The sequence below is a fragment of the Erinaceus europaeus genome, chromosome 5 (genome assembly GCF_950295315.1).
Source record: "Erinaceus europaeus chromosome 5, mEriEur2.1, whole genome shotgun sequence".
Lineage (NCBI taxonomy): Eukaryota > Metazoa > Chordata > Mammalia > Eulipotyphla > Erinaceidae > Erinaceus > Erinaceus europaeus.
The window spans coordinates 132,173,023-132,236,835 of NC_080166.1; the positions used below are offsets into that span (position 1 = coordinate 132,173,023).

Genomic DNA, 63,813 nt, shown 5'->3' on the forward strand with positions numbered 1-63,813 from the left:
GTATTTGAAAATCAGCTGGGGCAAGGAGGGAAATTCCAGAAACTCAGCGACATTAGTGCTGTGTTGTACTGTCACTGCTGTTTAAGACAAGAGGAGCCAGTGGGCTTGACACTTCACGCCCCAGGAATGTAAAAGACAGACATAGCACATTAGTCGTTTTACAGTATATAATAATCAGCAAGTGGATACTGATTCACTAGAAAAACAATTACCCCTGAACAAAATGTCTCAGGAGGTTAATTGTGATGGCCTTGGATCAAGGATCAGGTCCGGTTACATAAGAGATTGAGGTTGCTTGTGCTGCCTGAATATTGGCTGATAGTAGACACTTAGAATGGCATCAAAAGAAGCACAGAGATGGGCTCTGATAGTGTTTTCTGTCACTGGCAATAAAGACAGAGCTTGTCAGGAAGACTCCTTCCCCTCACACACTTTTGTCTGAGGAGTGCTAGCACAACACGGTCATTTTTTTTTTAATCAGCAATTTTTTTTGTTGATTTATAAAATTATGAGATAACAGGGGTATAATTAGAATTCCACACCATTCCCACAACCAGAGTTCTGTGTCCCCATTCTCTTCACAGGAAACAGCAGCAGTCCTCCCAGTGTCACAGATATGGGTTGACTATTATTTCTATATTCATAGATATTTACCCCTTATTTTGATGGCCCTACCCCTACCCTACCTTCTCTTTCTCTTTACACCTTTTGGCACTTATGAATGTCCTTTCTTTTTCCCTCTTCTCTCTCTGGGTCCTGATGGAATTGGAGTCAGAGCCATCTGGTCATTTTCCCCTTACATTTCTCACCCTTTGGGAGGCTGGACCAGAATTCTTTATAGGGTGTAAGTTATAGCTTTTGTAATTGCTTCTCTGCTGGAGATGGGCATTGGCAGGTTGATCTATACCTCCAGACCTGGTCAGATTTTGTGCTTTCATTTTGAAAATTCAAGTGCTCTGAATGCCACATGGCTTGGTTCATGATCAGTTCACACACACAGGTAGATGATAGATACACAGGTGGATAGGTAGGTGGGTAGGTAGAGGTAGATAGGTAGGTGGGTAGGTAGAAAATAATAGATAGATAGATAGACAGGCAGGCAGACAGACAGACTAGCTGTATTGCTCCATCACTGGTGAAGCTTCCATCCTGTAGGTGGGGACTAGGGGCTTGAATCTGGGTCTTGGCACACGGTAAGAGGTGCATTCTATCTAGTGCATCAGCACAGTTTTGTTGTATGGGGATTGTCAAGCGGTGTAAGGAAGGGATGGTGGTGGAGAAAGTGAAAGCAGGCCAAAACAGGAGAACTCTGGGAAATGGCACTGATAGGAGGTAGCAGAAGACTGGTTTTAAGATAAATGCTCCCTCCTTCCGCTTTTACACGACCTAGTTCTAATAACCATAAAATCAGATACATTTTTATGAGTCTGCTCCAACTGTTAATGGAACTGACCTGCGTTTTAGATGCTGCTTCTGATGGTGCTTTTACAGGTCAGTGAATTAACTGAGCTGTGAGCCTGATGGTCAACAGTGATTTTTGCTGCGTTGGTTGAGATCAGTTTATCCCCTGAGCTGGCAGCCATCTCCAGTGCCCACAGGCACATTCCTGATTGACCCAGTCTCTTGCTGTGGGAAGATTCCCTTCATTCCCATCCCTAGGATCAAGGATTATGTTATTGCCTTGATTTAAGTTGTTCAGCAATCCAGTCATCTCACTGCATAGAAATCTTCTGTTCTTTCTTTCTGGATTTACACAAATTTGTGAGGCTCCAAAAAACTTTGTATTTAATCACTTCCATAATTGTGGGGGTGGCCATCAGTTCATTTTTTGTTCTAATCTGACTGCAAGTTCACAGAAAAGGTCAGTATTTTTCATGCCCCCCCCCCCTCTTTTTTAAAAACTTATTTTATTTGATAGAACAGAGATAAATTTAGAGGGAAGAGGGAAATAGGGAAGGAGAGAGACAGAGAGACCAGCAGATGAGCTCCACAGCTTGAGAAGCTTTCCCCCCTTCAAGTGGGGATCAGGGGCTGGAACCCAGGTCCTTGCACACTGTACTGTATACACTTAGCCAGGTGTGCTACTGCTAGAAATGGAGATTTGTTCCCCACACTCTGTGGGTGCTTCCTAGACTCTCAGTTGAAGACTACTACTTAGGTGATAACTACTCTTTTTCCTTCTCTGTTGCATTTTATCTTTGTCTTATTGTATTTTCCATGCTACGCACAAATGCTTTCTTCCCTTTCTTTCTTTCTTTCTTTCTTTCTTTCTTTCTTTCTTTCTTTCTTTCTTTCTCTCTTTCTTTCTATGTCTCAATCTCAGCTTCAGTTTAAAACAAATACTGTGATTTATTTATTTATTATTATTATTTTGTACCAACTGATTGGCTCTGGCTTATGGCGGTGTGTGTGTTGCATGTGTGAGAGTATTGAACCTGGGACTTGTAAACTTCAGGGATGAGAGTCTCTTTGTATAACTATTATGCTATCTACCCCACCCCAAATATTGTAATTGATAGTATCTTCCCACCCCTTTCTTTATCTTTTTTGGCCTTATGTGATAACTAGATGACAACCTTAGGTGACTTCTCCAACTTCAGATCTATGTGGATTAATGTAAGTAGTGCTAGCACTCTGTTTTATCAATACTTGCATATTTTGTTCTCTCTGCATTGCTGAAGTTATCTAAGAGGTAACACAGTACAAGTCATTGAGAAGAGCTTAATTGACTGGAGTTGGTATATTGCACCAAAGTAAAAGACTCTGGGGGTGGGGTAGAGGGTTCAGGTCCTGGATCATGATGGCAGAGGAGGACCTAATGGGGGTTGAATTGTGATATGGAAAACTGGAAAATGTTATGTATGTACAAATTTTTGTATTTTACTGTAAACCATTAATCCCCCAATAAAGAAATTAAAAACAAAACCAAAATTCAATAATTATAGGATAAAAAAAAGAGCTTAATTACTATTGTATAGAGAGAGACTAAGAATATGTTTGAAGGTACTTAAGAGTATGTGTTTCAGCAAGGCAGAAAACCCTTTCTTGCTGATACTGCCTGCTTGTTGCTGTGTACCATCAGTTTGGTATTGGGAAGACTTAAGAATATCTTTCACCTTGTAGATTTTCAGTAGATACTAACTAGAGGAGAAGGGATGCCTCTCTTCATGTTTTCTGGGTGTGATTTATAGTTTTTAGGAAACCATGTATGGCAGCTGTTGTCTCAGTGAATCAGAAAACTTTCTGATCCAACTCTTACATTTTGCAAAGAGTTGGGCTGCCAAGCTGTGGAGTGGTTTCTCAAGGAGGCAAAGCTTTAGCAGACCATGCATGATTTCAAGTCTCCTGGGTCCTATGCTCTTTCCCATAGACACAAACAAATAAAAGAACATCTACTCGTATACCCTCGACTGACCTGTCCTTCTCTATTCGGGGAAGGCCGTCCTCTTCGACCGAGCCCGCAGCTTGGGGAGGGACGCACATAGAGTGGTGAGGGTGGAAGGGGACACCCGCCTAGCCAGCCAGATCAGCCGAATCAACCCTGGCGATCAATGGGGTGACAGATGTCGCAGCCAGATTGCCCTCTCACATCCTTGATTTGGAACAGTGTTCCATGCGATCACTTAAGTATCAGAAACATGAAACCTGAGCATTTCTTGTGGCTATCAACATATGAATTATAGTTTCAAGGTGAAATATTTTTGCTATGTGTGCTGCCATTTAATGATTCTTTTAAAATGATTAATTACAGAGGTAGTACACAAAGTTACAGATAATTTAGGCTTTCAGCATGGTCTTGAAGGAGACATGTTCTTGAAGAGGAGACAGAGCAGGAGAAGAGGAGGAGGAGGAGAAAAAAATAAAAAGAAAAGGAAGAAGAGGATGAGAATGAGCATTCGAGGCACACTGCTACTGTTCTAAAGCTTAGCTATGAATGACTGAATGTACATACCTCAATCATGTCTTTAAGACATGTTGCTCCAAAATAGATCACACAGAGATCCCAGTGGTGGGAATTTGTAGTTACCATGTCTAAGAAACTGGATGATTTGAACAAGCATTTTCTCCTTCCATGCTGAGTCCCAGGTTCAGGAGCATATTGCTAACCCACACATGGGACTAGGGATGGATGGTCATTCTGGTGTGTAGTTGTAAGTGGAAATTCTTAAAATGGAACCTGACAAGATTGACTTTTTTTTTTTTAAGAATGGCTATTGGGCAATGTTACTGTGGATATATTTGCAGAGGGATGTGTTTTATTAGTTCTCTCACTTTATTTTTTATTATTGATTTACAGGATTAGAACATAATAGGGGTATAATTCTTTTTTTTTTTAAAAGATTTTATTTATTTATGGGAAAGATAAGAGGAGACAGAAAGAACCAGACATAACTCTGGCACATGTGCTGCCAGGGATAGAACTCGGGACCTCATGCTTGAGAGTCCAAAGCTTTGTCACTGTGCCACCTCCCGGACCACACTGGTATAATTCTATACCACTGCCATCACCAGAGTTCTGTGCTCCTACTCCTCCTCCAGCAGTAACCACCATAGTTCTTCCAAGGTCACAGATATGAATTGACTATATATATTCAAGTTCTCTCTTTCTCGCTCTCTCTCTCTCTATATATATACATATATATGTATATATATATACATTTTTAAATTCTCTATATTCTACACATGAATAAAATCATCCATTTTTAAATTCTCTATATTCTACACATGAATAAAATCATCTAGCATTTTTCTATCACTTTCTTCCTTACTTCAGTAAGCATAATCACTACCAGTGCCATTCATTTCGTACCAAAGGACTCAATATAGTCTTCTAAAACTGCCGATTATTCCATTGAGTATATGCCCCATGACTTTTTTTGTGTGTGTATTTATATGAGTCAAATGAGTGATTTTCTGTTCTATTGTTAGCCCCCCACACTCTGTTAAGTATTACTAGTTTTTTCCCCCAGCTTTTGAAACTTTCAATCAGGAAAATGAAAAGGCATACACCACAGAAACCCGTGGATCACTTGGGTAAAGATAGATGACTACAAGTGGAAGTTTATACTCTATTTTCATTTACTTCTAAAGCCCCTGCCTTAATTTCCTTTCTAAGATACACCTACACCTATTATAATTTCTAGGTTGGCTTCCATTTTCTTCTCTCTCAGGTAGGAGAAATAGGGCCTAACTTTCTTAGCTGCTCTCTGGACTGAGAGATCTGTTTTACATTGTACCAATGGTAGGCAGAAAGATGGTCCCTTGATGGTGCTATGAAAGTGATACAACTTAGACTGGAAACAGGGAAATTATATATTGGCTAAGTCATGTCTCACTGGTTTGACAAGAGGTAACAAGCTCTGCTAGTCACTCATTCAGCTCTCTCGTGTCTGTCTTATGGTAGATACTTCATACATGTTAAAGAACAGGCTAGCCATTTGCTTCAGCATCATGGACCTCTGATAATATTATACAGTTTGGAGAAGACAATTTTCAAATAGGAACAACATACAATTGTTCAGATAGGAACAGCATACAAAGCCAAAATGGTCTTCATTTGCATTTTTCCAAGAAATTGATTTAACTGTATTTCCCCTAGAGCGGATGGTGTTTGAAGACAGAGGCATCCAAACAGGATAGAAATATATCTGGGAATCTGAGAAGGCAAACTCCCTCAAGCGTCTCTGTTTCTGTTCAACCTTGGCTAGGAAGTCCATTTAGAAACTTGAACATTTATACACTTCAGCAGAGTTCTGGAGCCAAAGGCCTTTAAAGATTCATTTCCTACAGTGTGGTAACCTCTAGCACAGCATTCACGTTCCAAGAAGTGCTTAATATTTAACATGCTGCTGATTTCCTTAATCATCTTTCAATATCAGAATCCTGTGCTTTATCAGGTAAGTCTTCAGAGCTGACAACAGGTGATGTTCTCTCCTCCAATCACAAAGCACCCATCTCTGGTGATGTGAACTTGTCTAGAAAGGAAGTTGCAACAAGGTCAAGGTGAGTATTGATTTGCTATCTCATCCTGAGATTCTGAGATTCAGTCTCTGATAGACTGAGTGTCAATTATGGCCCGTTGTTATAGAACATTGTGGTGTGGCTAGCAACGGATGTTTTCGGCCTTCTTATGAAAATCTCATGATAAGCCAAAAAGAGAAGCATGAAAACCAGATAATCTCACTTATTAGTGGGATTTCAAAGAGACAGGGAGGGAGAGCACGGCGTGAAACATGTACTGGATGTGGTAACCCCCGTAACCCCCTTAAGAAAAAAATTAAATTAAAGATTCTAACCCTAATCTAACCCTAACCCTAACCCTAATTCTAACCCTAATCTCATGAAATTCTCCACTTAAAATTTTCTCAACAACATATGACACAGATGTCATCCATGTATCCCCAAATTTTACTTTGTTACTGGATATATATCCCTGGGAGTGGGAATTAAGGATGGGGTTAGAAATGGGGTCAAATTCAACATCGGCTATTCATGTTAATGGTGTTTTAATTTTTTATGCTTCATGATTTTCACTTGCATATATTTTCATATGCACAGAAGCATTGACATGCTTATATCAAATTGTCCACATTGGAGTGTTTTGCGTTACTCCTAGGTAAAGAGAGAATCATACTTTATGTATGTATGTATGTATTTATTTATTTATTTTTTAATTTTTTCTTGCCAGAGTACTGCTCAACTCCGGTTTACGGTGGTTGGGGTCTGGGAGCCTCAGACATGAGAGTCGGGTTGCATAATCATTATGCTATCTCCCCCACCCTGAGAATCACACTTTAGATTCCAGAACCAGGCTCTAATTCTTGCTCTTTCATGTGGAAACTCCAGGAATGACTCTGATCCAGAGCTCATGTTCTTTCTAGAACCGACTTGGTCAAGAGAGGCGCATGTTAATTAGTCACAGAGTGCGGAGCTGGGTGGTTTCCCTGCCACTCAGTCTATAATACTCCTTTGACATCATTTTCTGTACTGCAGATTTTGAATTGTTGACTTCTCTACCTAGGATATAACCATTCTCTGTTAGTAGCTAACTATGTCCTCCTGTGTTTTAATGGGAGGAAATGGATCTATCAAGAATAAAGAACAGCTAACAACTCCAGTTCACTTGTCTACGTGACAGATAGGGCCTCTGCAACATTATCTCAGAGAATTCATATGGAGTGGTTATGCTGAGGGCAAGGCAGTCTCACCATTAGGAACTATTCTACTCGATAAATTATACCACTTGACACATTTTTATTGTAAATCAACCCAAACACATCTGATAGGCTCCAAAGGATGATCAGAACTAGTGTTTTGCTGTTGTTAGGCACAGACAGGAGGCAAGGTGTCAGGGTCCTGATTAATGTAGCTTTTCTCACTCTTCAAGTCCCCAAGGGCCAGTTTCACACAAAATTAAGCTACTCTGCTTCTCATTCCGACACTCAGCAGTGATGTAGTGAAGTCCCCCCAGGACAGGCTCCATCAGTCCTGAGCTCAGTTTCTTTCCTTAGCAGTAATCAAGGAGCAAACACAGTTTACATTCTCGAGCACAGGTAAAGCTTGAAGTGTGACATGTGTGATTGTCGGAACTGGAAATGAGAAAGCATTTTGTCATCTGCCTTTATTGGGTGCTGATTTTAATTTTTTTATTCCTTCTTGTTTACCGAGCTACAATTGGCAGATCAAAACTATAAATATATGTGTATATATATATGTTAGGTATACATGTGATGTTTTTATATACATGTACACAGCAAAATGATTTTCGCAGTCTCATTAACATACACTTAGTTAGCACATAGTTAACATGTGTAATAATATTTAAGGTCAGGGCTCTTGGCAGAGTTTTTAGTATGCAATGCTGTATTATTGACTATGGTTGTCATACTGTACAAAGAGCTTACTCATACTAAATCACAGAAATTTTGTACCATTATCATCATCATCTCTCTCTCTCATACACCAACATCCTTTGCATATTTGTAAAATTTTGTGCCTGTGAAGCTAAAGCCTTTTAGAATGCTCCTCCGCTACTCACTCAGCTTTAATGCTTCTCCATTTCCTGCTAAATTGAAGTGCACACACGCTTTAAAAGGGAAAAGACACAGAGGTTGGACATTGGAAAACATTTTGATCAGGCAGGCTAGGGATTGCCCTCAATAGCCTAAAGAACTGTTTTTCTGTGGGGACATTTTAGGTGCTTGAGACTTGAGAGGGAAACTCCTGAGGTTATCTTTTTACTTGCTTGCTGCATATACTGACTCACTGCAGACTATTGTGTATTTTTGATTTCAGGAATCTATTTTGCTCTAATTTACAGATACATATGAACATTATGCCCTATCTCATGGGACCTAGTCTATATCTAGGTTTTGGGACTTTGTTAGGAAGTGAACCATATGAAATGGAGTTAGAGAATTCTATGAGAAAGGAAATGTCTCACTTGAGTAATGAGGCTGAAGGGTTGACATTCCATGCCTGACGTCTCTGGAAACAGTCTGAAGTGAAGCATGCCAAGGTGGTACTTGTTGCATTGATTAGGTTGGGATCAGATTTGGTATCATTTGGTATGAATTGAAAGAAGCATGCAGGAAAGTGAGCCCACTCTAGAGGTTCCAGGACTGGGAGAGATACAGGCTCTATAGAGGAAGTGGGAGGCTCCTGCTATCTTAGGGTTTAAGAAGGTAGTTGATTATTGCTATAATCAAATTATTTGGCAATTGGGTTAACTTTGAAAATCGCATTGTTAGGATTTGCTATATCATAAAGGGTAAAGAATAGGAAAGCTATTGGGGAGGGGATGGGATACGGAATTCTGGTGGTGGGAATTGTACGCCTCTTATCCTATGGTTTTTGTCAGTGTTTCATTTTTATAAAAAAAATAAATATATATGAACCCTCAAGGTGTAGTGAGATTTTTCTTTCTAAGGAGTTCTTACCTTGTAAAAAAGTTCACTTATGTGTTTGTTCAATTTTTTTTTTTTTACTAATTCCATTAAGGTAAATTCCCAGAAACTGAAATATCTAATCTAGTGAAGATGAACATTTCACTGTGTCAATATGAAAATAAGCATATTTACCCCATATTTGGGAGCTACTCTCTTCCCTGATCCAGCTTACGAATCCTATTCCCAACTTTGAAACTGTCTTCCAGACAATACTTTCAGCCCACCTGCATTTAATTTAGTAATTTCAGACAAAATTACTAAAGTCATGGGCCCCTTGGAATAAACCCAAAATAGACTTCTTAGCTTCTTCCAACACGAAGATCCCAAATCTCATTTGCTATATTCTTACCTTTGAGTTCTTGGTTATTAAGCCATTTGTTCTATTTTATATCTTAATGCTTTTCAGCCACCAAGTTGCAGATGCTAGCATGATGCCAACCTGACTTCCCTGAGCAGATGACCTCACCAATGTGTCCTGGAACCTCCCCTCCCCAGACACTTGTCCCACTAGGGAAAGATAGAAACAGGCTGGGAATATGGATCCATCTGCCAATGACCGTGTCCAGTAGAGAAAGTTACAGAAGCCAGACCTCCCATGTGCTGCTTCCCATAAAGATCTTTGGTCCATGCTTCCAGAGGGATAAAGAACAGAGAAACTTCCAGTGGAGGGGATGGTATATGGAACTCTGGTGGTGGAAATTGCATGGAATTGTGCCTCTCTTATCCCACAATCTTGTTGATCATTATTAAATCACTAATAACAAAGTAAAAGAAGCATATTTTTTGGCTTAAATTGACTGGTAGGCATAATACATTACAAGTAAAAAAGATAGCTATGAATATTACAAAGAATAATGCAGCTGACATGTACATATTGTGCATGAAGTGCAATACATTCCCATGATGTAGTAAAATTGACTTTTTATTCTTTTGATACTTTTTCATAGTTTTGTAAACCATTCTATTTTTTTCGAGACAAGGAGAGAGAGAGAGAGAAAGCAAGAATCCACTGCACTGAAGCTTCCTGTTGTCTTAGAATTTAAGAAGGCAATAGATGGTTATTGTTATAATCAAATTATTTGGCAATTGGGTTAACTCTGAAAATCCCATTTTTTAGGATTTGCTGTATCATAAAAGAAGATAAAGAATGGGAAATAATAACAAATAAAATAATAAAATAAAATAATAGATTCCTTTAGTGTAATGGTGACTGGGATAAAATTTGGATCAGCACATGCCGAAGCAGTGTACTATTCCAGTGAGCTATTTCACTGGCCCTAGGCATTCTTTTATGTGGAATGGATTTTAGCTGAATTCCAGTAAGGCTTAGTTTACCTTACTCATTTTTGATATCTGTTCTCTTTAAAGAACAGGGATATCTAACACAAATTCATTGAGAGTACACTACATTTTAGATACCTTAGAAGACTGAGAATACAGTTGTGAAAACAACTGAGACCCTTAACTCACTGGATTAACATGTTCACAGGAAAGAAAACTAGCCAGGACATAGGTTACAGTGACAAGGGTTATGGATATCCTCAACAAGATAAGGTGCAGAGGGTGAAAGAGTACACATTATTGGTGCATGGGATTTTAGAGGAGATTATCACTGTCAGCATTCATGTGGGGTGACACCAGCAGGAAGGCAACCAACCAGTTCTGTCTCGCTCGCTCAAGGGACGAAACGAAGTAAAGACACTGTGGAGACCGAAGCGTGCTCAGATCTCAAATCTCCTTTATTGGCAGGTGGACATGAGTTTAAATAGAAAACCAAACAAAGGACATTATTCAAACATGTCAGAAATTACAGGTTTCTTAAAGGTCAGCTTGCCCCTATGGTAGGGGGCTGGTATGAGAGGAACTGATGAGATACAAGACAGTTATTCTCCATGACGCAAGCAACTTAATTATCCAAAGGTATTTGAGAGAAGCATAGGGGTTAAACCAGTACGATGAGACAGAGAGAAGATGGATATCAAAAGGCCATATATTTTGGAATTTCTCTTGTCTGGGGTCTAAGGTGTGTGATGAAGTGTGTGATAAGGTGTGTTCTCCTCTGTGATCAGAAGGTGAGGTGAACTTTGAGTAAATGAATCTTAAGTTAGGCGGCCATGTGGCCTGCGGTTAATGGAGAGGGGTACTGGGGTTTATGTGGGCTTGAGAGTCAAGAAGGGAAGAACTTAGTCTGAGAGATGGTTTCTCCCCTTTGCTCACCTTGGTTGAGAGAGACTAACAAGAGGGTATCTTCTCAGACCTCCCTCCATCCAAGGATGGGGGGAGTTCTCCCTAAACTCTATCAAGCTTACACATAGCCCCACATAACACGACAGGTCTTATTGTGTTTATTTTTTATTGATTGATTTAATAATGGTCAACAAGACTGTAGGATAAGAGGGGTACAATTTCACACAATTCCCACCAAGAGTTTCATATCCCATCCCCTTCACTGGAAGCTTTCCTATTCTTTATCTCTCTGGGAGTATGGACCCAGGGCCATTGTAAGGTGAAGAAGGTAGGGGGTCTGGCTTCTGTAATTGCTTCTCCTAGACATGGGTGTTGGCAGGTCAATCCATACCCTCAGCCTGTTTCTATATTTCCTTAGTGGGCCAGGGCTCTGGGGAGGTGGGGATCTAGGACACAATGGTGAGATCCTCTTGCCAAGGGAGTAAGGCTGGCGGATGACAGGCCTTCTAAAAGCATTTGAGTGGAAGCTTAGACTCAGTGAGGGTGTGTTCAGGGTGAGTGTATGAGGCGAGGGAAGCAATGTAGTGAGTGAAGAGTAAGCAGGTTTGATATGAGGCTACAGAGATGGATGGAGCATGGACGCCTTTGCATGCTCTACTGTTTCCGTTTTCCTCTGAAAGCAATAGATAGTCATGGAAAATTGTTGGGCCAAAGAGTGACATAGCATCTATTTTCTCTGAAAGTGAGGGCCAAAAGTCTAGTCAGGAGACCTCTTGATGGCTCAGGCGAGAGGAAGTTGTATCCTCAGCTAGAATGGCAGGAGGAGAAGTGACTAGACAAGGTTGGATTTTGTTGTTATTGTTATATCTTGGAGGTAGAATCAACAGGTTTTGCTTACTGAGGCCTTAATGTGAGACATGGAGCTAGGATGGTGGGCTTTTGGTCTCTGAGCACCGTGGAGGTGATGGCATCATTTCCTCAGATGTGATAGGCTTCGTGATGGGATTTCCTTTTATTGAATTGCTGAGACAAAGCATAGTTCATCTTATTTTAAGAGTCAGCATACATTTTACCTTGTCCAATTACAGACTCACTTATTTATGGAGTACTCTTGTTTACCATGATGCTAGAAACTACCAGCTTGATTTTCCTGGGCGATGGGTAATCTGAAGATCTGAGAATTGTTCATTCTGCCTCCACCTTCCTCTTCACTTCCCTGGAAAACAAGAGCCTGGAATTAATAGCCAACACATACAGATTTATTTGTTTATTTTTATTTTTAAAAACATTTTTATTATCTTTATTTATTGGATAGAGACAACCAGAAATCAAGAGGGAACGGAGAGATAGAGAGGGAGAGAAACAGACAGACACCTGCTGCCCTGCTTCACCATTCATAAAGCTTTCCCCCTGCAGGTGGGAACTGGGGACTCTAACCTGGGTCCTTGAGCATGGTAACATGTGCGCTCAACCAGGTGTGCCACTGCCCAGCCCCCCAATAAGTAAAGATTTTACTGACTTTTCCTTAATCTTTGAATTTGTAGACTTTGGACTAAACTTTATGCTCGACTAGGATATAAATTCATAGTTATGTTCAAACAAGCTAAATGTGCTTTCCAGATGGAAGTATAGAATTTTTAAAATCATGTAAAAAAAAAAACAGAACGTTTTCTGGTATCTTTTAAATTGGTTTATTTAAGAGTAGGTGCTACTTGGGCTGGTTAACTTGCCTTCTCTTTTAGAAAAATGAAAATCTTAAATGGCATTACACTGAACTCGGGGTACTCTGAGAAAGTGGGGAATGACCAAAAATGACAATTACTAATCATGGAGAAAAATTATAGGCCAATATTCAGAAGCCAAAGTTAGTGTTTTGAGCTTTTCTTACCCAACATTAAATTTAGGCAGAAAAAAATAATCCAGTAAGAATTCCACATAGTAGAATTCTCCTTATATAATTTGTTTAGGAGGGTGCTTCTGATTGGCCTAAGAAAGGCACTGTATGGATATATATATATGTGTGTGTCTGTGTGTGTGTGTGTGTGTATTAGCAGAATGGACTGTTTATATCTGTTTTTTTTTCTCTTTTTGTCTCTAGGGTTATCACTAGGGCTCAGTTCTGGCACTATGAATCCATTGCTCCTGGCAGCTATTTTTTTCCATTTTATTGGATTGGACAGGGACAAGTTGAGAGGGGAGGGAAGATAGAGAAGGGGAGAGAATATCACCTGTAGACCTGCTTCACCACTTGTGAAGCATCCTCCCTTAGGTGGGGAGCTGGAGGCTCCTTTTGGCGGTTCAAACCAGATCCTTGTGCTTTGTGCTATGAGTGTTTAACCCAATGCACCACCACCCGGCTCCTGTTTATATCTGATTTCAAAGTTTTCTAGGTTACAGTGCTGTGAGGAAGATAGGAGCCTGCAGTTTTGCTTTGTGTCTGATCCTCAGAGAAGAGCGATAGTTTTCTTGTCAGGCCTGACTCGTAGTTGAACTCTACCTTGTTCAGAAGAGCTGTCAATCTCACCTCCCAGAGGAGCACTACGGTTGGCCTGCCTTGATGGAGTGGGTAGAGGAAGCATATGTAGAAGAAGCATTTGAAGGTCAGGCAGTCTGCCTTCTCTTTCTGATGCTCTTTATTTATTTATTTATTTATTTATTCTCTTTTGTTTCTCTTGTTTTATTGTTGTAATTATGATTGTTGTTGTCATTGTTGCATAGGACAGAGAAATGGAGAGAGGAGGAGAAGACAGAGGGGGGAGAGAAAGATAAACACCTGCAGACCTGCTTCACTGCTTATGAAGCGACTCCCCTGCAGATGGGGAGCTGGGGGCTCGAACCAGGATCCTTATGCTGGTCCTTGCACTTTGCGCCACATGCGCTTAACCCGCTGTGCTACCGCCCAACAGGAGTCCACCAGGTTAAGTCGTATCAGCAGAAATCTGAGTGACCAGATTTCATAGGACTGCCTCTCTTTACAGGGATGCTTTATTATAATTTTGTTATGATAACCTTAGCCTATATGGACAGCCAGCAACAAAATCAACAAACATCAAGAGCTTCCTAAAACCTACAAGTGTATGGTTGCTGCCAAGTTATAGTTAAATACCTTGTTTAATCTTACACACCATATTTCTGAATCTTCCATGCTTTCCCAGCTATGCACAATCAGAGTTGCTTTCTAATTTCTCAGGAGGTGATGATATTCTAGCCTACAACCTTCTCACCCAAACGCTTGAAGTGCTCCAGTTATATTTATTTCAACATTGTTTTTCCTCAGAGACTCTCCATTCCATGACATATTGATGTGCTTTTTCTTTTTCCTTTGCTGATTTGTTACTTTCCTGGAGAGATAAGTGGTAATTTGGCTTTTTTTTCCCCTTCTCACTTCAAAGAATCACCCAAGAAAGATTATCTTTTCTTAGTCATCACTAAAAAATGTCTTGGTTAAATTGGTAATTAATTTTTTTTTTACTATTTAATTTTCATTTCTGTGATTAATTAGTGAGGTAGATTTCCTCCTCCCACTAAATATTTAAAAAACATTCTTTGATGTGGCAATGTCACGTGCTTGGACCATTAATCTAATGGAACCTTAGTGTACTGTCTTATTATGTCACCTGCCATTTATTAAGGAGATTATCCTTGCTCAGAGTAATAATATGCATGAAGATATCTTTTCACGTTGTTCCTTAGCATCTGATACACTTACAATTTGAGAAGGAGAAGGCTTGCCTTTCCCTGCAGCCAAATCAACCTCTTTCCTTTTGTGATTTCTTCTGCTGCTTTCATGCCTGTTATATTTTCATGTAAATTAAACAACATTCTCCTAGAGGGTATGAATATGGTAGTGGATAATGTTCTTCTTCTTTTTTTTTTTTTACTAGGTATATTCCCTAAAGAGGGTTGATGTATTGCTTAGGTCACACAAAAATTAAAAAGTGCTTGATAGACATTTGTTGATCTTTTGATAAGCTTTGAGTCATCAACAGAGTTTACATTTCTGCAAAGTCATACTGCTGGTTTCTAACAGAAATGCAGTCTTTTCATCTGCATCAGCATTTTCCTTTGGGACATTCACAGAGAGTTTAGACAAAGTCATGCTTTGGGGGCAACATTAGCAGAAAACCACAGCCTTATCAGCATTCTTAGTTAAGTAGCAGGAAAACTCTTTATTCTATCTTTCAATTTGCCTGCCTTATCAAATATCACATCTCACACAAGGAGAGGCTCCGGGTCCAGCACTGCCACATCAAGCACCTGGCAGAGAGGTAGGAAACGATTAAACGGGAACATGATTTCACATCCAGGGAACGGATTTCTATCAATTTCTTGTGCATGACTGTGAGATTGTCGAGCCAGTTAGTATTCCATTTGGAGTCCCAGAAGATGATCTCCTGGAGAGGAAAGAAATCCTAGAGTTGGAAGACTCTGCTTGTAACGGAATTAAAGTGCACTGAGTGTGTGTGGGTGGGATGCATTGGATCGACCTTCTCTTGGTGCATCCCGTGAGTACCCATTCATTGGGGAAACTGACGATCCTTCCTAGCCGACTGAATCCACATGGATCCCAGTCACTTTCAAAGCCAGCAACAAGCAGCTCCTGACAGCTTTCAACCTGACGCTGTTGACTGGCTACAGAAGAAGGGTAAACGCTAGAAGAAGAAAGTGTGTGGGGAGGGCAGGAAGAAACCAACCACCAAGAATTCAGAAACGAGGAGGAAGAGATAGATTTTTGGTTAACTTGCCTTCTCTCCTTTAGTGCAAAACAAATTGCTGTTTTTATCTAGTCCCCTCCCTTCTATATTCCTGTGGCCTGAAAAAGGATAACAGTTAAAAAAAATTCTTGTATTAATCTCAAATGAGATAGTATCACATGTTGGGGGCAGGACACATGTAGCAGATTGAATGTGGAGTCTTAGCCTTACAAGTCCTATGCTTTATTGATTGAATGATTTCCTTAGCTGTATTCTTTCTTTCATATATCTAATTTACTTTAATGAGAGAGAGATACAGAGAGAATGAGACCAGAGCACTATTCAGCTCTGGAATATGGTGGTACAGGGGATTGAACCTGGGACCTCAGAGTCTCAGGCATGCAAGTCTTTTGCAGGACCATCATGCTGTCTCACCTGCCATAGCTGCACTATTTTTTATTGCATCTTTTTGGGTACATATATATTTTAAAAATCTTAACAATTTTTATTAGTGATTTAATATTGATTTACAAAATTACAGGACAACAGGGGTATAATTCCACAGCATTCCCATCACTAGAGTTTTGTGTCCCCATTATCCCCATTGGAAACTGCAGTAGTTCTCCTAAGGTCACAGATATGAATTGGCTATTATTTCTATAGCTATCTATCTATGTTTGTATATATTAGGTGATTTTTTTCTATGCTCCTGACTTCTTTTCCTTTCTAAGACATACCTACATCTGTTACTACTCCTGGGTGTCCTTCCTTTCTTTCCTTCTTTCTCTGGGTCCTGATGGGACTGGAATTCAGCACCCTCTCATCTTCTCCTAACATTTATCCCCCTGGGGTTATGGCCCAAAGACCTTTCTGAGGTGTAGAAGGTGAGAGGTCTGGCTTTTTGCTCTAGGGTTGGAAAGTGTCTCGAGTCTCAATAGTGCTGCTTTATTGTTCTGGAGAAGATTGCTGGGTTGTGGAACTATGGTCTAAAGAAGGGGCCTTGGTGAAGCTACTAAAAGCTCCCTTCTGCTGGAGTTTTAGAGCCAAATGCAATCTTTCTGCTCTCCTCCGCACGTCTGCCACCCAGCTCTTCAATGATTTATGCAAAATCCTTTTGTTGTTTTTCATAATATTACAAAACTCAAAATGCCCGAACAGAAAAGAAGGGGTAACAAGTCTACTTCTTGATAAGATGACAAGAACACCCAGCCTGCCTCCTTAGTATTCATCCAAATGATACTTTTTCTTCCTTCCTTCCTTCCTTCCTTCCTTCCTTCCTTCCTTCCTTCCTTCCTTCCTCCCTCCCTTCCTTCCTTCCTTCCTTCTGTTTCCCCCCATCTCTCTTTTCAGAAAAAGGTGTGCACTTCCATAGTATTTTAAAAGGAAAAAAAAGTGTTCCCCTGGGTAAACTTTCTATTCAGAAAGCAAGTACCATGTAGAAAAGTGAAACTAGACCCCCCACCTTACACCATACAAGGTCAAATCAAGATGGATTAAATATCTAGATCCTAAACCAGAAACTTCGCAGGATCTTCACATGAAAGATGTATTTGGAGACTCTACCCCCTGGGTGTAGGAAATGAAAACAAGAGTAAATAAATGGGATTACATGAAACTAAAGGCAATCTAGTAAATAGAAGATATTTGCACATCAGACAAGAAACTGATATCAAACATCTATACAGAATTGGTACAGATCTACAAAAGAAGCAAAATTAACCCAATAAAAAGTGGGCCAAAGAACTAAGAAGACAGTTTTATAAATAAGAGATACACAGGACCCACATACACATGAAGAAATGCTCCACTTCACTTATCATTAGAGAAATGCAAATTAAAAGTACACTGAGATACCATCTCCCATCTGAGGGAATGGCTTCCATCAACAAACCAGGAAATGAAAGGTGTTGGAGAGGTTGTGGAGGAGCAGTCTCTCTTTATGGAGGCTTTATGGAGAGTCCTTAAACAAATAAAAATGGAATTATTTTGTGATCCAGTAATACCACTCTTGAGTTCTTATACAAAGGGTACTGAAACATTAATTTAAAGCGACATATGCACCACTGTGTTCATGGTTGCATTATTCACAATAGCCAAAAAGTGGAATCAGCCTAAATGCCCATCAACAGATGACTGGCTAAAGAAAAAAAAAAAATATATATAATATATATATATATCCCATGGAATATAACTCTATGATTAAAAAAGATGACATTGTGTCCTTTGGGACAAAATGGATGGAGCTGGAGGTGATTATGTTTAGTGAAATAATATGTGGAGTGTTTAGATGAGATCTAATTTACATTAGCTTGCCAGAAAAAAAAATCCAAACAAAACAGAAGCAAGCAAATTGTGAGACTTGTGAGAACTCTGGTGGTTATCTTTTGGAGGTGAGTGGATGGGCATATAGAAGTTTGGTGGTAGGTGTGGTGTGAAACTATACATTGACACCTAACTGTACAATATTATAATATAGTATATTGTAATATACTGTTAATAACAAAAAGAGTAACTGAAGGAGGCTTCTCCTTTGGGAAAAATATTTGTGAATACTTTCTAGAAAGATGTACCTTTCTGGAAGAGAAAGGAGACTGGTGAAATTCTGAGATGAAGATCTGATCATCACTTAAGAATTTTAACAATAACTTTCAGTTTATCCTATGAGCAATATTATTGTCTGCTGTGTGAAGGCAAGCTTAAACCACACACTTTGCTCATTTTCATGACTCCTAGGATTTTAATCCTGGCTGATAAATCCATTTTGCTTTTACCTAACACTTATTTATTGAGCGACTATGTTATGCTTCATGCAGTTTATACTTTTCAAGGCAAAAATTTTTTTTCCTCATCTGGTTTATAGGCAGATGTAGAGTGAATGTTGAAACAGTTCAAATGCTTAAAACTGAATTGTGGATTCAGAGAGAAGAGGGTTATTAAGTATCAAATGCATACTTTGTTCTCCAACCTGTCAAAATCTTCAGGAGAAGTATGCAAGTCAACTTAAGTGCTTGGATACACCAGAGAACTATCTGATCAAATAAAAAAGAAATCAATTTATGGAGCAATAGATCTAATACTTCCCAAAGGAACCATTGATCTATATTCTTCTCATACTTTCATTGGCAAATTCTAAATCATTTATTGTGATTATTATTCTCAGGCTATGGACATTTTTCTCTATGGTGAGTGTGCGGCTGATGTATCATTTGTGGGTGACCACATGGAGACAGTTTAAGGTATGAAAAGGTTAAGCTTAAATAGCAATGGACAAGTCATTTGTTGGCTTGTGTGTGTGTATTTTCTTTTAAATTCTGAATATTTTCTCATAAGGAGAAATTGGAGTCATAGATCTTGGATATGAAGATGATGCTGATTGTTAGTAGACTCAAGAATACCCCAGATCACAAAAGAGACATTTATGTAGCCTTTCTGTCCACTATGGCCTGGGCTGGTCTCAGAAGATACTGGGTATGAAGTTCACTTAAGTGAACTTCCTACTCTTCTCATTCCCCTCTGCTAATGCTGACTAAAGACCATGGAGGAAATTCCCAACCTGCAGAGTTTTGAAGGGGCAGAGTATGCTGGATTCTCCTCTCCTTAGGTCTCCTTACTTATCTCTGTTCTTAGCACAACTACTATATGTTCTTAGACTGACAGGAAGTAGCTGGTTTCTTCACCCTTCTTGGGTAATGATGAGCTAAAGAGATTCCCACTGGGTGAGTCACGGTCACCAGTGATCTTTGGTCACAAAGATGATGGCCTGATATGAAGGCAACTGTTTCTTCAGTTTGAACTTCCTGTTTCATATTTCTCATCATGTGAGGAAATTTAATCAAATAGTGCTATCTCTATCTCTCTCTCTTTTGAAGGAGTGTATAATTCTAAGTGCTTACGGGACTTGTTCTGTGGGAACCAACTTAAGGGGCAGGGCCAAAAATTCTCTGGATTAGAAACCACATTTTGCTCTTCTTCCTGCTGCTTTCCTGCCCAGTCTCCTGAGAATGATAACAAAGATGCAGCTGAGATCCTGACAGGGGGAAGTGACTCCAAAGTAACTGATAGATGAGAGAAAAGAAACAAAATAAATAAACAAACAAAAAACAGAACCAGCAACCATTTTCCAGTGAGGAAACACTTCATGCAGTTGGAGGTCTTCCTTGAAGTTTCTGATCTTAAAAGCCCAGTACTGCACTCCATTACTCTGTAACCTGCAGGAAAATGATACTTGGTAACAGCAAAAGAGAAAGGTTGTGTGACGGGGAAAGATATCCTAAGATTTTAAAATAAAAAAATTAAGTTTTAACCTTTTTTTTCAATTACTTATTGCATATTCTTGGGTACAACCTACCCCCAATCCCTTAGAGCCTCAATTTTCTCTCCTGTGAAGTGAAAACTCTAATAATATCAATTTTAAAAGATTTTTATAAGCATTAAATATATTTTGTAGTGTCTATTAAAACACGGAATCTTCTAGAAAACCTTAGATAGTCTTATTCTTAGAATAATCATGAAACCTGTCAAGGATGTCTTAGAGATAGACCAGTACTATTGGGCAAGGAAAGTGTCTATTCTCTTTGGTTGCCCTCTTGTTTATATTACTCTTCTGTTTGGCTGCTATTTTGTTTAGATTAACATGCCTTTTTTGAAAAATTTAGACTCTTTCACTTGTTAGTCTTGAGCAAAAATCAGTCTAATGTTGATACCATGCCAAGTGTGTGCAGAGAGCAAAAGGGCAGGGTTTAAAGCAGCCATAGATAAATACTAGAATCCATATAGGTCAAGAACAGATAGAAATATACATATGGAAACCAGTACAAATCAGATTTATGAATTAAGAAGGGACTCTACCCTCAGGTCTAGGAATTGATATATCTCATAAAATGTCAAGGTATGCTACTGTGTGAAACAAGGTCCCAGAACTGTTCACCAGAATATTTTGTTCTAAATTGGAGGGCCTCTGTTTCTTTGGTTTGTATGAATATCTCTTCAGGTTTTTGGAATCAGTCTCAAGGTTAGTTCAATCAGAGATAATGGCAACTCATCAATTAAATTTCATAATGGTCTCCAAGAAGTACACCCAGTTTACTTGAACAGGAAACATTTTCAAAGTTTATGTTTATAGGCCTGTGCTAGCTCCCTCATCATCTGGTTGGGATCCATAGTTAAGTGACTATGATGAATAAGGGAAACTCCACTTCCATGTATACCAGGTGGTAGATTTTAGGGTCACTGTAAGAATTTATTATTGCATCAGAGGGCTTCATTTGAATATTCTTGAGTGAACAACACTGAGAACCAAAATTAATCCTTTCAATGTCATCTTCTTTTTCTGCAGCCATTTGTCACTGAATTTCTACCTTCTTATTTCAGTGGAAGAACTCACTCATAAGAACATAGCATGGTGCTAGAAGGAGTTAAAGTCTAGTGTTTTGCATCTGACACAGATGCCCCACTAAATCTTGTAATCACTCACTTCTTTTAACACATGGAGCTAATTGTGGGTCTTCAGGAGAGCAAGTTTGTTTTCTTTTGCTAGGCTCCTGTGTTTGGTTATGGTATTTTTGTCACCAGCAATCCCACCACCACTATTAAGCAGAAATCACAGCTACATCACTCAACAAAGAAGTGGCAGACCTCCAAGAAATCTATTTCCCACTAATTCACAGCTGAGAACATTAAAAACCGGGGAGGTCTGGTTTATGTTTGGATCACCTCTGAGCATCTCACATATGACTTCTCAGCTGAGGAGACTGGCAACAATTTAGCAACATCACTCAAGAACCCTGAAACTACAATTTAGATACCCGAAACTTTGTGTCTTAACATTGAGGACCAGGTTGAGGACAGTCTGCCCTGTCTTTAATCATCTTGGGAAAAGCTCCAGGGTGGACTGGTTCACATCCATTGAAATTAAAATTCTCCCCTTCAGCACCTCATTGAGACAATATGAAAACCAGACGGGTCTCTATGTTTTGCCTGATTGCTACTGTGAGACAATCGGAATTCTGCACATCTGGGCTGGCACATCTGGGACTGCCCAAATCCTTGCCTCTTGCTCTGTAGACCACACTGGAACACTTATGTTTTTCTTAATTTAAGGAAACCATCATTCAAAAGATCCCTTGTCCTGGCCATTTGTAGATTAATTTGTTAATGAAACATTACATCAGGGTAGCACTTTACAGTTTACAAAGTGCTTTAATTTCCTTGTTTAATCCTTAGAATAACCTTGTGAAAAAGGCAGGACTGTTGAAAGAAGCTAACCAGTCATGGGGAAAACTCCAATGTGCTACCATTCCTGTCTTTAAAAGTAAGGTGTTAACTTATAGATGGACTAACTTGTAATTATGACAAAGTTTCAAATGGGATCAGCTCCCTAAAATACGTTTTTCCTCTAAAAGAATTACTCTTTCTGCACATAATTTATGGAGCTCTGAGTTCTTAGATGTGTCTACTATTCCACCCAAAATTACACAGAAGAAAGACTTTATCCTCCTGGGTTGGCATGGATACCTTGTGCATTGTAGTGTGTGTACCCACTGCCCAGACCCTGTACTTGATTTCCTTCAAAAAATTATTTGAAGTACTGTTGCAGCTGGTTAAGTGCACACACTGCCATATGAAAGGACCCAGTCTCAAGCCTCTAGTCCCTGCCTATCGGGGAGGCTTCATGAGCAGTGGAGTAGTGCTGTAGGTGTCTCTTTTTCTTTCCCTACCTCCTCTCCCTTTTCAATTTCTCTGTGTACTATCAAATTGTTGTTATGCTTCACATTGGTTTGGTCTCGCTCCCCTGCCTCTGGGAGATTGTGGTTTGGCCCCTGCTAGTTTCGTGGCCCCCTTGTCCCCGCCCCCGAGTCCCTATGAACGTGCAGGGTCCCAGCTGCAGCTGGAGGAGAAAGATGGGGAAGCACATGGTGTAGTGATTTGCCGGCTTGTGAATAAAGAAATACAGCTTCTCTGCCCAGCCGTGTGTCCCCAAGTCTTTGTCTACCGCCGCGAAGCTAGCCCGGCCTGCTGGAGCCCCCGAACACTAACATCAAATGAAAGAAAAAAAATAGAAAGAAAAAAATGTATGTTGGGAGAGGCAGGTTCATTTTTCTAGGCTCAAACCACAGGACTGTCACTTGTGGGTAATTAAAAATTAAGTGGTCTGATTGCCCTGGGGAGAAGGATGTAACCAAAAGTACTGTCTGTTTGAAATGTAGTTAGGGATGTTATGTAAGGATAAAAGGCCTTAAATAATCCTACAAAAGACCAAGTTCTAGCAAGTCATCAGAAGATTACTAAGTTAGCTGTTAAGTGGCTTTCTTGATAATAGGTCTAAGAGACTGTTATTCCATAGAAGAGATAATGTTGTAGCAGATAGTGTCACATAAGTAATCTGGGTCCCTTTCTCCAGATTGTGATTCCACTTTCCTGTTGATAAGGATGGAAGATTCATAAGGAATACTGTTCCTCAATTCTTCTGAGTGATGTTATAAACATGATGGCTTCTGAGCAGTCTGAATGATTTTTATAATCACCAAAGCAGAATAACTAGGAGGTCAGAGTGGTGAAGGTAAGTGAAATACCTGGAGTCTCATTAAAAAGGCTGCTGGATTTGATTGGAAATGGTATTGAGTCTTCCCAAAGACTGGGTGACTTACATCCAAAAGGAATTCTTTTCAGTTCTGGAGGCTGCAATTTAGATACCAGGATGCCAGCATGCCCTGGTAGAAAGGGCTGAGGAACTCCATGAGATCTTATTTTTATTTTTATTTATAAAAAGGAAACACTGACAAAAACTATAGGGTAAGAGGGGTACAACTCTACACAGTTCCCACTACCAGAACTCTGTATCCCATCTCCTCCCCTAATAGCTTTCCTATTCTTCTTTTTTAATTTTTTTATTCATAAAAAAGAAACATTGACTACACCATAGGATAAGAGGGGTACAACTCCACACAATTCCCACCTCCAGAATTATGTATCCCTTCCCCTCCCCTGATAGCTTTCCAGTTATTTAACCCTCTGGGATTATGGACCCAAAGTCATTGTGGGGTACAGAGGTGGAAGGTCTGGCTTCTGTAATTGCTTCCCCGCTAAACGTGGGCATTGGCAGGTAGATCCATACTCCCAGCCTGCCTCTCTTTCCCTAGTGGGGCGGGGCTCTGGGGAAGCGGAGCTCCAGGACACACTGGTGGGGTTGCCTATCCAGGGAAGTCTGGTTGGCACCACGCTGCATGTGGAACCTGGTGGCTGAAAAGAGAGTTAACATACAAAGCCATACAAATTATTGACCAGTCATGGACCTTAAGGCTAGAATAGTGTAGATGAAGAGTTGAGGGGGGGGGTCCTCCATTTTGTAGATAGCCAATAGGCATATTTTAGTTATATTCCAGCTTCCCTATTCTTTATCCCTCTGGGAGTATGGACCCAGGGTCATTATGGGGTGCAGAAAGTGGAAGGTCTGGCTTCTGTAATTGCTTCCCTGCTAAACATGGGCATTGGCAGGTAGATCCATACTCCCAGCCTGTCTCTCTCTTTCCCTAGTGGGGCGGGGCTCTGGGAAAGCAGGGCTCCAGGACACATTGGTGAGGTCATCTGCCCAGGGAAGTCCAGTTCACATCATGTTAGCATCTGGAACTTGGTGGCTGAAGAAAGAGTTAACATATAAAGCCAAACAAATTGTTGACTAATCATGAACCTAAAGGCTGGAAAAATTTATATGAAGAGTTGTGTGTGGGGGGGAGGTCTCCATTTTGTAGATAGTTAGTAGGCCTATTTTATTTTCCTCTTTTTTAAAATATTTTATTTTATTTATTTATTCCCTTTTGTTGCCCTTGTTGTTTTATTGTTGTAGTTATTATTGTTGTTGTCGTCGTTGTTGGATAGGACAGAGAGAAATGGAGAGAGGAGGGGAAGACAGAGAGGAGGAGAGAAAGACAGACACCTGCAGACCTGCTTCACTGCCTGTGAAGCGACTCCCCTGCAGGTGGGGAGCCGGGGTTCGAACCGGGATCCTTATGCCGGTCCTTGTGCTTTGCGCCACCTGCGCTGAACCCGCTGCGCTACAGCCTGACTCCCCTTGTAGGCCTATTTTAAAGAGCAATATGAAGACACCATTGCTGTGACACAAAACTTTCCCAGGGTGCTTCCTTCTAGCCCCTAACATTATACACTGGGATTTCAACACATAGATTTTGGAAGATCACATTCAGACCTTAACATGTTGCATTGTATATCAATATATACACTCAATTTCATTTCTCATTTCTTAGCTGTCAATCAAAATTTCAGGACCATGTAAGTAGTTTGACTGTTGAGTGCATATTCCTAGAATCTTACTTTGTAGATAGAGGTATATTTCATATCTGATCCTTTGTAACCGAGCCATTGTGAACAGACCTTGCATCTAAGCCTGTCATTGGAAACCATGTGCCAGGAGAATGATGGTTTGCTATATTAGAGTCCATTCTTTTCTTAAGTTTTTGATCACTCACAGCATTTTTTAGTGATAATACATGGCATGGATATGCAAATATGACCTTCATGAATTATACCCCAGGGCATTTGCATCTTTGTGTGGTCTTTTTCCCACAGGAAATCTGGGCCTTGTGCATGTCAACCATGGACTACAGTGACTGTGGCACAATGCCCGTGCTTGGTATACCATCGAAGGGACTGCCATCTTTTATTCCTTCCTCATGGATAGTTGACATTTTGAGGATTCTGGAACCATAATGTCAGAAGTCTAGATATTTTTTTTTGAAGTTGTCTTGAGCCACAGCCAACATGTACTACAATCTTAGGGGACACTCTAAGAGAGACCCTCAGGAGAATCTTAGGCAGTTCAACGAATTGTGAGAGGTGCTAAATGGTTATGATTGGTTTTAGACAATAAGTGTGTGTGCATGTGTGTGTGTGTGTGTGTGTGTGTGTGTGTGTGTGTGTGTAACTTACAACCTGGAAATAAGTCAATAAAATAGTATAGAAAATATCAAAACTGTATCAAAGAATCTGCAGCAGAGGATACACATTAGAGGATGCTGGGTTTTTGCTCTCCTAGAGGGTTCAAATTGATCCTGGATAGATTGTGGTTGTTGAAAGCTGGTTTACCTGGGATTTGAAGTGAATTTTATTACGAACACATATTATCAAGCACAGAGACCTGGGTTTGAGCCCTGGCTTGCCACCTGCAGAGGGGGGACATTTTACAAGTGGTGAAGCAGGTCTACTGGCTTCTATTTTTCTCTTTCCCACTCTACCTGTCCCCTCGTGTCTCAATTTCTCTCTGTCCTGTCTAATAAAATTTAGAAAGAAGAAGAGAAAAAAACAGGAAAAAATGATCACCAAGAGTGGTGGATTATTGGTGCCAGCATTGAGTCCCAGTGATAACCTTGGTGGCAAATATAGACATATAGATATATAAATAAAGCAAAAATTAAGCTAGAGGAGATGATGCTAAGTGAAATAGTGGTGAAAGACAACTACTGGACAGTTTCTATTCCTGTGGGATGTAGATACTAAAAGCATATAGACCTGCAAAAAAGGTAACCAGTCTGTCTCTTAGACCTTATGAAAATGATGGTAGTGATCATAGTGGGGTAGAGGGGCAGAACTTTGGTGGTGGATATAGTGTGAAGCTATACCCTTAAAATCTGATAATTTTCAAAACCATCATTATTAAGTTGCTAATACAAACACTATTGAAAATAAAGTAAATTTTTCACTCGAGGGATCCAGGGATGAAAGCTCACTCAGAGGGTGCACACTTCAGCATGCTCAAAGCCCTAGGTTCAAGCCCTGGTATCAAGCTGGGGCACCATGGATTAGCATGGAGGAGTTCCATGGAGTGGTGATGAAGTCTCTCTTTCTCTAAATAAAGAAAGTGGAAAAAAAATTCTCCAAGGAGACATCTGGATGCACAAGAAAGGAATAAAGGAGAAACAGAATTTAGATGAACTCACTAGCTCTGAAAGCTCTTATTTGTTGTAATTTCAACTATATATATATTTTATAGGGTTTTTTTTTGCCTCCAGGGTTATTGCTGGGGTTCAGTGCCTGTACTAGGATTCCGCTGCTCCTGCTGCTTCTGGAGGCCATTTTCCCCCATTTTGTTGCTGTAATTGGATAGGACAGAGAGAAATGGAGAGAGAAGGGGAGGACAGAGAGGGAGAGAGAGTCAGACACCTGCAAACCTGCTTCACTGCCTGTGAGGCAACCCTCCTGCAGGTAGGGAGCCGGGGGCTCGAACTGGGATCCTTACACTGGTCCTTGTGCTTTTCGCCATGTGCGCTTAATCCGTTGCACTACCGTCCGGTTTTCAAGTTTTTATTATCATTTATTTATTGGTTAGAGACAGCTACAAATTGAGAGGGGAGGTGGAGAGAGAGAGAGAGAAAGAGAGAGAGAGAGAGCAAGCTGCAACACTGCCTCACTGTATGCAAAGCTTTCCCCCCCCACAGGTGGGAAAAGGGGACTTGAACCTGGTGCCTTAAGCATTGTAACATGTGCACTCAACTAGGTGTGCTACCAACCAGCCCAATTTTTATTATATTTTATACTTAAAAAACTCTGATTTCCAAAATCTTTTTATTTTTCTAACATTAGATCTTAGAACAACCTTGTGAAATAAACAGATTATCATTCTTCCTACTTTAGTGATTAGCTTTAAAGTTTATTTCAAGCAATAGCAGCATCTTCCTCGGAAACTCTTATATGGGCCCGTCCCATGGGAAGGAAGGTGCTATCCCTGGAGCTCTTTAATAGGTTTAGTAGGAAGTTATGGGATGGGATGTGTTGGAACAGAGATTTCTTGGCGTTTCCCTGTTTCTTCTTCTTCTTCTTCTGTGGTCAACAAACCATGCTACATCCTTGTAGAATCAGACCAAAGCTCAGACTTGTACTTTGGGCTAATCCCAAACATGGTAAACGTACCATGCATTTTTTTAAATTTTTAATCTTTATTGATTGGATAGACGCAGCCAGAAATCAAGAGGGAAGGGGGAGATGGAGAGGGAGAGAGACAGAGAAACACCAAAGCCCCGTTTCACCACTCGTTGGTATTCTTCGTGTTGGTTTGCTCCCCTTCCCCCTACCTCTGAGAGAAATGGTTTGGCCCTTGCTAGTTTTGAACCCCTTTTTCTCCCCGCCCCGTATGCTAAGGACGTCCAGAGTCCCAGCAGCACCCGCTGAAGGAAAAACATGTGGAAGCACATGGTGTGGTGATTTGCCCTTTCGTGAATGAAGATTAAACTGCAGCTTCTCAGCCCAGCCGTGTGTCCCCAAGCCTGTCTCTGTCTACCGCCGCGACACTAGCCCGGCCGGCTGGAGCCTCCGAACATTAACAACAACTCGTGAAGCTTTCCCCCTGCAGGTGGGGAGCGGGGGCTTGAACTCGGGTCTTTGAGCATTGTAATATATGCGCTCAACCAAGTGCGCCACCACCTGCCCTCCCCCAACATGCTAAAGGCAATACATTTTCTTTGCCTGGAAATTTCCTCCAACTGCCTTTACATATTTCTTTTTATTTTTAATTTTTTTTTATTGATTTCATAATTTTTGACAAAGATAAGAGAGCTATAATCCATACAATTCTCACCATCAGATTTCTGTATCCCATCCCCTTCATTGGAAGTTTCCCTTTATTCCTCTGGGAGTATAGACCCAGGATCATTATGGGGTGCAGAAAGTGGAAGGTCTGGCTTCTGTAATTGCTTTTTCACTGGACATGGGTGTTGGCAGGTGGATCCATACCCCCAGCCAGTTTCTATATTTCCCTAGTGGGGTAGGTTTCTGGAGAGCTGGATTCCAAGACACATTGGTGAGGTCCTCTGCCCAGGTATCATGGTAGCATCTGCAACTTGGTGGGCTGAAAAGCATTAAGATAAAAAGCAGAGTGTCCTCATTAAAGTCTGAGACAGTAAGGGACCTTCCTCATTTTCTATATAACTCATATTCCTCCCAGTCCTGGAACCTCTGGAGCTTAGTTCATTTTCCTTCATGCTACGCTTGATCCATGCTACTTGATACTGCATGAGCTGATCTCAGGCAAATCAATGCAATCAGCATCGCCTCAACATGTTTCACTTTGAACTGTGTCCACAGATGCTAGGTGTGAGATGTCAACCCTTCAGCTCCATCACTCTAGTGAGACTTTTCCTAGTTCATAAGACTCCTTAGTTCCATCTTGGCTGCCATACTTCCTAACAAAGCCATATAACCTAGATATAGAACAGGGCCCATTAGATAGGGCACATATGCACTCATAAGTTAGGGAAAAATATGGACTTTAAAGTAGAAGTGCACAATTGTGAGGCAATCAAGTATAAAGACCTAAGAGAAAGTACTGACTCAAATAGTTTCTACTTAGGCCTAGATGTCCTCCTCACTTACTTTCTATTTCATTTCCCTCAATGACTCTAAGTCCAACAGTGCTGGTACACATTTATAATCAACCTAGTTTGTTGCTGAGGACTTATTCTGATGTAGTCTCCGCCCTCAGGTTTTTCTATGCCCCGCTAAATCTTAGAGTGCCCCCTTTCAACCAATCCTGGCTCCGCCCCCAGGTTTTTCTATGCCTCGCTAAATCCTAGAGTGCCCCCTTTCAACCAATCCTGGCCCTACACATCACCACTGGTTGTCGCCCAATAAAAAGCCCCCTCACCCCTCCCTTCTCTCTCTCTGGGCTCTCGGCTCTCCCTCTCTGAGGTCTCGCTCCCTGCTCTACCCCCGTGGTCGGCCATTGCTGGCTGGCTCCACGTGGTCTGAACCAAACCTCCCCCCCCATCCTATAATAAAGATCTGTGTACCCCTTTGCTCTGGACGTCCGCTCTCTTCTCCCCGGTGCAGCCCGACACCAGACCACCTCAACAACACTAGTTCTTTCTTTTCCTTTCTCTGGATTTTCACTTCCCCATTAGATGTCATTTTATTTTCTTTTCCTTTGTGGATTCAATTGTGACATGATAGGACAACTTGGATTTTGATAAAGAGAGTCATCCATCCATCCATCCATCCATCCATTCATCCATCCATCCATTCATTCATTTTATTTTGTCTATATCCTTTTACTTACCTGTTTATCCATCAATCCTTCCATTCACCTAACTTACCCATCCATCCATCCATCTATAATTTTTAAAAAATACTTATTTATTTATGTATTTATTCCCTTTTGTTGCCCTTGATGTTTTATTGTTGTAGTTATTATTGTTGTTGTTATTGATGTAGTCATTGTTAGATAGGACAGAGAGAAACAGAGAGAGGAGGGGAAGACAGAGAGGGGGAGAGAAAGACAGACACCTGCAGACCTGCTTCACCACTTGTGAAGCGACTCCCCTGCAGGTGGGGAGCTGGGGGCTTGAACCAGGATCTGTATGCTGGTCCTTGTGCTTGACGCCATGTGTGCTTAACCCACTGCGCTACCACCCAACTCCCTATCTATAAATTTTTTATCTATTCAACTTTACAAGAAATAAGATGAAATGGGGAAAAGATAAGACATACTAAGTTTACAGCATATATCTATTACTCTGCCCATTTATCTACTGATCTCTCTATCCATCCATCCATTCATCCATCCATCCATCCATCCATTCATGCATCCAGTAAATGGCACCTGTTTTTATAAAGCCTATTTACTAGGAATAAGCTATGACTGCCATTTGATTATGAAGCTATAAATAAGTAGGCCTTTTATTTCACTGGGTAGAATGTTGTACACATTGTTAGAGTAGATCAATACAGTTCTATTTCTACTTCTCAGAGTTTCTATGAGAATTCAAAAGATAGACATTCAGCAGAAATGCTTAGAGATCTTTGAAGAACGTTGCCAGAGAGACAAAGAACGCCCCAATTAGTGCTCTCAGTAACTTACAATTAAGCCCTGAAAGCAAAAACCAAAGTTGATAACTTGAGTCCAGAGTACTAAATTCCATTATCACCCTCCAGAGAAGAAGAAAATGGAAGCAAATTTGAGCCAAAAAAGATTTATTCTAAATTAAAAAAAGAAGAAGAAAATACTTTTTTTGGCTGGGAGAGTTTTTCTCTGTCTCCAAAAATGGAGATGGTTGGCTATTATTGATTGACAACATGAAACTGAAGTGCATTGCTGAATTTACAAGTTGCTTTGCTAAAGTAAGTTTATAGAACAGGGAATTGGAATAGTTTATCTACTAGTCACGGGCTCCACTGAAACTTGGATGCTTATAAATGCTGGGAAAAGGTGAGGAAATGAAGTCGTTTTTTAGGCTCATGCTCAGGAAAGAAATTTACCCAGACTCTGGATGTAATGTCTGATAGGAAACAGCATATTCCCTTGCTACTTGTGCAAATGCCACTTGTTAATGAGTTTTGACCCAATTTCTTTCCTCATTGCAACACAGTAATTTCAATCACCGGGGACACATTCTGAAATCTTTTAAAAATTATTGCCCTGATTAAAAAAACAACAAAAAATAGCCTTCTTAATTCCATTGCATCTTCCTTAGCATCCCTTTACCACAGTGTATTAGACATAAGATTATTGTGATCTTGACTCACAAAATACTAAACTTTAGACCAACTGTCACTTACAGTTCTCCTGAGGCTTGATCCTGGACATATTACACATAGTCATGAACATTCTATTTCCATATGATTTGCATATGTTCATGTTGATAGATTTCCCCCCTCCTCCAGTTGTGCTCAAGTTAAAATGTGATCAGTGAGACTTTTTATGATTATTTACTGGCTGAAATATATTGAAGTTCTACTCCGTTTTTAGTTTTTTTCTTTTTTAATCTTCAAATAGTAGAAGAGACAAGAGAAGAGAAACACTAAGAATGCCTATAATAGTAGGGGCATCTACCAATCATTTAAAAATATTTAGTTGAGAGAGAGAGAGAGAGAGGAGGAGGAAGACAGAAAGAGGGAGAGAGAAGGAGGGAGAGAGAGGAGTCACCAGAGCATCACTCTGTCACATGCAATTCTGGGGAACAGACTCAGGACCTCATGCCTTTAAGTCCAAGTCCAATGTTCTAACCACTGTGCCACCTCCCAGGCCAAGAACATCTATGAATCTTGATGAGTGGGTGTTTTTTTTTAGAAGACGGACTGAGCTTGCCACATGTGTGAAATATTCAAAGTGGAATTCTGAAGACAGTCTTCAGTTTTAATTGGGATCCTTTTGGAAAAGCTTGAAAGGACAATATGAAAATCGAGAACTATCTTCAGCCCTAGCACATCTAGTGGACCATGACTGGATTTGGAGTTAGGTGAGCTTTCAGTCCTAGTGCTAACTATGCTTCCTCTTAGCCAAACCTGAGCTCTGCTCTGAGCCCTCTTTTCTTATTTATTGAAAAAAAAAAAAAAAGGACAGAATGACTCCGGAAATGCTTTGTAATTATTAGATATATAAGAATAGAAAGGCTAATGGCTGAGCCAGGTGGTGCCACACCTGGTTGAGTGTTACAGTATTAGAGGATCTAGGTTCTAGCCCCCGGTCTCCACCTGCAAGGGGAAAGCTTTGCAAGTGGTGAAACAGGGCTGCAGGTGTCTTTCTTTTTCTCTATCTCATTATCTCCCACTACCCTCTCAACTTCTGGTTGTCTCTACCCAATAAATAAGTGAAGATTTTAAAAAAATAGTAAAAATGGAAAAAAAACAAAACATCAGTTGGACACAAAGCAATAGGATTGGATCTCTGAGGTCTGCCTTTGGTCCTCAGGTGACTCACCACAATCATAGGTCTAAACTTCTGTATGGCTTGAAGAGTCCCTTCTCCCCCCCCCCTCTTTTTTTAATTTAGAAAGGCAGACTCCCACATGCAGTGCCTCTTGGATGTGTCTGGAGTCTTGGAAACTTGACTACCCTATGTTATTCTACAAATGGACCTTGAGAGCTTGTTTGGAGGTTCTAGCAGGGGAGCACAGCTACTAATATACCCTGGACTGAAGACTGGTCCCTCTCTATTCGGGGAAGGCCATCCTCTTTGGCTGAGAGCACAGCTTCAGGAGGGAAACTCATGGAGTGGTGAGGGAGGAAGGAGACACCCACCTAGCCAGCCAGATCAGCTGAATCAACCCTGGTGATCAATGGGGTGACAGATGTCACAGTCAGATGGCCCTCACATCTGAATTTCCCCATTTTTTAGGGAAGCAAGATGAGAGGTCATTTCTATGTAATACCAGTCTTGACTCTCTAGTGATCTTTGGACGTCTCGTCTCAATGACTTGGTCCAGTTACACACTGCTTAATGATAGGAAGACACTGGAGAAATCCACAGCTCAGTGATTTCGCTGTGACATTGTCAGAGAGTGATGGACCCACCTAGCTGGCAAAGCCCATCACACAGACTACATATCCACTACATGGTATTGCCTGTTAGGTCTACCATTGTCTATGTGCTTCTGTTGACTGAAGTACCATTAAATAAAACATGAATGTCGTCCCTTTCATCTGCCTACTAAATGTTGAGTTGCTTCTGCATCTTACTGTGTCCTGACATCTACGCTACTTTCCTGAGATGATCTGACACAATCTGATAAAGTCAATGCCTTAAGGCTTCCACTTCTACCTTCATAGACAAAAGATTCAAGTCTCCCTAGGTTTTTCTCCTTCTCCTTTTTCTTATATTTTTATTAGTTATTTAATATTGATTTACAAGAATGTGAGATAACAGGGGTATAATTCCATATAGTTCCCACCACCAGAGTTCCATGTCCCGTTGCCTCCATTGGATACTTTCTTATTCTTTATCCTTCTGGGATTATGGGCCAAAATTCTTTTTGGGATGCAGAAGGCTACAGTAATTGCTTCTCTGTGGAACATGGACATTGGCAGGTCAATCCATATCCTTAGCCTGTTTCTATCTTTCCCTAGTGGAGTCAGGCTCTGGAGAGGTAGAGTTCAAGGAAGCACTGGCGACTCTCTCCACTTTTAGAATCAAGTCTGGATTATTTTGTAGGACCTACTTGACCCTCCTCCATAATTGAACTATTAATTCCTTTCTTGTTATTTTTCCTTGATATCTCATGTGTGACCAGTGATCTGTCTGTAACTGATGTTTCTTTCAATCAGTGTGACCATGTCAGTTCCATCCACACAAGACAGGAGTTCATCCTTCCAGATAGATGTCAGTGTTTGCTGTCTCGATGTAGGCCCCACGATCTTTACCCATGCAGCTGTCTTTGGACACATGGGTTGTTCCCATATTTTGGTGATTGTGAATAGTGCAGCAATAAACACAGATATGCATAAATATTTCCAGATGAGTAGTACTGAATTCTTTGGAATTTGATGCTTTCAGAGTGGAATTACTAGATTACATGCATGGTAAGTAGGTCTATTTTTTGACTTGAGAAATTACTAAATCATTTTCCATAGATGTTTTTTAATGCCATGAGGTGGATCAGTGAAAGGATTCTAAGCTATCACACCATTTTGATATCAGAAAGCCATGGATAAGTGATTGTCAAGATCCAAATGCAATTGATTCTAAGGATTCTATGTGATAATGTCTTCTTTCGAAAGGCATGGCAGCAAGAAGACTGTGACTGACTGTATCGTGTCAGTTTTTCCCCAGGGTCTATATATATTTGCGTTTATACTGAAAAGTGTGATGACAGTTAAGCTTTGCCACCAGGACTCCTGAGTTCCTGGGAAGTGCGCCTGTGGGGACAGCAGACGATGCTATAGACGCCATCCTTTATTTTCTCCTGACATTTGGCGAAGCTGTGTGGCTCTGTCCCGATTTTGCTCCTCAAGGGACTACCTTTTGTGTAATATTCTGCCCCTGGGAATTGTCCCCTGAGTATAAAATGTACTGCTAAGAAGTTCAAGTTGGGGGCCAGATGGTGGTACATGTGGTTGAGTGCACATGTCACAGTGCATTAAGACCCAGGTTCGAGGGGGAAAGCTTTGCCAGGGGTGAAAAAGGGCTGCAGGTGTCTCTCTGTCTCTCACCCTCTCTATCACCCCCTTCCCTCTCAATTTCTGGCTGTCCTAATAAAGATAATAGAAATGTTTTTTAAAAAAAGAAGTTCAAGTTGAGTTACCAATACATTAAATAAGGACGAAACAATCCATATGTGTAATTATGTGCATAAAGATCTTTTAAAAATGAGTTTTATTATATTTATTTATTTACTAGGTAGAGACAGTTAGAAATTGAGAGTGAAGGGGGAGATAGTAAGGAAGAAAGACAGAGAGACACCTGCAACACTGCTTCTCTACTCACAAAGCTTCCCCCCTACAGGTGGAGTATGGGGGCTTGAAGCTGGGTTCTTATGCATTATAACAAGTACCTTAAGCCAGGTGTGCCCAGCCCTGAATAAAGACCTTAATGCATAGATTCCTAGAATGCACTTTACAGGTTACAATTGCTGAGAGACAGATAGAAACAAAGGGGCCTTTGGGCAGATAAGCTCAGCAAACACTGAGTTAAACAGAAACAGTTTCCCTCCCACCTTCATCACCCCTGTCTCCTTCTCTTTCTTCTTTTGTTGGATATGAGCTTCTCAGAGGTTTTTCTATGTGTGGGGTCATTTCCAAGAAGAAGATATAGTCAGTCAACACAGTTTCCAAAACTTATTTGAACATGAAACACTTTTTTTTATTTGGCTGTTCAGAGAAACACTCTTTTGAACAGGATATCCTGCCTTTGTAAATAATTAGGCTGTCACACTTGGGACTTGAAAAGAGGAGCTGTCCCAAAGTAAGGTTTGGATCTTGGAATAGGAGGCAGGGACTGAAGGCAGAAAGGGCAGAGCTAGGACATCTGTAGCAGACAACCCTGGGAGAGTACCAAGGAGAGAGAGAGAGAGAGAGAGGAAAGGTATTCTGAGCTCCCAACTTTGTCGTTTAAAAAGAGCCAGAGGAAGAGACAGGCCAAAAGAAAGACAGCTGTTTTGGACATCAATTTCACGTCCACATTGGGGGCTTTAGTCATTGACTTTATGGGAACTAGGATACATGTCAGAGCCAAGTCTTCTCTAGGTCAACTAGTCTCTCAGAGAGCAAGTGGTCTGTATGTTTGTTGGGTTATCCTTTTTAAAATTTTTTGTTAGTGATTTAATCATGATTCAGAAATAGAAAGGTGACAGCAGATAACTACACAGTTCCTTGTCTCATTCCCTCCATTGGAAGCTGCCCTAGTCTTTATTCCTCTGGGAGTATGGACCAAAATACTCTCTGAGATGCAGAAGGTGGAAGGTCTGGCTTCTGTAATTGCTTCTCTGCTTAATGTGGGTGTTAGCAGGTCAATCCAGACCACTAGCTTGTTTCTATCTTTCCCTAGTGGGGCACGGCTCTGGAGAGGTGGGGTTCCAGGATATATTGGTGAGGTCATCTGCCTTGGGAAGTCGGGATGACATCATGGTAGCATCTGAAACTTGGTGGCTGAAAAGCATTAAGATATAAAGCAGAACAAATTGTTTAATAATCAGGAACCTAAAGGTAAGAATATAGTGGGTGAAACTAGGGGTCTTCATGTTGAAAGAAGCTGGGAAGTCTATTTTAGATATACACCAAGGGATACGTGATTTCAGTCATTTTTGCCTTAGTCTGATAGCTCTCTTGCAGGTGGACTAAAAATATTGTCTGAGAAGATGGTTTCAGAGTTGAGAATAAAGCTAAAAAGCTATATCAGGGCAGATAGTAGCACCCCAAAAAGAGGAAAGTGTATAAATACCACTAACTTTATACCTCCTTGATCTGATGTAGGATCCATATATATATTTATATTTAGCACAGGACCCTGTGACTTAGTATGCCCCCTTTCAGCTCTCCTGGGATGTTCAGAGTTCTGCATATTGCCAGTGGAATTATAGCCTGGGAAGCCTACAAGCAAGCTGCATGACAAAGTGAAAAGATGGCTGCTTTTGGAATTAGAAAAGACAGGCTTTGAATCCCAGACACATGTTTTAGTCTGAGCTCTGCCTGGGACTCAAGAGATGATGAGCTAAATGACTTTCATTTCCTTGCCTCACTTCTTTCCTTCGGCTAAGTGTGACTAGATATGGCTACGTCTCAGTGGTTTCATCTGTCACATAAAAGCGTTCTGCTAGATGACCTATAAAGTTATTTCTAATGTTCTGAGTTAGATTTTTCTTTCTCACTCTTGGGGCTTCACTGTTCCAGGCCTACTTTTCCCAGATAGATACACAGAGACAGAGATAGAGAGACAGAGAGAAAGTACACCACAGTACCAAAGCTTCCTTCAATGTGGTGGGGGCTGGGCTTGAACCTGGGCTGCACCTACAACAAAGCGAAGGTGCTACTTAAGTGAGCATTCTTGCTGACCCTGAGTTAATTAATAAAATTTCTTTTCATGGTCAACAATTCACTTTTTATTTTATTTTATTATTTATTTTGTTATTGTGGGGATTAATAGTTTAGAGTTGACAGTAAAATAGAGTCGTTGGTACATGTGTAACTTTTCTCAGTTTCCTGAATAATACCACTCTAACCCTCCCCCCCCAAGCTAGGTCTTCTGCCATCATGTTCTAGGACTTGAACGGGATGCATTGGATCGACCTTCTCGTGGTGCATCCCGTGAGTACCCATTCATTGGGGAAACTGACGATCCTTCCTAGCCGACTGAATCCACATGGATCCCAGTCACTTTCAAAGCCAGCAACAAGCAGCTCCTGACAGCTTTCAACCTGACGCTGTTGACTGGCTACGGAAGAAGGGCAAACGCTAGAAAAAGAAGGACTTGAACACTTCTCCCCCTGTTGGTATGCTTCTAAATTCTGCTTCTAACACCCCTTCTGTTGCATTGCTTGACGTTGTAGTCTATTTACATAATCATTGTTTTCATTGGTTTAATCCCCACTGGTTAGCACACTATTTTCCTTCTCCCCACCCCCTACTTCCTCTTCCTGACACTTCTGCCTCAGGAGACATAAAAGACAGGGCTTTCTAATGAAGAGAGATTAGAAGAGATTAGATTGTTGAACTGCATCCCGCTCGTCAATAAAGATTGAACTGTGTTCCCAGCTCAGCCATGAGTCCCTGGTCATCTCTCTACCGCCCGTGAAAGCTAGCCCAGCCTGGCATCCCCCCACCTCAGGATCCTTTACATTGGTGCAACACACCAAACCCAGTCCAATTTCTATTTTATGTTTTTCCTTCTTTTCTTATTTTTAAACTTCTTTCTGTGAGAGGACTCATTCCATATTCATCCTTCTCTTTCTGACTTATCTCACTTAACATGATTCCCTCAAGCTCCATCCAAGATGAGGCGAAGAAGGAAAGGTCACCATTTTTAATAGCTGAGTATTATTCCATTGTGTACACATACCATGAGTTATTCAGCCACCCCTATGTTGTTGTGTCAGGCTAGCATCTTGGGAGGTGCCGGGCTGAGCTTCACTGATGGGACTCATGGCTGAGCTGTACACAGTATCTCTTTATTCATGTAAAACACAGCACAGTCTAAGCCAAGCTAAACTAAACTAACTAAAACTAATATACTTGCCAAGTAGGGTGTAAACAGGATGTGCTGTAGAGAGGGTGGAGAGAAAAGTGACTGGTGAAAATCAGGGTGTGACAAGGAGAGGGGGTGGAGCAGGTGAGAATTCTACCACTGAACCACCAATGTCCTGGAGGCAGGGCGGTGCTTAGTTAACAGTGGTTATGTAAATAGAATACAGTGTTAAGCAAGGGGGATTAAACCAATGAAACAGAAGGGGTTTTAGAAGCAGAATTAGAAGCATACCAACAGGGGCGGAGAGATAACCCAGGAACTAAGTTCGTGGTGGTAGCAATACAAATATTTATTCATGTGGATGCCCCAGAGTCAGCCAGGTAGGCACCTGGTTAAAACCACGTGGAGCCCATGCATACCCCGCCCCCTTTCTTATCCCCCAGGATGGGAAGAGCCAAGCCTGCTCCAGAAGTGGCTTAACCACCCATACATAGTTAGGAGAGGGTCAGAGAAAAATGGGAGGGGCTGGAAAGGTAGAACCTCCCTAGCAATCAGCAATACCCTGTGGGGACTTAGGAAGGAGACCTTTAGTCATTTGTAAGACAAGGCAGGAGACTGATATGTAAATAATAAAGGGACGGGCCATTAGTAGCATGGAATATAGATGTAGGGTGCTTTGGGGGGAAGGGAGAGGATGGGTGTCCCCTCAAGTCAAGCCCTGCCAAGCTCAACCACATGCTCACAATGTCCCATAATTGTTGGACTAATTAATTGATGAATTTTACCAGAGCTCTGTTCAGCTTATGGTGGTGGCAAGAACTGAACCTGGTGCTTTTAAGTTCAGACATGAAAATTTGTTGCATATTCCACTCTGTTACTTCTCTGGGTCCTCCTGAATTATATTGTAAACACCAAACACACCTAGATGTATACATGTACATTTGGATGTATAATGATAATAATTTAGCACACAGTGCTTAGTAATTAAAGCTATCTAGAATAAATTCTTTTCTCTGATGAACATCACAAGTAAGCAGACGCTTGCCTATTGAATACATTTTGGATGACTGTAGCAAAAACACAGGTTCTCTGAAGGAAAAGTAGTCCTCTATGAATTTGAGATAATATCTATTAAAATGATTTAATTAAGCCAGAAGCTTTTAAGATTTACTATCTATATTTTATGCTTATCATTTGAATAAATAATAGCTATCCCAATAATGAAATTCTGAGTTATGATCCCTGAGGTTTCACATAGAAAATGTTTAATCTGAAAAGGTTGGTTTACCACTGACCATGAATACTTATTAATTATAGCTGTGCATCTTGGCATACTAATTCTTATGTTTGCATGGCAATGTTTTTTGCAGCACTTCAGTCAGTCATAAATTCTGCTTCATTCATGCACGGATAAACTAGTCAGAGATCTGGGGCCTATATTCAGCTTAGGAGCCTATGTGACCTCTGCATCCCCATAGATCTGAGCTCACATTCTGTGGTCATGAATAGGAGGAACATTCCAAGCTGACCCAATATCAGGACCCATCTTCCTCAGGTGTAGCGTAGAGTGTGTTGTCCAGCCTCCCTTCGGAGGAGGATAGAATGTTCTCTACCGCTGTGGATCCACACTGAGGGCAAGGTACTATGGGGGCCCACAAAGGGGTTTGGTGTATTGCAGAATTCTTCTGGACCCCAATTTCCACCTGTTTGCTTTGCATCTGCTGCTCACCAGCATCCTGCCCCCATCACCCCCAACAACCTTTCTCCTCCTCTCATGGTGAAACCTGTTCTTCCCTTGTGCTTTCTTCAGTTGAATGGGCCCTCAGTCTCCACCTGCTCCCCAAGCATTGTCCTTTCTTTCCTTCTTCCTTCCTTCCTTCCTTCCTTCCTTCCTTCCTTCCTTCCTTCCTCCCTCCCTCCCTCCCTCCCTCCCTCCCTTTCTTCCTTCCTTCATTCTTTCCTTCCTTTCTTCCATCCTTCCTCCTTCCTTCCTTTTAACCTTCTTTCTTTTCTTTCTCTCTCTCTTTCCGCTTCATTCCTTCCTTCTTCCCTTCCTAATTTTTACGGCCACCAGAGTTACTGCTGGGACCTTGTACCAGAACTATGAATCTATAGTTCCCGATGGCCGTTATTTCCTATTTTTTCTTCCTATTTTTTATTTCATAGGACAGGTAGAAGTAGAAAGGGGTGGGGGAGATAGAGAGCTAGAGAAAAATATAGATGCCTGCAGACCTGCTTCACTGCTTGTGAAGTGTCTCCCTGCAGGTGGGGAGTGGGGGCTTGAACCCGTGTCCTCAAGCATGGTGATGTGTGTGTTTAACTTGGTACACCACTGCCCCCCTCCCAAGAATGCTTTCAATCTTCTCCAAATCATACTAGTATCTTCTTCCTATGAACGCTTGCAGTAAGAGTCACAGGGTCATTTAGCACTTCATTTATTGTCTAATTTCTTCCTAAAAGTGAAACATCCTAGTATAGTTTCAGATCTGTGGTCTCATGTAAGTTTCTCATATACCTAGTAGAATAGAAATTATCTTAATTTTTACTTTGTGCACAAGAAAATTGAGGTCTACTGGGCTTAAATAATTCCCTACTGGTTATTAAACTGGTCAACTAGAAGCCAAATGCTGTTTATGACTTAAATATTGTGGATTATTTATTCATTTCTGTAAATTTAAAAAAAGATTTCCCCCTGCAGGTGGGGACTGGAGTCTCAAACCAGGGTCCTCTTGCATTGTAATGTGCACTCAACCAGGTGCGCCACCGCCCTGCCCCTTCCTGCCAATTTTTACTCCGGCTTGCTTCTTTCTCATTTACTTCTTTCTCATCTGGGTAATTTTGTACTTTAGGGATTTCTGTAGGCTAAGTTTAATTCTGGGTGTTTGAGGAGAAAACAGTGCATTTCCATGAAGGGGCTCCAGGTTTATTTCTGAATGAGTCTTTTTCTTGTGAACTCACTAAGTAGGTAACACTATGATAAGTAGTAGTCTTTCCATTTAATAAGTGAGGAAACTGACAAAAACAAGGACTTCATTTCTGCACTTTATCTACTAGTCTAAATGATTTCTTTCTTAAAATAACTTTATGGTGGTGGGAGGGAATAGGACAATTGTTTATAGTACAGTTGTTGACACATAGGTAAAACTTCTCTCTCTCTTTTTTTTTCCAGGTAAAAATTTATTAACAAGGAGCTCTTGGAAAAGACAACACATAGTTCCAACAAAGCAATAATCTATTTTTACTTGGTTGGGATTGCCATGAGATGTCACTTCTCTAGTTTCCAACCGATGAATAGTTCACTCTTCCACCGAGAAGATGAACTCTGAGGTCACAGACATGAGGTCAGGTAAGGGAGTGTGAAACTACTTAATACTGGAGGCCCCCTTCTCACACCTGACCCCCACCCATCCAGACATGAGTGGAAAGAAACCACTTACAAATTCCTTGAAAATGATTCCAGATCAGAAGCATTTAAAATACGCAGAAAAAGCCAAGTTAGGAATCAAGTTCAGACACTGGAGGTGTGAGATCTCCAATTGGAGCCAAGTCAGGGAAGGCTGAGCCCCTTCAATGGCCAAACTCAACACGATACAATTGAAGGTAACCTGTCCCTTGAGGAACTCGTAAACCTCCACGTGGGAACCGTGGAAAAAGCAGCGAGCACCGATTGTGTCTTGTTTTGCTTGGCCGTTTTGTGGGCTCACCCTTTAGGAATTTGGCTCTGACTGTGCTTGTCACACATTCATGTGTCTGGTCTCCCTTCCTTCAACTCTCCTTTTGGGTGTTTATATATAGAATTTTTAAAAAATCAGGTATAGTGTTACCTTATTAAGTTTAATAAGAGCGAAGGAGACAAAAATATGAAACAGAACAGAATGTGCTGAAATACCGCTGGGGTGGGCATCAGGGACATGCTTTCTTTCTGGTCGGGGGCATGCAAGGACTAAGGTGGGCAGTGCTGGTTAAGGTCAGCAATGAAGCTACTTGGGGGGGATGTCCCCAAAGGAACCCCTATTCACGTTCTTCTAAGCAAGTGTGTCAGACCAGGACAGCTGAGTCTGTGGACCCTATGAAGTTGTTGTTTGCAAGGCACTTAGTGAACAGACAAAATAGTTAAGTTCAGTGACACCTCCCACCCAACTCTCCAGCTTTTTAAAAAATATCTTTTTTGTTAATTTAAATTTTTTTATCTTTATTTATTTACTGGATACAGACAGTCAGAAATCAAGAGGGGAGGGAGGGATAGAGAGGGGGTGAAAGACAGAGAGACACCTGCAGCCCTGCTTCACCACTTGTAAAGCTTTCCTCCTGCAGGTAGGGACTGGGGGCTAGAACCTGGGTCCTTGAGCATTGTAACATGTGCACTCAACCAGGTAGGCCACCACTTGGCTCCCCTTTAATTTGTTTAATTATCTTTATTTATTGAATGGAGATAGCCAGAAATCAAGAGGGTAAGGGAGAGAGAGAGGGAGAGAGAAAGAGAGACACCTGCAGCCCTGCTTCACCACTTGCAAAGCTTTCCCTCTGCAGGTGGAGATCAGAGGCTCGAACCGGGGTCCTTGAGCACTGTAACATGTGCACTCAACCAGGTGCACCACTACCTGGTCCCCTTAAATATCATTTTTTGCTAATTTTTTTATCATCTTTATTAATTTATTGGATAGAGACAGCTAGAAATTGAGAGGAAGGGTGAGATAGATGGCTAGACAGATACATATACAGAGAGACAACTGCAACACTGCTTCACCACTCTTGAAGCTTTCCCCTGCAGGTAGGGGCCTACCGGGCTTGAACCTGGGTCCTTGCGCATTGTAATATGTGCGCTCAACCAGGTGCACCACCACTTGGCCCTCCAGTTCTCCGGTCTTAGCAGTTGATATATTCCACACATCATTGCAGAAAAAATGGCATTTCTCTAAGGGCTGCAGGAAATGGTGAAGAAAGAGGACATTGAGAATATGATGAAAAAAAAAAAACAAAACCAAAAAACAGGCCTGAAAGACTTTCAAGGGTGTTTTCATAGGAAGATATTCCACATGGTTGCCATCAGCAGCCCCTCCCTGGTTTGAAGCTGTGAATTGAAACAGCTACTTACTGATGCCATGTGGGCTGCATAGATTATCAAGGAAGCACTTCCTGGCATTTGATTAACTTGTAACTTTTAAGTGCGAGGCAGTAAAGAAGGCATCTCTACAGAATCCCTTCAAACACCCACATCAGAGTGTGATGGAGATCAATGTACACACAGAAATGGACCCTTCACTTAGGGTCTCCTTCCTATTCAAGTATGGATCTTCCACTTTCCCTTAAGAAGGCTCTCAGGTAAAAGTTTGCTGAGTCGAGGTCTCTACTGACTATTAGGTGTTCTGGATTTGGGCCCTGCACCTTGTCATTCTCCCCATTAATGTTTCTATTCCTCAGAGAAAGAGCCTCAGCTGCCTGAAGGGTCTGACTTCAGCTCTCACTCTGGAACCGGTTCTGTCTCTGAATGAGTGCAGTGGCATTTTCTGCTGTCAGACAGCAGACTCAAGAGAGAGCACTAAAAATACCTGGGCTTTCTTCCTCGCTCCGTCCTCTTAGTGCTGTGCTGCTCGGGTCATTCTCTTAAAAATTCCTTGGCACTGCTTTTTTGGCTCTTTCAGGTTGAGGTAAATGTTGGCAAATGAACAAACAGCTTCTGTTCCAGCTTCCTTATGGTTCTTTTCCAGGTCATCCCTAGGATCCTGGCAGAACTTGAGACGTTTCTGCTGCTTTCCATCCTCTCTTGCCCAGAAGACCCAAGACCTGTGAGAGGTGATTTCAAAGGGTAACAGCTGGTGAATGTTCATTGGATGATGAACTTGGAAATCTATTCTCTGTGTGTCAATTTCTGGGGTGTATCTACTTGTCACTGATATTCCCAGACAAAAAGTACCTTCTTATGACTTGAGCAGTGTTCTCTCTCTCCTTCTCCCACCTTCTCCCCATTCTTTCTCTTTCTTTTCTCAGAAAACTGGCACTGACTTTGCTAGACATCGGTTTGACCAGACTTGCTTCATATTCCCAGGAGTCACTTCTAAACACTGAAGTGATGCTCATTATTAAGCAACCAAATCTTTTTTTTTTCCACAACCCCCTTTTCACCACAATGTTTCCTTGGTATTTCTTATAGTCTTTTAAATATTTTTATTTATTTATTATTGAAGAGACAAAGAGAAATTGAGAGGGGAGGGAGAGATGGAGAGACAGGGAGACATCTGTAGCCCTGCCTCACCACTTGTGAAGCTTTCCCCCTGCAGGGGAGGACCAGGGGCTTGAACCCGGTTCCATGCCCATTGTAATGTGTACTCTTAACCAAGTGTGCCACCACCTGGCTTGGCTAATAATAGCCTTTGTAAGTTTATAACTGGGAAGTGGTTCAGTGGGTAGCACACAGGAATTCCAAGCATGAGGTCCTAGGTTCAGTGTATACCAGAACAGAACTCTGATGTCTGCCTGCCTGCCTGACTGTCTCTAAATACAAAAACAAACAAACAATGCCCCCAAACCTGTTAATGTTGCAACCTTATGAGAACTACTGTAGTTTCCAATGGAAGGAATGGGGATACAGAACTCTGGTCATGGAAATGGTGAGGAATTAGATCCCTTTCATCTTCTAATACTGTAAATCAATATTAAGTTACTGATAAAATTAAATAAATTGAAACAAAACACCCAAACTGCTTTTGTGTCTAAACAGATGCTCACAGAGATGCTGATATATCAGACAAAATTTTCACCAAGAGAGATGAGAATTAACAGGGGATTTTATGCATTCATCTGGCGTTAATTATATAGCTGCTCTGTGCACGGTACATCAAAAATGTACATACCTTACCTATTTTAGAATAATTTCGACTTTGTGTGAGATGGATCGGAATGCTTTTTACTCAAGTGAGTACCACGTGCAAAAAGATTTCCTGGGAGGAATGAATCTTTTGCTAGAAGTGAAGAAAAGGGACCTTGATTTAGTAGAGACAGAGGGGAAGAACAGTTTCCAAGAGAGAGGTAGTTGGCAAAATAGTGAGATACTGAAGACCCCACCAATGTGTCCTGAAGCTCCGCTTCCCCAGAGACCCACCCTACTAGGGAAAGAGAGAGGCAGACTGGGAGTATGGACCGACCAGTCAACGCCCATGTTCAGCGGGGAAGCAATTACAGAAGCCAGACCTTCCACCTTCTGCAACCCACAATGACCCTGGGTCCATGCTCCCAGAAAGATAGAGAATGGGAAGGCTATCAGGGGAGGGGGTGGGATATGGAGATTGGGTGGTGGGAATTGTGTGGAGTTGTACCCCTCTTACCCTATGGTTTTGTTAATTAATCCTTTCTTAAATAAAAAAAAGAAATAATAAAAAAATGTTTCAAAAGCTCAGATCAAGGCTGCATTTATGGCCCAGAGGCACAGCCAACTGGCTTGAACTAAAATGATGTGTCTTGATGTCTTGACAAGTAGAGTCAGGGGTGGAGCCAAGATGGTGGTGTGACATCTGACATCTCCTGACTTTCTCTCCGCAAAGCAGCTGCTTAAAACCTGGGGATTCCAACGTACTCTATATTCCACCTGAGGAAGATGGGTCCTGAAATTGGGGCAGCTGGGAACATTCCTACTCGTGACCACAGAATGTGAGCTCAGACCTACAGGGATGCAGAGGTCACATAGGCTCCTAAGCTGAATATGGGCCCCAGATCAGATCACATCAATGGGGATTATAGTCAACAATATTTATACACCTTTCCCATATTTGGGAGCTACTCTCTTCCCTGGTCCAGCTTTATGGCCCTTTTTTCCAGCTATGGCATCATCTCCCCCAGACAATAACTTGGATCCTCCTACACATCAGATATCAGTCTCAGGAAAAACAACAACAACAACAACAACAACAAAAAAAACTAGTATAATCATGGGCCCTTTGGAATAGAACTAAAATAGGCCTACTAACTATCTACAAAATGAAGACTCCCCCCAAATTTTCATCTGCACTATTTCAGCCTTCAGGTTTATGTTTAGCCAACAATTTGTTTGGCTTTATATGTTAACTCTCTTCAGCTACCAGGTTCCAGATGCTAACATGGTGTCGACCGGACTTCCATGGGCAGAGGATTCCAGCAATATGTCCTGGAGCTCCACTTCTCCAGAGCCTTACCCCACTAAGGAAAGAAAGAGGCAGGCTGGGAATATGGATTGACCTGTCAATGCCCATGTTCAGTGGGGAAGCAATTACAGAAGCCAGATCTTCCACCTTCTGCATCCCATAATGACCCTGGGTCCATACTCCCAGAGGGTTAAAGAATAATAAAGCTATCAAGGGAAAGGATAGGATATGGAGTTCTGGGGGTGGGAATTGTGTGGAAGTGTACCCCTCTTATCCTATAGTCTTGTCAATATTTCCATTTTATAAATAAAAAGAAAAATAGAGTTATATAGGAATGCAGGAGAGGTGGGAATTGTTTAGAGGGTATGACATTGTCATGAGGTTGATATTAAATTCTCTTCTTTAAAAAATACTTTTGTTTGTTTGCTATTGGATAGAGATGGAGAGAAATTGAGAGCAGACAGGACAATAGAGAGGGAAAGAGTCGGGAGTCAGGTGGTAGCAGAGCAGTTTCAGCACATGTGGCACAAAGCGCAAGGACTGGTGTCAGGATCTCGGTTTGGGCCCCCAACTCCCCACCTGCAGGGGAGTTGCTTCACAGGCGGTGAAGCAGGTTTGCAGGTGTCTGTCTTTCTCTCTCCTTCTCTGTCTTCCCCTCTTCTCTCCGTTTCTCTCTGTTCTATCCAACAATGACGACATCAATAACAACAACAATAAAAAACAACATGGGCAACAAAAGGGAAAATAAATATGAAAAAAAACTAAAAAAAAAAAACAACCAAAAAAGAACTGCAAAAAATTATTTAAAAAAAGAAAGAGAGAGGGACAGAGACAGAGACACCTGAAGACCTTCTTCACCACTCATGAAGCTTTCCCCATGCAGTTAGGGACCAGGATCTTGAACTTGGGTCCTTGCGCACTGCAATGTGTGCACTTAACCAGGTGTGCCATTGTCTGACCTTTAACTTCTTTAATGTTTGATGGATCATCTCGGGTGAACACTTTTCCTTCCTAGAGGTGCTGAGCAGCTCATCTTAATTCAGAAGCACAAACACTAAAGATGATACATAGTAGCTAAGATGACTGACCTGCCCCCCAGGGCCAAATACAATGCCTGGCAGGTAACACTTGCTCAATAAATAGCTTGTAGTTGAAGTAGAAGTTGCCAGTTAGTTCTCCTCCTGGGCATATGCATGTATCACACAGAGCCCCTACGTCCATCAGCCATTCCCCTTCCACTGAATAATTACTACTTTTCCTGTCTTGATATCTAGTTCTTAATCAATTCAGAAGAACTCAGAAACTCTCTTAAATAGAAACACTTCATGTGAGTGGCGGTAAACAAGATGTTAAAGTCTGCATAATGGAAAACAAATTATGCAGAGGGGTTGAGTGCAGTGACTTGGGGAGGGAAAAAAAAAGAAAAGAACACTGACAGCCGTTAGCCTACTACTGCTTCTTTAATTGTCTTGGCCTGCGAAGATCAGAGAGTCACCAAGGCGTGGAGATTTCAGTCTCTCACTTGACGGTTCACAACCCTGTTTTCCTGGGGAAGCTGAAGGCTACAGCAGACTCTAGCTGCACAGAGCAACTCTATGCTGTTATATCTGGAGCAACTGATGTTGGTTTTGAACTTTTTCACTGGAGCAAGTGTCATGGGTTAAAGACTTCAACCCAGATAGCAATGAACCATAAAACCATCTCCGGAAACCAGAATATTGCTCTTAAGCAAGATTGGGTGTCCAGAGAGAAGTGCAAAATGCTATCCGACAGCAGAGACTTTTACAGTACCATTTGTTGGGATTTTAAGAGCCAACATCCAGATTATAAATGTTCTCCCCTCTTGCCATTATTATTGCCTTCCCATACTTTTCTTTTATGAGTTGGGAAGCAAAGCTTCAGAAAATGACAGTGATAAGACCCAGCCAATTCTCTGGAGAGTTTAGTGAGATGGTTATGGCTTCCTAGAGAAAGGATTTGCTACACCACAAATAGAGCTGTACTTTTAGGGAGGGAGAGAAGCAGCCCATCAACCATACCTCAATCCTGAAAACAGTTGATGGGCTCCATGTTCCAAGATGCAGCAACAGGAAGTCGGGGGTGGATAAATCAGGAAGCCAAGTCACACAGCTTTATTAAGTGACAGTATTTGATCCCAGTGCCTCTTCCACTACATGGCATTTATCAGACACATCCCAGATACACCTCAGCACATGTTGGCAGCTGCTCATCTTAGTGGCTGTCATATAAAAATAAGACATAGCATGTTCAGCAGGGAAGCAATTACAGAAGCCAGATCTTCCACCTTCTGCATTCCACAATGACATTGGGTCCATACTCCCAGAGGGTTAAAGAATAGGAAAGCTATCAGGGGAGGGGATACGGAGTTCTGGTGGTGGGAATTGTGTGGAGTTGTAGCCCTTGTATCCTATGGTTTAGTCAATGTTTCCTTTTAATGAATAAAATATTAAATAATAAAAAAAGGCATAGCCATGTTCATAAGAAGCTTATTCACAGAGGCCAGACAGTGGCACACATTCTTGAGAATATACATTACAGTGCAGAAGGACCCAGGTTCAAGCCCCTGGTCCCCACCAGATGGAGGAAAGCTTCATGAGTGGTGAAGCACTGCAGGTGTCTCTCAGTCTCTCTTCTCCTCTATCTTCCTCTCCCATCTCAATTTCTCTTTACCTAGCAATAAATAAATATATGTTTTTAAAAGAAGTTTATTCACTCATTAGAGGGTAAGCAATGTATAACCAACTACTGACTAAATAAGATGAGGTAAACATCATGTGAAGGGTCCCCAGGAATGACACACAAGAAAATAAAGGTGAGAATTGAAGCATTAGATTTACTTTCTTTCTCTCATTTTTTTTTAAGTCGAGTTTTGTTGACTTACCATAAACTCACAATGCTATAGAACTCTGGGAGCACAATTTCACACCTCTGCATGTGTACACTCCCCGCCCCCCCTGCACTTACCACCAAATTTCTAGTGACTCTGCCATCAAACTGCTACCCATTCCTACAACCCACTCCTGTTACCAACATCACTCTCATTTTCATTTCCTCTATTGCTGGGTCACTCTGGGTCCGCCTGTTTCCCAGGCCATTGGGAGATGGAGGACAAAAGTGGCCCCCCGGGGGATCCTGTGGTAGCTCAGTGTGCTGAGAGCAAAGTGTGCAGGGAGACAAGCAGTCAGCCCTGGGAAAGCCTCAGTGGGACCATTTGTTTATTGAAAGAAAAAGCAGGTAGATATAGGCCATAACTCGAGGGGAGGGGAGATTTGGGGTATCCATTAACCCAAACACAGTAACACAATGCATAGTTACATTTTTACCCACAGACTGTTTGATCATAAGCTTTACAATGTACATTTTTCCGGAGGTAAATTGCAGGCACTTTAGAGCAGTAAGAGAGAGGAGAAAAGCTGAGCAATGTTTGCTTGAGTTTTAAAGCTAACACAGTAATCTATGGCTTTTTAATTTAAAAGAAAGGGGTGGGGGGAGGTGCCATGTGTAGAAAGGCACCCATGGCCAAGGATCCAGCCTCATAAATTCCAGAGACCGGAGGAAACAGCCCTTCTCTCAACCTGAAGGGAGAGTTGGGGGTCAACCCGCTCAGATCTCATGGAAATAATGGCCTGGACAGTGGGCCCATTCTTCAACACTCTCTTATCCACTATAGTTTTTTTTTTTTTTTCCAGAGACTTAACGGTCAGTAGTTTCCCCTTTGGTTGTCTATAACCTGTATAAGAGAAGAACTCTACGGCAGTTGTCTTTTACTTCTTGATTTATTTTATGGAATGTAATCTATAGGGCCTGTGCTTCCATAGATGGTGTCATAGAAGGCACCATTTCATCTCTGTAAATAGGCAGTGTGCTGTTGTGTACACATCCCAAAGCTGCCTTATCCAGTCATCTATCACAAGCATTTAGTTTGATTCCATGTGTTGCTTATTCAAAAAATAGTGCCATTAAAAATCAAGGAGTGCAGATATCCTTTTATTTTTTAGAAAATAAATATGATCTTATGTCTTGATCATTTTATTTATTAGCTAGAGACAGAGAAATCAAGAGGGAAGGAGGATTTAGAATGGGAGAGACGGACACCTCAAGCACTGCCTTCACTACTCATGAAACTTTCCCCTGCAGATGGGGACTGAGGACATTAACCTGGATCTTCGTGCACTGTAATATATGTGTTTAACTGGGTGAGCCACTGTCTGACCCACAGATATCTTCTAACAGTGTCTTCATATACTTCAGATAAATATTAGAGGTCAGCATTTAACATAAATAGTCTCAATGACTTGTCTTTTGAAACATAAAACATAGTATAAATCTACCAGGGCATGTAGATCTACTTGAGGAGAGAGACCTGTCATTGACTATCACAGCTCTGTGGTGTTTCAGAAGACCCTGACATGACCAGAAAGGGCTTCATAGATGAGGTGGGGTTTGAGTGGAACCTTGAAGGATGAACATAGCTGGGGCAGGTATTGATGTAAAAGGAAGATGGATACGATGGGGAGGGTTCCATTTACAAGTGAAATCAAGAATATGTGAGACATGAGGTTGTAAAATATTGAGTGGATCTATCTGCTTTATGGAATAAAAGAGTTTGTGAGGAAATGATTCAAGACAAGTTTAGATAGAAGGAGCACAATCACCTCTACAGCACCTTGTATAGGACAATATAGAACAACAGTGGTCAAAATTGCCTCACTCTCCGAAGGGAGGCTGGGTCAACATATTCTTACTACCAAGGAAGACTGGTCCTGAAATGTGTCCATCCTAGAATGTTCCTAGCTTTGACCACCGAATGAGAATTCAGACCTACAGAGATGCAAAGGTTACATAGGCTCCTGTGCTAAATATGAATAGACATGGGCACTAGGTCAGATCAATGGGGTTTACAGTTGACAGTATTTATATACTTTTCTCATATTTGGGAGCTACTTTCTACCCTGACCCAGATTCCTAGTCCTGTTCTCAACTCTGACCCCATCCTCCCAGATAATACTTTTAGCTCACTTGCATGTTAGGTGTCAGGCTTGGGCAAAAATTAGTAAACTTATGGGACCCTTGGAATATACCTAAAATAGACTTCCTAGCTTCTTCCAACGTGAAGACCCAAATCTTATCTTCTATATTCTTACCTTTATGTCCCTGATCATTACACAATTTGTTCTGCTTCATATCTTAGTGCTTTATAGCCACCAAGTTGCAGATGCTACCATGATGCCAACTTGACTTCCCTGGGTAGAAGACCTCACCAATGTACCCTGGAATGCCACTTCTCCTGAATCCTGCACCACTAGGGAAAGATAGAAACATACTGGGAGCATGTATTGACCTGCCAACAGCCATGTCCAGTGGAGAAGGAATTACAGAAACCAGACTTCCCATCTTCTGCACCCCATGGAGATCTTTGGTCTATACTCCTAGAGGGATAAAGAATAGGGAAGCTATCAAGGGAGGGGATTGGATACAGTGTTCTGGGGGTGAGTACTGTGTGGAAATGCACCCATCTTATCCTATAGTCTTATCAATATTTCCATTTTATAAATAAAATTTAAAAAGAAAAGGGAATCTTCTAATGGAGGAGATGGGATACCAAACTCTGGTTGTGGAAGTTGTGTGGAGTTGTCCTCCTCTTATTGATAATTTTTGAATCACTAATAAAAAATAAAATAAAGAAGAAACCACAGTCAACACATGGCAGACTCACAGCTCTCAAGGGAAGAAGAAGATACAGAATTTATTACATCCCATGATCGAGTATGACTCTGTTCCTACTAGTGGCTTTTGTATGGTTCTTTACCCGCAAACTCTCTTTTATCTTTAAGCACAAAAGCGCGGATACTGAAGTAACTGTTTGGAGAGGCAGAGGATAAAATTTGGGGAATTAGTACCATAAACAGCAGGGTATTTCCCGAGGCCAAAAAAATGTGAGCTATTTCCTTTCTTATTTTTAATACCTAACTTAATGCCCTCTAGTCATTGGAGGGCCAGAAATAAATACTTATCTCTAGTCCTCTTTCTTATCTTTGGAATTTATCTGATAAGAACATTTTAAACTTTTGAGTTTCAGGAACAAGCATCCTTAATAAAATTATATAGTACTTTATTTGATATCTGATTTCTATCTTGGTTACCTTACTTTTGAAATTATTATTAGTAGTTTTTACAAAATAGGTTATGCAGATACATTATTCTTAGTTACAAAGAAAACTGTCAAGTTAAATAATTTTCTCTAGATATTGATTATACAAGAGCATAAGTAAATATATCTATCTCTCTCTATATATACATATATATATATCATTTTAACTGACTTCTTACATGCAGAATTAGGAAATTATTTTTGGAAGCAATCATAAAAAGCAAAGTAATCTGTTTCTAATTCTGAGTTTTTTTTTTTCCACTTTCTTGTTTTATGGCTACAGATGTCAACATTTCAGAAACTCTGTTTAGAAATATCCTCCTGTGTTATAAGAGTTGGTTAATTAACTGGTGTAGAATGCATGCTTTCCCCCTTTCAGGAACCTGGTTCATATGGGTTTTGAGCTGCTTTAGAAACTGACTTCCTTTATATTCTTCACAGGGAATATGGAAAGACAGAATGAAGCATACAGAGTTAAAGAAATATCTAGCTCTTGCCATCTTTAGAGTCAGTGAAGCATAAAACTTAAGAGGAAACCCTGTCTTTCCAGGATCATTTGACTCTCACTGAAAGCAAAAGACGTTTCTGCAAGAAAGGTCACCCCCAGATTAGACTGTCCATAGCTTGATGGGGAATGTTATTGCCGTTCAGAGAATTTAAGTGGCTAGTGAGTGGTGCAGGTCACTCCAGGCTCCTGTTATTAGAGGGTGTGGGGGATGATGTAGTCCATGTGCAAAGACAGAGGAGTGACTTTCAGGTAAGAGAAACTTGAGTCTGGCCTGCTTAGGAAAGGCTTCCCGTATGTTTGGGTAGATTGGAAAGAGTGAGCAAGATTGTAAACAAATTTGAAGTCTGAGTTGAAACCATTATGAACCACTTATCTAAGACACATCATGTGATAGAACATTCATCCATTGATTCACTCACTTATTCCTCCCTTCATTCCTTCAACACACCAAAGTCCTTGATTACTAATATCTCTTGGATGGCTAATATCTCAGGTGTTTGATAGACAAGATTTTGAAGGGAAAAGTAGCTGGAGGAAGGGGAAGCAAGAGGGTAATTGTTGATCAAAGATGAATTAAAAAAACAAAAAGAGGACCAAAAATAGAGTATGCTACTGACTGATCATTTTAGTTGTTTGTCAATAGGGGGTAGAAGAGATGGATGAAGAGATAGTGGTTCCAGATATCCAAGATGGGTTTACTTAGAAAACGTGCTTGGTAGAATGGAATTAGGTAAGTGGATACAAGTTTGGTGTAGAGAGAACAGGTATCACTTTAAAGTAACAGTGTCTTGACTAGGAGTATGGACCGACCAGTCAATGCCCATGTTCAGTGGGGAAGCAATTACAGAAGCCAGACTTTCCACTTTCTGCAACGCACAAAGACCCTGGGTCCATACTCCCAGAGGGATAGAGAATGGGAAAGCTATCAGGGGAGGGGATGGGATATGGAGATCAGGTGGTGGGAACTGTGTGGAGTTGTACCCCTCCTATCCTATGGTTTTGTTAATTTATCCTTTCTTAAATAAAAAATAATTAAAAAAGTAATAGTGTCTTAACACTATTACTCTTTTTTCTTTTTATATTATTATTCCTCTAATGGCAGCCAGATAACCCCAGAATACCTGGAGATCATTTTTGGGGTGCCTCCATTTTGAGGGGTAGGTGGATGGGTTTATTTTGTTGTTGCTGATATTGATTTTCAACCCTATTCATGTTCCAGCCAGCCAGGGCCATTGGCTGTAGCTTGGGGTGATGGAACATTCCCCAAAACTAGGGCAGGATCCCTACCCCAACTTGGCAAGGGTTTTGGGGGACCCAGTCCAGCAGGTGCCCATAGCTACCACCACCCTCACTCTGCAAAAATAAACATGCTTTCTCCCAGTTTAAAAAGAAAAAAAAAGGAATAGTGTCCAATATGCAGTCAGATGGAGAGCTTAAACAAGAGATCAGTCTTGGAAATACAGCTATTACAGTCACTAACAGTGTTAAGTTAAAGCTAGTACCTCTGATTTGATGACAAGATGAGACAGATTGTTTATTTACTTGATGGTGAAGTTCTGAGAGCTAAAAAATCAGTGATGGAGATGGCTTTAACAGGTATGAGGATCACAGCAAGATGAAGAGAAGATTTCTAAGATGCAGAGACATAAGCAGAAGGTTCAGTTTCACACATGAACTTGCACAAAATAAAAATTAAAAAAGAAGCCAAACTATTGTCTCTATGACTTTGCTAGAACTATGGTGGTTATCCTTGGATGGGGAGGGGATGAAAATGTTCAGAGTGAGGTGTGAAACTATATTCCTGTAAAACACTACTAAACCACTGAAAAAACTCTTCACAGGGAAAAAAAAAAAACCAATAAAACTGGAGTTCCAGAGAGGCATTTCCAACACTGGATTTCCATGGGTTTTTATCCTTCTAATATTATGTGTTAGTACTATTTTCATGCTAAGGTTATAGAATTGAATATACAAGTTCCCAACCTCCTCCAACCTCTCGGTGGAGATGACACATTGGTGTTGGAGGAAAATAAGAGAAGTTTAATTTCTCCGATGGTATATGATACAGCAGGCAGACATTTTCACTCACTGGCATACAATGTTTAGAAGATTCAAAATAATGAGTTCAATTCCCACACAGCATAAAAGGTATTTTTAAATGAAACATTTCCCCTCCCTTGGATTTATGATTCAGTAATCTCCAACGATAATAGAGTCATAAAAGAAGATATAAGGTAGATTACAGAGAACTTTAGGTGTATGACTGGCAAATGGCATCATAAGTTACAATCCAGGCCCTTTACAAGTCTATAAAATGCCCAAGTCCTTGAAAAAAGGGAGTTGTAGAAGGGGTGAGGCCAGGACTAGGTCCTGGTCTCTATTACCTTGGAGAAGTTGCTGAGTTAGATGTAAACTCCACGAGAGGCTGCCTTTACTGTATCGTCAGAGAAGACAGTAATTAAAACTAAGGAATGCAAGCTCCACTAAGACTGAAGAACCCACTGTGGTTGTAATGAAAGGTCTCTCCCTTGTGAATACACCTCTGGCCCTTGCAGGGAGAGGGTGATTTCTCATGAAAAGATCACTCCTCCAGAAATGCTCGGGTCTCGTTTGCACTAACTGGATATATGAAATATCTGTGCACACACAGAGGCAGAATCACAGTTTATTTGTCAGTGACTGTCCTGAATACTTGAGAGTTCTTTCAAGGATTTTGTAATTCATTTAAATGTGATTTAGGAGCCCAAGATAAATAAATATATAAATTTTAAAAAAAAAACCTGATTTGGTTAGCCAGGAAACCCTGAGTTTGAACAGGCAAGTAGAGCTCTAAGTGGTTCCTATGTGTAGAGAAGATGCTTATTTTCTGAATTGTGAAATCATGTCACGACACAAGTGTATTTTTGAAGGACACGTATGAGAAACCACTGACCGGGTAGCATAGAAAGGGGATAAAAACACCTTGACTCATTCAAGACCTATTAACATTTAAAATAGCTGTTGTTCTGTGACTTGGCATCAACTCCTAATGCTCTGTGAAGCTTACATAAGGAGAAAGAAAAGTAACCAAGGTGGGCAGGTGGTGGTGCCCCTGGTCAAACACACACATTATGGTGCTCTCAAGGACGTGGGTTCAAATCCCTTGTCTCCACCTTCAGGGGGGAAATCTTCATGAGTGATGAAGCAGGACTGCAGGTGTCTCTCAGTCTCTTTCCTTCTCCAACTCCCACTTTTCTCTTAATTTCTCTCTGTCTCTATTCAAATATATATATATATATCAAGCAAGTCTTTGGCAAAGTGCGACTCATAAAAATAGTGGCAATAGAGACTAAGAAAGAAGATAAACACATCTGAAGATTAAATAGTTTTCAATCTCTTGGTCTGCGTGGTATGAGTTAAGTTAGAGGAAGAATATTCCTTTAGCCATACTAGTTCATGCTGGGCAAGTGATTTTATTCTCACCTCCTTAGGTTCCAAAAGGATGCCGGGTTTAGGAGAGATTCATACATCTGCCATTAGCCTGGAGGAAGCAGCAATTTGGACTGACTAAATTTCTCAGGCTCCACAGTGTAATCTTCAGGTGGAGAAGAAAGAGACCAGTTTTCTAGGATGAATAAAGAAGTAGGGGCTGGAAGAGTTTGGGAAGAGAGTATCTGAGGGCTTTAGAGGCCAAAGGTAGTAAAACTCTTTGCACAATAGTGGTGACTCATCCATGGCCCTTTATATCATGAGTATTGACACGTGGGTTATAAAGTTAATTGTCTCACTTCAACATTTGGGAGAACATCATTTGACACAGTACATTAAAAGTCCCTGGCATAATGAATATATTACTTTGGGATTCTGTTGAGGTCTAATGAATAAATATAACATTTAAACACATTCTTAAGAGTCTGGAGGAGATTCAGTTGATAAGCCAGATAAGCTCACTGCTAATGGGTTTGTTCTGGTTGACTGAGTTAATAATGAGGGCTTAAAATCACGGCTAGTACATATTTACTCAATAGTCAGAGAACAGTCTGAGTGATGATTCCATGTTCAGTGGGAAACCCAATACAACCAAGGCATGTTTAAAAGCTTTAAAAATGATTACCACACATTAGAGTTATGTGGTTTTAATTTCTGTTTTTCTATCCTCCCACCCTACCTCCCTGCCCTATTCCAGGGCTTTTTGGTTTTTATTATAGCAAATAAATAGTATAATTACCCTTTAAAGAAAATTTCATGGTCTAGGAGAATTAATACAATTTATAATCAAGTCGTGTGCAATGTGAAATTCATCCAACACATAGTTTGGCTGTAACTAATTAGAGATTAAACACACACACACACACACACACACACACACACACACACACACACACACACACACACACACTCCTATTCTTCATAGCTACAACTTCTATGTGTATGGGGAAGATGCTGTTGACTGAAAAGTAACAGCCCTTGCCCCCACTTCCCCAATCTGATTCAGGGCCAATGAAGGCAAATTCACAGGTACTGTCTAGAGTTCCTTTTGGGATTATAATAAATAGGTAAATTAAGTGTTAAAGCTGTTGCCTTTGTAAAGTTCTCCCTCATGCCTTGGGCAAAACAGTGTGTGGAGAAGCTATCTTAATGCTCCCCCAAAACCTTGAGCCTACTCTCGTCTAGTCCATTGCTTTCCTAGATACTTTATGGAACCCTTCTACTCAAGACAGCTCCAGTTACAGATCTGCCAGTTAGGGATACTTTCGGTTGCAAGTAAAAACATATATATATAAATTTCAGAGTCTCAGGTCTCGTATCTAGATCATCAATCCATTTTTATTTGACCTTGGTGTATAGTGTTAGGTGGTGGTCCAGTTTCACTTTTCTGTATGTCGTTGTCCCATTTTCTCAGCACCACCTCTTGAAGAGATTTTTTTTTTTTTTTATCCCATTGAATGCTGTTTGGCTCTTTGTCACATATTAGGTGGTTGTATATGTGTAAGCTCATTTCTGGGCTTTTGATTCTGTTCCATTAATACAAGTGTCCATTTTTATTCTAGTACCATGCTGTTTTGATATAAACAACTTCAGTATAAACTGAAATTGGGGAGCGTGATACCTCCATATTTTTCCTTTTTTCTCAGAAGTGCTTTGATAATTCATGGCCTTTTGGCTCTGCACAAATTTACATGTCCAGTTCAGAGGCAGGGAGCTGCTGTCACTGGTTCTGTGTCCTTGCCTGAAATTCAGAAGGCAAAAGTCCCTTAGTCAAAGACTGAAAGAGTGTAAGCTTCCTTCTCTCACCTCCAGCACCGAGTACTGTCTTCACTGCTTGCTGCGTGTAGAGGCAACATGGCACCTTACTGTGCCCTGCAGAATGCTCAGTTCCTGTGTTTGGCTTCAATCCTGTGCCCCCTTCTCACCCCAACTGCAGTTGAACACCCACCTGAGGCTGCGGGTGTCTCAGCTCTACTTGATGGATTCTGTTTAGGTCTATAGTTGCAGTTATTTGTTGGTTTTTAGAGGGAGGATCTGAACCATTTCCTGTTACTCCATGGCCACACCTCCCAGAAGTCCCTGGCATTGGTTTTGTGACTCTGCTGAAGCTGAGTCTATGTTCAACACCTTGTGTTCCTAGCATCAGACACCCTCTGTCTTTTTATTATTATTATTTATTTTCCCTTTTGTTGCCCTTGTTTTTTTATTGTTGTAGTAGTTATTGTTGTTGTTGATGTCATTATTGTTGCATAGGACAGAAAGAAATAGAGAGAGGAGGGGAAGTCAGAGAGGGGGAGAGAAAGAGAGACACGTGCAGACCTGCTTCACAGGCGGTGAAGCGACTCCCCTGCAGGTGGGGAGCCAGGGGTTTGAACCAGGATCTTTAAGCCTGTCCTTGAGCTTCATGCCACCTGAGCTTAACCTGCTGCACTACTGCCCAACCCCCACCTTCTATCTTTAAGATGCCAGATCACAGAGCAAAGCTGGGCACCTCTAATACCTTCCTAGCAACCCATACAACAAAGTGACACAGGCTTTAGTGGAATCTCCCTGGAGATTTCTGCTGATGTGTAACAGTCTCTGGTACTATGTCACCAAGCTGAAAGCAAAGGATAAAATGTGTTCTTTTAGTTCTAGCAGGACCAGGACAGCAGAGTAGAAATGTGCTAGGGAAATCAGACAAGGGTGTCTGTCAGTCCTGGGGAGCCAACTCCTTCCTATGTGGAGCAGTCTCAGGGTCAGCAGGGAGAAGAGAAGATACAGGTTGCAGGAAATGTTAGAATTGGTAGAGAGTTGTGTTCTCCCCTCTTACCATGTCTAAGCAGATGTGTATATTAGTGTGAGAGGATCCATGTTAACTGTCAATGATATTTTATAGTTCCTTTTCCCAGCCAGTCTATCTTGGCGTTACTCTCGATCGCACCCTGTCATTTCATGAACATCTCATAAAAACTGCAGCAAAGGTGGACGCGAGGAATAACATCATTGCAAGACTGGCCAGCTCCTCATGGGGCGCAAGCGCTTCCACACTATGATCATCATCTCTGGCATTATGCTATTCCACTGCAGAATACTGTGCCCCAGTATGGTTCCGTAGCCCCCATGTCCACTTGGTCGATTCCAAATTATATTCCTCCATGAGGATAATTTCTGGAACCATCCGTTCCACCCCGGTTCCATGGCTGCCAGTTCTTAGCAACATCACCCTGCCAGATATTCGTCGGGATGCGGCATCATCTAAGTTCATTTCCCATGTCTACGCTCGACCGGACCTGCCAATATACGCGGATATCTTCGCCCACCCTGTCCAACGCTTGACGTCTCGTCACCCAATCTGGTCCCCTACGCCTACACTGAACTTCTCTGTTCCAGACTCTTGGAAACAGAGCTGGCAGTCAGCTTGAGGTAAAGAACAAACACCTCATCACAGACCCCTGCAAGCGTCAACCTGGCTTTGACCTAGCACGTTATGATCGGGCCCTCCTCAATCGCTATCGAACAGGCCATGGCCGGTGCGCCGCTATGTTCCATTGGTGGGGAGCCAGAGACAACCCGAACTGCCCCTGCGGCTCCAGACAGACTATGACCCACATAGTCAACGACTGCCACCTCTCCAGATTCAAAGGAGGTCTCGAAACTTTACATCAGGCTCAACCTGACGCTGTTGACTGGCTACGGAAGAAGGGCAAACGCTAGAAGAAGAAAAGAAAAGTCTTTGTGTCAGGGAGGCGACACAGTAGTAGAGTTATCGACTTGCATACCTGAGACCCCAGAGAGCCCAGTTTCAATCCCTGATACTGGCACATGCTAGAGCTGGGTGGCATTCTTTTCTCATCTTCATTAAAATAAATAAATAAAATAAATAAATGTGAAAGAAGTTTTCTGATCCTAGACTTCCTGATACTTGTTAATAGAAATCCAACTGAGACATTAAATTTTTCACAACGATGCCCAGACTACTAAATGGGGAAACAGGAGTCTCTTCAACAAATGGTTTTGGAAAAATTGGGTTGAAACCTGTAAAAGGATGAAACTGAACCACTATATCTCACCAAACACAAAAAGTAAATTCCATATGGATCAAGGACTTGGATGTTAGGCCAGAAACTATCAAATACCTAGAAGAAAGTATTGGTAGAGCTATTTTCTGTCTCAATTTTAAAGGCATATTCAATGAAACAAACCCAATTACAAAGAAGACTAAGGCAAGAATAAACCAAATGGAATACATCAAATTAAAATGCTTTTGCACAGCAAAAGAAACTACCACACAAACAAAGAGACCTCCTATGGAATGGGAGAAGATATTTACATGACATACATCAGACAAGAGATTAATAGCCAAAATATATAAAGAGCTCAGCAACAAGAAATTAATGATACCAGCTTCATCACTTGGCCACCAGGCTCCAGATGCCAGCATGATGCCGACCAGACTTCCCTGGACTGATGACCCCACCAATGTGTCCTGGAGCCCTGCTTCTTCAGAGACCCACCCTACTAGGGAAAGAGAGAGGCGGGCTGGGGATATGGACCGACCAGTCAACACCCATGTTCAGTGGGGAAGCAATTACAGAAGCCAGACCTTCCACTTTCTGTAACCCACAACGACTCTGGGTCCACACTCCCAGAGGGATAGAGAATGGGAACGCTATCAGGGGATGGGATGGGATATGGAGATCTGGTGGTGGGAATTTGTGGAGTTGTACCCCTCCTATCCTACGGTTTTGTTAATGTCTCCTTTCTTAAATAAAAAAAAAAATGATATCATCCAAAAATGGGGAGAGGACATGAATAGAATATTCACCAAAAAAGAAATCCAAAAGGCCAACAAACATGAAAAATGTTTCAAGTCTTTGATTGTCAGAGAAATGCAAATTAAGACAACAATGAGATACCACTTCCCTCCTGTGAGAATATCATACATCAGAAAAAGTAGCAGCAACAAATGCTGGAGAGATTGTGGGGATAAAGGAACCCTCCTGAACTGCTGGTGGGAATGTAAATTGGTCACACCCCTGTGGAGAGCAGTCTGGAGAACTCTCAGAAGGCTAGAAATAGACCTACCCTATGACTCTGCAATTCCTCTCCTGGGAATATATCCTAAGGAACCAAACACATCTATCCAAAAAGATTTGTGTACACCTATGTTCATAGCAGAACAATTTGTAATAGCCAAAACATGGAAACAACCCAGATGTCCAACAACAGATGAGTGGCTGAGCAAGTTGTAGTCTATAAACACAATGGAATACTACTCAGCTATTTAAAAATGGTGATTTCACCTTCATATCATCTTGGATGGATCTTGAAGGAATCGTGTTAAGTGAAAAACAGAAAGATAAATATGGGATGATCTCACTCACAGGCAGAAGTTGAAAAACAAGAAGGGAAAACACTCAGCAGAACTTGGACTGGAGTTGGTGTATTGCACCAAAGTAAAAGACCCTGGGGTGGGGGAGAGGGTTCGGGTCCTGGAACATGATGGCAGAGAAGGATCTAGTGGGGGGATTGTATTGTTATGTGGAAATGTTATGTATGTACAAACTATTATATTTTACTGTTGACTGTAAACCGTTAATTCTCCAAAAAAGAAATTTAAAAAATTAATAAAAGAAATCCAATTGATTGTTACCTTTGCCTCTATGTTTACAAAATATATATTTGTCTAGAAGGTACATTCTTTTGACTAATATAAACCATGCGACTTGTATTTCAGGCTCTGTTTCATTGTCGCAAAATCCTGCTCTAAAGTGAAGTCTAAATATTTCTGAGACTTCTGCCCACAGGCAGAAGAAGGGTTGGCTTGCCACAGCAATCACCGATAAATTTGAATTTCTGGCTGCTTCCCTGGGGGTCTGGAGACTGTGCAGGTGATAACTAGAATCAACTCAATATCTTATGGTATCAAAAGAGTGTACCTGACATGATGACATTTAGATAATGACAGTTTCAAGCACCCTTTCCCTGATGTTTTCTCCCTTAGAAAGATACTCTGATCTTTGTCTCTGTTGCTTTGTCTGAACAATGCCATGTAATGCATAAGCTTTACAGATCAATACTCCTTGAAGCTTGGGGTGCGGACACACACATAACACTGTCCTAGCTGGGGATGTCATGTGTGTGTGTTTCCACCTGACCTCTTCTGATCAACTGTAGGGTGACAGGCCGTGGCTACTTTTTTTTCCACGCTGGGACATGTCTAATGTCAGAGTCCTGGCAACTGCCTAAGGTTCTCCACATGCGTGTTCCCTATAAATAAATCTTTTGAAAAGGCCTCATGTTTTCATTTTCCTTTCGGGCCTTATCATTTACCGGCATGCAGTTTGGTATGAAGAGATTGAAACATAACTTATTTTTCATTCACTATTATTTCATAGTTTCCCCATTAATAGTTAATTTTGTTCTTTTTTAAACATTTCTTTATTTATTATTGGGTAGAGACAGAGAAATTGAGAGGGGAGATAGAGAGACATCTGTAGTCCTGCTTCACCACTTGTTAAGCTTTCCCCATGCCCCTTGCAGGTGAGCCAGGGGCTTGAACCTGGGTCTTGCATAATGTGTGTACTTAACTAGGTTGGCCACTGCCTGGCCCCATTAATTTTGCTCTTATGAATATATCATCTTAATTTATTCTTTTTTAATTTTTAAAATATTTATTTATTCCCTTTTGTTGCCCTTGTTGTTTTTTATTGTTGTAGTTATTATTATTGTTGTTTTTGATGTCCTTATTGTTAGATAGGACAGAGAGAAATGGAGAGAGGAGGGGAAGACAGAGAGGGGGAGAGAAAGATAGACACCTGCAGACCTGCTTTACAGCCTGTGAAGTGACTCCCCTGCAGGTGGGGAGCCGGGGCCCTGAACTGGGATCCTCACGCAGGTCCTTGCACTTTTGACCACGTGTGCTTAACCCGCTGTGCTACTGCCGACTCCCTTCATTTATTCTTTTAACAGATCACTGTTAGGGATGACAATTTAGTAATTATAGCCCCAAGTCTACTTATAAAGAAGTCTTTATATCCACCATGGTTATTGTTACTGTTTCTCTTTTCTTTTTTAAAATATTAATTATTATTTTTATTTATTAGTTGGTTAGAGACAGCCAGAAATTGAGAGAAAGGGGATGATAGAGAGGAGGAGGAACAGGGAGACACCTGCAGCACTGCTTTGCCACTTGTGAAGCTTTCCCTCTACAGGTGGGGACCAGGACTTGAAGCCTCTGCCCTGTGCTTTACCTGAAGAGCGGCTTGCCAGCTTCCCCTGTCCCCCACCATCCAGCCACATTTAGGGCTTTTTGTTATCATTTGAAACCCATTTTCACAAGCACAC

General features: G+C 41.2%; 2 long non-coding RNA genes and 1 pseudogene across 2 annotated transcripts; all 3 read left to right on the top strand.

Annotated features, from left to right (window-relative positions):
• Window positions 1-10,380, top strand: part of LOC103128933 (NADH dehydrogenase [ubiquinone] iron-sulfur protein 5-like) — a 20,467-nt pseudogene extending 10,087 nt beyond the window's left edge.
• A 4,955-nt stretch (window positions 10,381-15,335) lies between these two features.
• On the top strand, window positions 15,336-23,382 carry LOC132538736 (uncharacterized). The gene is made up of 3 exons (XR_009550090.1): window positions 15,336-15,403; window positions 18,990-19,065; window positions 23,229-23,382. It is a non-coding gene; the product is annotated as an uncharacterized LOC132538736 (long non-coding RNA).
• Window positions 23,383-27,919: 4,537 nt separating this feature from the next.
• LOC132538737 (uncharacterized) lies at window positions 27,920-36,241 on the top strand. The gene is made up of 3 exons (XR_009550091.1): window positions 27,920-28,187; window positions 34,178-34,353; window positions 36,090-36,241. It is a non-coding gene; the product is annotated as an uncharacterized LOC132538737 (long non-coding RNA).
• Window positions 36,242-63,813: the final 27,572 nt, after the last annotated feature.